The sequence below is a fragment of the Cupressus sempervirens genome, chromosome 3 (assembly GCF_028749045.1).
Source record: "Cupressus sempervirens isolate cs-2001-9-10 chromosome 3, ASM2874904v1, whole genome shotgun sequence".
Classification (NCBI taxonomy): domain Eukaryota; kingdom Viridiplantae; phylum Streptophyta; class Pinopsida; order Cupressales; family Cupressaceae; genus Cupressus; species Cupressus sempervirens.
Genome location: NC_143120.1, coordinates 479387180 through 479459268, shown reverse-complemented (window position 1 = coordinate 479459268; position 72089 = coordinate 479387180). Strand labels below are relative to the sequence as shown.

Below are 72089 nucleotides of genomic sequence, written 5' to 3'. Positions count from 1 at the left end.
CTCTCTTTTTTCGATTTTGGAGTTGATGAAGACTTGAGTCTATGGGGGCTTGAGGATTTCTTTGTCCCTTTGATTTTAATAAGATTATCTCTACATTACGATCTACTTTACCAAGAGTTTGCATCGAGTCCATACTCTTGCTAAAGTGGGGGCTTAATGTATCGTCTTAAAATGGAAGAACTTCCATGTTAAGAGTGTTTAGCCCTCTGAGTAAGTGGTTTGGGATCATTTCAAGTGCCTTGAATGGATCTTTGCATGGATTTGATTGTTTTCCACCTATTCTACTTTTCTCTCTCTATTTCTAGCCTATTTCTAACAAACTTCTCTATGAAACTGAGGACTTTGGCCTCTAGGTCAAGGAAAACCTTCTTGATCAAGTTTGACCTTGGCCTTGACCTAGGTCAAGGACAACCTCAACCCTAACCTAGGATAAGGTCGACCTCGTCCCTAACCCCTAGTCCTATTTTCAATTTCTAGGAGTTTCAAGATCTAGGGCTTTGAAAAGTTTATTTTCCCGCTTTTGGATCAATTGTTTCAAGTTTCAAAATGGTAGACTCTTAAATTAAATTATAATGCTCCTATGTCATCCTTCTCTATGAGTTAGTGCCCTATATCTCTATATAAGGAAGCCTCTTCCTCTAATTTTTCTCTAGGATGCATTGTGATATTGGGAAAACTATTACCTTTCTACATCTATTATTCCATGAAGTGAAGTTATATCAAGCATTCAAGTGTTCAAGCATCTAATTCATCAAGGAGGACCATTGTTAGCCATTGAAGGATTCAGTCTCTATGGAGCCCTCTTGTTGAAGATTTCTCTATCCACATTCATTTAATCCTTTTTCTATGCAAAGATACATTCAATATTGTTGTTGAAGATCTAATTACATTGATTTGAGGCATCCTACATACATTTGGAGCATCTATACTTGTGGATTCAATGATTCAAATCCTCCACAAGGATTTCCACATAAGCAAGGTGAATAGTTCCATTTACTTTGTTTATGCATATATATTGTTTTAATTATATTTCAAATTTAATTCCAAATTGGGGTTTGACTGAGACAAACCCCACATACAAAAAACAAACCATTTTTCTTGTAGATAGAGGTGTGGAACAATGAATTGGAGAGCAGATTCGGATACCCTTCTCATTGAAATTGCGAGATCTCCAAATAGAAATTTTGTTAGAGCAATACAACTCAAGGTCAAATTTTCAAGGTACAATTGTGCCCTGGGGTAAGATTGTGCCCTGTCAACAGAATCAAGGTCAACCTCCCTTCAAAAAGACAACATTTTTGTGTTTTCTCTGTCTCAACATTTCTAGTCCAGAATAGTTTGCAAATTTTCCAGAAACTACATACAGACATCAAAAAATGGTATTTTTTGGATTCAAGGTTAGTATTTTTCTTTTTTATATTTTAGGATTTAAGAACATACTCCCCTATAGTAGAAAGATCATATAACCCCCTCGTTCTCCCTATTTTCCATCACTTGATCCATTTATGTATTGAACGCTTGTTTGTGCTTAATAAATTTGGATCATTCCCATTGAAAATTAGGGTTGTGAAGAGGGTTTCCATTTTATTTATATTCACCACCATCTATATGTCTTTAAAAGAAAGAGCTCTCCCCTTCTTAAATGGTTCACACTCTTGAGTATTGTTATGCTACAAGTTTATCATTTGAATCCTTGAGAGCTTTGTGGAGAACTTCCATCCTCTTGTCTACATTCTCTCATATCATGGAATTTTAGTGTAGATTCATGTAGCTTAGTTCTCTTTTGAAATAATATAGCTCACATGGTAATTAGTTTGGATCTTATAATTCTCTCATTCTTGTTAACCTAGCTACATTTTACATATTCATGTTAGTTTAATTCATATTTACATTACATATTTGAGGAGCTCATTGTGGACACTTGCATTCTTTCTCTTGTCTGAAATAACCTCTCATTGCATGGTTTACTAGCAAGGAATGTGTTTCTAAGGCTTAGTTAAGAGCCATTCATATTGCTCAAAACACACTTCTTGCACTCCATCGATAGGGAGCTTTAAGCCGACATTCAAGAATTCTAACTGATGGAATCACTTGGATAGAAGGGTTTAGAATGTAACACCATTTGAGTGTACAAAAAGAAGTCTACAATGACCACTGTACAAACAAAGGGCACAATACCATTTTAACCTCTAAAGAATATGTGATGTACTTAAGTCATTATCGAGAAATGTTCTTTATAGAGTGGATTCATATCTTTGGATTTTCACGTATTACTTCATCTAAATAATTATACCAAGAGATGTAGTTCTCCTTTCAACTATGTAAGAGGGTAATAAAATTGATTTCACTATTTAGTTGATGTTTATTACAAATATAGTTGCAAACATTTGTAACATGTTATCTTGAACTTTGTGTTTGTAATATTAAATCCTTTATATGACACATATCACTAATATATTAGGCACTAAATTGTGTATGAAATTGATATGTTATTTCTAAATATAAGCCAAATCTAAAGCATAATATTCTTTTAAGTGTAACCATTACTTTAATATGATTAAGTAACCCTTTGCATTATGTTTTTATGCTAAGCATAATTAGTATTAACAAATGTTATAATTATATACCTAACTAAGAAAGATCATAATCCTAATTAAGGAACATCATAATCCTTCTATTGATTCATTATGTTGAGAGGCATGTACAATGGGAGCAATAAATCCCAACATGAGAATATACTATCAGAATATATTGGGTAACCCTAACCATTTTTGTAACTACACTACTAAATAACAACATTCCTAAGCCTAAAACTTATCATAAGTCTTTCCCTAACCCTAACCATAATCCTATCTATGATCCTAATCCTAACTCAACTTTAACCCTATCCATAACAAAAACTATATATACCTCTACTCCTATCCATAACTTTGTTGCACAATTGTAAGCATTTTTGTAATTATTATTGAATGGTTAACTATAACAATAACATTGTTTCTAAACCTAACTCTAACTATACTCCTTAACCTAACCCTAATTCTAATCCTAAACACTACCATATTATAACTTTGATGCTAGCTCTAAATCTATACCTAACCCTAATAGTAAATCTAAACCTAACCCTAAGTATTGTAAGAATTTTCCTTAGGGAAAAATCACCCAAGACTAAGAAGCACAATAACTAGCACAAAAAGACCAATAGAGTATGATTAGAATAATGATATGATATGATATTCATTGTAATTGATTGTATAGTACACTAGAGATGTCTATATATAAAGGCCTCTAAGATGCATGTAGAATGTCTAAGAGTTAGCAATATGATAAACCTCACAACGAAGCACATGTCCACCAAGAGTGGATTATCCTCCATTAGACACAGGAGTTAGTGTGATGATGAGAGGATAAGCCTATAAAGGTGTGTCATGTAAAATGATGTTGTAGACATCATGTGCTTAATTAAGAGTGCAAACAACTGTGTTGTCTACATGATGACTCAGTTGATTATGCAAACTCTAATGTTGTAGACAATATGTGCTAAAATAAAGTTGCTTACTCCTATGTTGTCAACATGACAACTCATATGAGTATGCAAAATCCTAAGTGTTTAACCTAAGAAATAATAAAATAATGCATTTATCCTAAATAAACTTAAGTAAATCATAAATTACAATAATTTACACTAACACCCCCCCTTAAGTGCAACTTAAGGGAATGCACTTAAGCTCACAAAAGTTACGATGAAATGCATAATGGGTCCTAGCTACTAGGCCATGTTAGGTACCCATGTACAAATGCAATGTTGAACACACAATGCAATGCGATCTCTTTGCAAATAGAGAAAGAGGGAAAACCTCATGGGAAAAACCCTCCCCCAAAAAGAGAGAAAAGTACAATAAAGAAAGATGCATCAATGGAAGGAGTAATCAAGACCCCCCCATGATGACATAAATCTTGCATATACAATAGAGAATCCTTTGATGAAATTCCCCCCTTAGTGAAGGATCTCATCCTGATAAGTGTTTGAAAACAAAAGAAAATCCAATTCTGACAATCAACGTTTCTCCCTTGAGGAAGAAGAAACACCAAGTAGACGTGCAAGCATGCTTCCCACTCTGGATAGGAAGATGGAAGAGGGATCTAGATTTAGTATGCAATGTATGTTGCCCTTGAAGTCTACTCAAATGTCAACAAGTCCTCGATAAATGAAGATGCCATGAACCAATCTGGTGGAAGCCCAAAATAACATGGCAAAGAAGGTAGCATGTCTCTATATGATGCTGAATCAAACTCCAAAGATTATGAAGCATCTGGATAGGAAGAAGTAGGAAGAGAAGAATGTCACCTCCCTTCAATGATGTAGGCACACCTATGAAAGAAGCTTCTTGATGACTGAAGAATTTGCACCATGAAAGATGAATGATGGTCCACTGTGTGGGAAGAAATGGTGCCATAGGTGTGATAGAGAACGCTCCCCAACTGGTACGAAGAATCCTCAAAAAATATGATGTCTGAGGAAACTAGAATACAATCTCTATAGACTGATATGTCTCCTCATAAGTGAAAGAGTTCTCCTCCAACTATTGTAAAGAAGCCATAATCATGTCAGAACGATCAAGTCATTGAGGGTCAGAGTGTGCCTTCACAACGAGTGAAGAAGTCTCCTCAACAAAGAGAAGATTGATATCATCAATGATGTCTCCCACATCTTCAATGTGAGACTCCACAAATAGCCCTACAATGTCCAGAAGGAATTCATCCCATGAAGTTGAAGTAGGAAGACATTGTAATACTTTTTGTACTAAATCAGGAGCATATGTGGCTGGAACTAAATCAGTAGAAGCAACAGGAGCAACAAGAGGTGGGATCTCATCTGGAGTTAGAGGTACCATAACTAGATTGATTGAAGATAGAATGTCCTTTGGAAATGGAGGGACTTGAGGATCTCCATATGCTTCCCAAAGAGTCATCCAAACATCATGAGGAAAATTTGCCATACTAAGAAAACAAAAGTTTCTTCACTCATACTCTGATACAGAAAGCAAAGAAGTGTAGAAAGATGTCTCCAAGTAGGATTAGGTGGCAATATATTCGAGGAGAGATAAGGAAACTCTTCCTAATGTTCTCTTAGATGATTAAGCATCAAAGCACTCCATTTGGGATAATTCCTCGTTGTCAACTTCAGTCATAAACTAGACTGACATATGTGACAAGACTCCATGAGATCAATCAATGAATGTATGCACCCCCCAAAATGCAACAATAATCAATCAACCCCCCCTAATGCATGATCTGACACTTTATAGGTAGTGTGTTTACAATAGCTACTTTGTCAATTTTGACCTTATTGGACCTCTGATTTTTTAATTTACAACCTCCTTATATAGTTCAAATCTGGAACTTTACAATGTAGCTCAGAAATATAATAATTTTGAAGCAATACAATGCAAAGAAAGTTCCTATTTCTAAAGTGATATTTCTATCCACACAAGCCTATAATCTAATTACAGATCTGGAAAGTAGACAAAAAATTATTCACTTTAGAAAAAATGGAACCTGTTTATGTGTCCAAATGAGCCTGCACGGAGCATTTGAAGTTGCAAAATGCAATATTGGACAAGTATAGTCACCAAAAATTGTAATTTTTGACAAATCTATGCACCAAAACTAAATAATAATAGAGCCATTCAAAATTTCATGAAATTCTACCCAAAATCAAACAAAATTGTACCTAATTTGGAGCTCGAATGATTAAGATGTGGCCCCCCAAAGTCGGACTGTCAAATCAAAACTAAATATGGAGAGGGGTCTGGGAAGAAAATTGTGAGGTTAAATTTAACGTCCAAATGGCCATCATGGTAGTTCAATTTTGCCTCTAGATGATGGTCAAACAGTCATCAATTTTAACATAGTGACTTGCTGATGTCAACAAAAAAGGGTCCCCTGGTGACGTGGAAAATGACATCGGTAGTGATGTTAACAATTGTACGGACATGACATGGCATACGGAAGGCTACTAACTAGAATTGCTAGCTCAAGTCTGCATGTACTGGTGACATGGTAGGGTGCCACATGGAGCTGACTGGGACTGCGCTAAGGGGTCTGTAGTGCGCCACATGGCATCTGATGTGGCACTTGGAGGCCATGGCACTATTGCTGAGGTGTTTGCTTATTGCCCTATGAATGTTGCATGGTAGGTTATCAGTGGCATGGCAAGTTATCGATAGTCAGCAATTTGAATGTCGTTGTGTCGGTGGTAAGCAAGCTAGGAAACTGCTATGATGGCCAGTGAATTTAAATCAGTCGATGGGAGGTAGATTAGTCCCATATTGACTATGGGAGAGACATGCAAGTGGTTTAAAAATGAAAATGTCGAGAGCTATAAAGAAAGTTGAGAGCTGCCATGAAATGTGAGAGGCCCACCGGATTTGTTGCGAAATTTGCTGGAAATATTGAGATGACAAGCTATGTAAAGTGCAGCTCGTCGTAAATTGAAGCTGCTAATTAAATGGAATATTTTGCCTAAATATGTAATGTTGATGGAATATTTGGCCTACAGGGGCTAGGATTTCACCACCTAGTTCCTACAAAAAAAATTCTCTACATGCCTAATGGCCAAAAAAAATTTGAAAATAGAAATTCAAAAATAATGGCAGAGAAATTTAAATGCAGATCTCAAACAATTTAAATTGCAGATCTAATAGATCATACCATACTTGCAAATCGAGCCTTTGGGTGCCAATTTGCAAAAAAAAAATTGCCTCAAAATTGACTATGGCCCAATATAGGTGAATTTATAGTCAATTTTCATCAAATCAATGCTCCAAACGTAATGGTGAGGTTTTCTTTAGCTCTAGATGCTCCCAACAGCTGCGAATACTCTAGATATGAATCAAGGTGTCCTTAGAGAAATGAAGCAAGAACGGTCTCCAATGGCTATGAAATGATGCCTATATGGCTCTGATACTGATGGAGACACAACCCAACAACCAGAATAGACACAATAGAAAGGGGAAATTATATTAACTGAGAAAATAAGCTGGTACAAACAGTGCAGAGAAAATAAACTCAAAACATGCCCTGCGGGCTTACAATAGCATAAATCTGGAGAATATTTCTCCTTTTAGCACCTCCTCTCATGCTCCAATCCGAACTGCCTTTTACAATGCCAAAAATCTCCTTAAATAGACCCCGGAGGGTTAAGGACTAGGAGTACATTCTAGAAAGTGCTAGTAGGCATCCACCGACAAAATAGAAGGTTCTGGAGGCTGCGTTAGAAGTCGGTGCAATTCTAGAAGAATCCAGAAACGGTAGCCGAACTTCCGGGAGGCATAACTTTTGAACCGTAACTCCGATTGACGAACCGTTTACATTTTCGGAAAGCTCTCGAAGCGCTCTATAGCCCTATGTACCAGCTTCGCTCATCCCCCATTTTTTGACCCTTTTTGAGGTCATTTAATGCCCCAAACCTGACTTTGAAGCATTCTTAGGGGGTCTCCAAAACCTGAAAAACTGCAATAACTTTCAAACCGTGGGGCCTTTTGACCTGATTCTTTTTTTGGAATGCTCTAAATCTCGATTACATTCATCTGGCCAAGTCGCACCTTCTAGGTCACCAAAATGATGGTCAAATTGCATGCTCCTATTTTTTTGGGATTTTCAAATGCACTGATAGTTGAACTATGAGAGTTGGAACCTTTATTTATGCCAAATGGGTATCCAAAAATGTAAAGACATAAAATAGAAACTAAGTCTAAGTACATTTTTTTGGGTGACACAGGATTGCCCTTATACCTCTGGATGCTCCTGCATCAGACACCCAGGGTAGATTGAAAAGTGACCCTGTCACTTTATGGATGGTAGAGGAAATCCCAAATGGGAAACCTCAGCTGCTGAAATCCAAGTCGAGTCCTCAATTGGCCGTCCTTTCCATTTGACCAAATACTCTTCATACTGCCTGTTTCTGGTACTCCTACCCACACGATGATCTAGAATGTCTTCTATCTCCTTCTTAGAAGCAGGAATTGGACATGGCTCTAAAACCAGCTCCTCATCAGTACCATCATCATGATACTCTGTCAAATCTGCAATGTTGAAAATGGGAGAAATGTGAATACCATCTGGCAGCTCCACCTCATATGCATTTCCTGAGTTATGTTTCTTCAAAATTTTGCAGGGGCCAAATTTCTTCATTTTCAGCTTGTTGTAAGTACCCACTGGAAATCTTTCTTTTCGTAAGTGCACCATGACTAGATCCCCTACTTGGAATTCCTTATGTCTTCTCCTTGCATCAGCCCTAGCTTTATACTCTTGATTCATCTTGATAATGTGTGCTTGAACCTCCTCATGTAGACGCTTGATGTGTTCAGCAAATTCTTCAGCTTCAGCACTTGTTCTCTCCCCTTGTTCTATCTTCCTCAATTCTGGTGCAGTCCTCGGGCTATTTCCATATACAATTTGAAATGGTGATTTTCCAGTACTCCTATTTACAGAGTTATTATAAGCAAACTCTGCCTGTGGTAGAATCAAATCCCATCCCTTGGGCTTATCCCCAACTAAACATCTCAGCAAATTGCCCAAACTTCTATTTACCACTTCTGTTTGGCCATCAGTCTGTGGGTGATGCGTGGAACTAAATTTCAAGTCTGTTCTCAACTTCTTCCACAATGTCCTCCAGAAATACCCCACAAATTTAGTATCTCGGTCAGAAACTATACTTCTTGGAAGACCATGTAGTCTTACCACCTCTTTGAAAAACAAGTCTGCAATATGGATAGCATCATGAGTTTTGTGGCATGGAATGAAATGTGCCATTTTGGAGAACCTATCAACCACCACGAATACTGAGTCATTACACCTTTGTGTCCTTGGCAATCCAAGAACAAAATCCATACTTATGTCCTCCCATGGCCTTGATGGAATAGGCAATGGCTAATATAGGCCAGTATTTTGACTAAACCCCTTGGCAACTTGACAAACCTGGCAACTCTGTACAAACTTCTTCACATCCTGTGTAATTTGAGGCCAAAAATAATGTTCTCTAAGAATGGCAATGGTCTTATCCCGACCAAAATGTCCTGCCATCCCTCCACTGTGTTTCTCCTTAATCAGATTTTCCCTCATGGAACTCCTTGGAATGCACAATTGACTACCTTTGAACAACATGCCATCCTGAATCAAATAGTCTAACCACTTGGTTCTATCTACAGCAATAGGTTCTTTACAAGCTTTCCATGCTTCAGCAAAATCAGGATCCTCGGGGTACAAATTCTTGAGTTCATCAAACCCAACTACTTCAACCTGCATTGTTGTAAGCAACAACTGTCTCCTACTTAATGCATCTGCAACCCTGTTAGATTTTCCACTTCTATGCTTCAACACAAATGTATAACTCTGCAAGAATTCTACCCACTTCATATGCCTCTGATTCAATTTACCTTGGCTATTTAGGTACTGTAATGCCTGATGATCAGTATACAAAACAAATTCCTTTGGCAATAAATAATGCCTCCATTTCTTTAAGGCCTGAACTATTGCATAGAACTCTTGATCATAAACAGAATACTTCTTCTTTGCATCATTCAATTTTTCACTAAAATATGCAATAGGCTTACCTTCTTGGCTTAATACAGCCCCAATAGCGCTACCACTAGCATCACAATCCACCTGGAATACTTTTCTAAAATCTGGAAGTGCCAACACAGGCTGTTCAGTCACCTTCTTCTTCAGCAATTCAAAACTTCTCGCAGCTGTTGCAGTCCATTTGAACTCTTTTCTATCCCCTCTTATTGTATCAGTTAGGGGTGCACATATGCCACTGAAATTCTTAATAAACTTCCTGTAAAAACTAACCAGACCATGAAATGATCTTACCTCAGTAGCAGACCTTGGAGTAGGCCATTCCAAGATGGCTTTTACCTTCTCTGGATCCATTTTGAGACCTTCAGGTGATATAACAAATCCCAAATAGACTAACTCCCTTTTTGCAAAGACACACTTCTTTAGATTAATTAACAGTTTCTCTTCCCTTAGCCTTTCAAAGACACTACGAATATGCAGTAAATGTTCTTCCAAAGTCTTGCTGAAAATTAAAATATCATCCAAATAGACAATAACAAATTTTCCCAAGAACTTCTTAAGTACCTCATTCATGAGCCGCATGAAGGTGCTTGGGGCGTTTGTCAATCCAAAGGGCATGACTAACCACTCATAAAGACCCTCCTTGGTCTTGAAGGCTATTTTCCACTCATCTCCTTCTCGAATCCATATCTGATGATAGCCACTCTTCAGATCTATCTTTGTGAAGTACTCAGCTCCACTCAAGCAGTCCATAAGATCATCCATCCTTGGCAAAGGAAATTGGTACTTGATGGTTATCCTATTTATAGCTCGAGAATCTGTACACATCCTCCACTCTCCATCCTTTTTTGGTGCGAGTACTGCAGGTACTGCACATGGACTCAGGCTCTCTCGAATCAAGCCCTTCCTCAACAGCTCCTGAACCTGTCTATTTAGCTCCTCTGTTTCAGTAGGAGTCATCTTGTGAGCAGCCTTGTTAGGCAAACTAGCTCCTGGAATCAGATCTATTTGATGACTGATTTGCCTTACTGGTGGCAATCCATCTGGAACATTATCAGAGATAATATCTCCAAATTCTCCTAGTAAATCTGAAACTTCAAATGGTATTTCACTACTTCCTTCTTTATCTTTTCTAGGAATCAAAGCATAGCACATGCGCTGATGTTTCATGCCATCTAAAAACTTCCTTCCATCAACAAGACAAATCCTAGCACTGCTACATACCTTTTCACCTTCCTTTTTCATGGGCTTCAATTTGTGGCGAACTCCATCCTTTGTCAGAGAGTATGTGTTTGCATGTCCATCATGTATTGCATGTCTATCAAACTGCCATGGTCTACCCAACAATAGATGGCAAACATCCATCGAAATAACATCACAAAGAACTTCATCATGGTAACTCCCAATTTTGAATTTTACTAAACATTGTTCACTTACCAGGACCTTATGATCATCTTTTACCCAAGAAATCCGATAGGGCTGGGGATGTTTCTCCCTCTTGAGCTTCAGCTTAGAGACCATCTCTTCGGATACCAAGTTATCAGTGCTACCACCATCAATGATCACATCACAACATTTATCCTCACACTTGCATCTAGTACGAAACAAGCTCCTCCGTTGTCCTGGTTCATTTTCACCACTTAGTAGGACTCTTTCATTTACCAAAGTCTCTCCTCTTTCTGCATCCTCTAAATGTGATGATTGTGCATCCTCATCCACATGAGCAACCCTAGCTTGGCCCTCAGCTCTCCTATCTGTCCTTCCTTGTCGTTGAGGGCATTCAAAGGCATGATGACCTTCTTCATTGCAATGGAAACAGGTACCACGGAAGCCTCCTCTTCCTTGCCCACGTCCTCTACCTCTTCCTCTTTGATTTCCAAAGTCTTGATCACGGGAGCAGTTGAAACCCTCATTCCTCTAGTTCCTGTTAGTACCCTCATCTTCATTTTTCTTTTGAGTTTCATTGCGGCCTCCAGATGATCTACTGCTTCCCCTTCCTCCTTGACCGCGCCCTCTTTGTCTTCCTTCAAACCTTTTACTCAGCTTCTCTTCAACTCGTAGGGCAAACTGGTATGCTTCTTCAACGCTGGTCATTCTTACCAAACTTAGTTCTTCCTGGATGCTAGGTCGTAACCCACTGATATAACGAGCAACCTTCTCCTTGTTTGCTTCTACATGCCCCGCTCTAATCAGGAGTCGGTAAAACTCCTCTGTATATTCTTGGACTGATCTTCCTGCTTGCTTTAACCCATGCATCTTCTTAAACAGATCTAGCTCGTAGTCCACAGGAATGAACTGCTTCTTCAATTTGTCCACCATGCGATCCCATCTTGTGATCTTCTCCTTTCCTCTTCTAAGTCTTTCGAGTTGAATCTCTTGCCACCAGATTTTGGCATGGCTTTTTAGTTTTGCCTTTGCAAACTTAACCCTATCTGGGTCCCTTATATCCTCATACTCAAAGTATTCGTCCAGTTCATTGATCCAATCGATCAACTCATCTGGTTTCAGATTTCCCGAAAATATACCCACTTCAATTGTAGGTCTTTTCCCAAACCTAGAAATGGCCCTAAAAAGCCTTTCCTCTACAGGATTCAGAACTTCCCCGTCAACTTCCATTACTTCCTCTTCATTGTCATCCTCACTATTGTCATCTGCGGCAATATTTGCTCCTCTACGAAGCTCCTCTTGCAATGCTTGTACCTGTCTCTGGAGGGATCTAACCTCCTCAGGATCAACAGCTCTGGCCCTTCCACCATGCTCTCTTTGTGGAGGCATCTTCTAACTCGAACCCACAACCACACAGTCCTGGTGCAAACTGCCTCACAGTCGGCGCTCTGTCTACACACTCAGGAAAACCCGCTCTGATACCACTTGATGGAGACACAACCCAACAACCAGAATAGACACAATAGAAAGGGGAAATTATATTAACTGAGAAAATAAGCTGGTACAAACAGTGCAGAGAAAATAAACTCAAAACATGCCCTGCGGGCTTACAATAGCATAAATCTGGAGAATATTTCTCCTTTTAGCACCTCCTCTCATGCTCCAATCCGAACTGCCTTTTACAATGCCAGAAATCTCCTTAAATAGACCCCAGAGGGTTAAGGACTAGGAGTACATTCTAGAAAGTGCTAGTAGGCATCCACCGACAAAATAGAAGGTTCTGGAGGCTGCGTTAGAAGTCGGTGCAATTCTAGAAGAATCTAGAAATGGTAGCCGAACTTCCGGGAGGCATAACTTTTGAACCGTAACTCCGATTGACGAACCGTTTACATTTTCGAAAAGCTCTCGAAGCGCTCTATAGCCCTATGTACCAGCTTAGCTCGTCCCCCATTTTTTGACCCTTTTCGAGGTCATTTAATGCCCCAAACCTGACTTTGAAGCATTCTTAGGGGGTCTCCAAAACCCGAAAAACTGCAATAACTTTCAAACCGTGGGGCCTTTTGACCTGATTCTTTTTTTGGAATGCTCTAAATCTCGATTACATTCATCTGGCCAAGTCGCACCTTCTAGGTCACCAAAATGATGGTCAAATTGCATGCTCCTATTTTTTCGGGATTTTCAAATGCACTGATAGTTGAACTATGAGAGTTGGAACCTTTATTTGAGCCAAATGGGTATCCAAAAATGTAAAGACATAAAATAGAAACTAAGTCTAAGTACATTTTTTTGGGTGACACAGGATTGCCCTTATACCTCTGGATGCTCCTGCATCAGATACCATGTAAGAATTTGGTATAGCTCTAATACCATGTAATAATTTTCCTTAGGGAAAAATCACCCAAGACTAAGAAGCACAATAACTAGCACAAAAAGAATAATAGAGTATGATTAGAATAATAATGATATGATATTCATTGTAATTGATTGTAAAGTACACTAGAGGTGCCTGTATATAAAGGCCTCTAAGATGCATCTAGCATGTTTGGGAGTTTACAATATGATAAGCCTCACAACTAAGCACATGTCCACCAAGAGTGAATTATCCTTCATTATGCACAGGAGTTAGTGAGATGATGAGAGGATAAGCCTATAAAGGTGTGTCACGTAAAATGATGTTGTAGACATCATGTGCTTAATTAAGAATGCGAACAATTGTGGTGTCTACATGATGACTCGGTTCATTATGCAAACTTTATTGTTGTAGACACCATGTGTTAAAATAGAGTTTCTTACTCATGTGTTGTCAACATGACAACTCATATGAGTATACAAACTCCTAAATGTCTACCCTAAGAAATAATAAAATAATTCATTTATCCTAAGTAAAGTAAAGCATAAATAATAATTATTTACACTAACAACTATAACTCTAGCCATAGTCCTACTCCTATCCCTAAACTTACCCATAATTGAAAACCTATTGCTAACTCTTATATTATGCCTAACTATAACAATAAATCTTATTTGAAATCCTAACCCTGACACTACTCCTAATTGTAATCTTAACACCTAGTCCTAACCCTAATCATGTAACCTTGTCACACAATTGTAAGCTTTTTTGTAACTCTTATAGCACATCTAGCTATAAAAATAACTCTATTTCTCAACCTAAACCAAACTCTACTCCTTAACCCAACTCTAATCATATGTCTAACCCCTACCTTATCGTAACTTTGTCACTAAATGTAACTCTAAACCTAACCTTAACCCCAATAGTAACTCTAAACCTAACTATAACTCTAAATACAATCCTTACCCTAATTTTAAGTGTTTTCAAAACTTTAACTCTAAGTCTAACCATAGTCCTATCTATAATCCTACTTCAGACCCTAAGCCAAACTCTAACCTTGTATATAATCCTAACTATCAACTTAAATATTACCTTACCTTATGCATGGCACTAACCCTAACTCCAACCCTATCCTTATCCCTAAACTTGAGTCTAATTATAACTCTAATCATATTCTTAATGCTAAATCTAACTCTAGCCCTATGCACAACCCTATCTGTAACAAAAATTATATACACTTATGCTCCTATCAATAACCCTACCCCACAATCATAAGCCTTTCAATAACTCTTATAGCACACCTTATGATAACAATTACTCTATTTCTTAACCTAACCCTAACTCTACTCCTCAAACTAACCCTAATCATAAGCTTAACCCCTACCTTTTTCGTAACTTTTCTACTAACTCTAACTATAGACCTAGCCCTAATTGTAACTCTAAACCTAACCATAACCCTAACTATAACTGTAAACCTAACCCTAACCTTAATCATAAGCATGTACGTAACCTTAACTCTAAATCTAACCATAGTCCTACTTCTATCCCTAACCTTGCCCATAATTACAAGTATAAACATAGAACTCTTATAGGATGCCTAACTATGACAATAAATCTAATATGAATCCCTAACCCTAACTCTACTCCTAGTTATAAACCTAATTGTAACCCTAACACCTAGCTTATTGTAAGTGTGCTCCCCAACTATAAATATGAATCTAGCCCTAAATCAATGAGTAGTCATGGTCCTAACCCTAATCCTACGCTTAACCCTTCACTCATCCTAGGTCTAACCCTATCCCTATCTGTAACCCTACTCCTAATCATAAGTCTATCTCTAACCCAATACCTAACCCTACTTCTAAATGTAAACCTTTCACAAATCATAATTCCTAACCCTAACTCTACTACTAAATCTAAACCTAACATGAGCCTAACACTTACCTTATTGTATCTTTGACTTTGATCATAACTCTTATTGTAACATTATTTGTTGTTACTTTAAACAAAAGTGTTTAAGCATAATTCTAATCCAAACCCTAACCCTAGCTATAACTTTATCCATAAGCCTAATTGTAAGGCTAACATTGATCATTATCATAACCCTAACCCTAACTCTTTCACCATATTCCTAATTCTATGTCTAACTATAATCCTACTTCTAACCCTAAGCCAAACTCTAACCCTAAATATAAATCAAACTATCATCATAACAATTTATTGTATGCCTCACTTCAACTCTAATCCTAACCCTAGCCCTAGCCCTAAATCTAAGTCTAACTATAACCCTAACCATATTCCTCATGCTAAGTCTACATGGATCCCTACCAATAACCCTATCCCTAACCCTAAACATACAATATATGTGTGTGTACATATACATATATACATACATACATACATATGTGTGTGTTCACAATAATCCTTTTTTAAGCACATGTTTTCATCAAATCCTAAGATATTTTTGAAGTGTTAGATATTATATCAAAATAGACATGTTGAGAAGGATTACTTTCGAGGTGTGTGTGGGTGTGTGCGCACGCACATGTCCTAGTAGTAGATGTATTAAATAATGAATTAATATGTTGAGCTAGATGCAGATAAGTAAATTATTTTCAAATATCTAAAAATTAAAAATATAATAAAGTTAATTTATTTGTTATATATTAAATATTTAATTATATAATAATCTAATGTAAATTGATAATAATAATATAATATTTTATAATACATATATTTATATAATTATTTTTATTAATAATTTTAATACATTTTTACTTTTTCTTGTTTATTATTTATCAAGAATTATTAATTTGAAAATGTTGAGAACTAAACAATGCATAGTATAATTAATTTTGTCTTTTTATCTTATTAAAATTTTGAATTTTTAAATTTTTAAATAATATTAATAAATATTTTATCGCAGTCAAAATGTAGGGTAAATTTTAGCCAATAAAAAGAATTACAAAATTATACAAAAAAATGGAAGTGCCTAAAATAAGGAGCACAAAAATAGACAACGAAATCTCATTTAATTGCTAAGACTTTACAATAATTTGTAGAGAATAAAACTATAATTTAGTAAATTTTGTGTTTAAAAATTTTTAGTCTATCAATCATATGATAAAAAAGAGTTTTGTCATGCGGCTCAAGTCCCTACCTTGGGTAGGGGAGCAGTAGGGAGCTCTCATTTGGCGTAGCATTACAAAGAATAATGATTGGCATTAGAGGAATTGTTTCCAAGATTGGTCAAAGGCAAGGATGTGATGATTTACGACAAGAAAACTTACGCATAAAAGTTGGAGGACACATATGATGTTATGGTTTACATTTCATGTTGCAAATGTTTAGTGTAGTAGCATTCTTACCTCTTGCAAAGTCCACATCTTATCAGCATCTTCAATTCTCTATTTTATATGTATACATCAATATACTAGCATTGTTCTTGTTTGTGAGTTGAATTATTTGGCATAAGTAAGAGGAGATGCCAGCCACCAAATTGAAGGCCTTTTTGTTGTCCCTGCTACCTTCTTCATTCACTTTCCCAATCTATAGTTGGAGGGAAATGACCATTGCTTGGAAACATTTGGTCCACTTCTTCCATGCATGAACTAGATGGTGAAACCTCTAATTTGTTTTTCTGGCTCCATGTTCTTATGATTCATGTGAATGAGCTCTAAATTATTCTCTCATAGCTTTGATTATATTGTTAATGTACCAAAGAAAAATTATGCCTTGCAGTGGATTTAAATGTATTTTTGATAAATGCAGACTCATTCGTCCTTCTTAAGGAATGGATAGTTAATTGTATTATTACTTAAATAAATGGTAGTTTAAGAATTTATTAGAGTTTTTGGTAGAAAATTGTGCAATTGTTGAATCAAATTATAGTTATGTAATATTTTAAAGATTTTATTTCATCCAAAATTTATGTATCTCTAGTCATTTAAACTACTCAGTTGGGTCATTCTACCATTGAACCTCAACAGCTAGATTATTCTTTGCACCAAATGTGTTTTTTTAGGTTTAATAATGTTGAACTCCAATGAGTTTATAGAATTTGTGAGATTGAACTACTCAATGACAACATTCTGGTGTTGAATCTTGATAGCTAGATTCTCACTTGTTCAAATTGTGTTGTTATTAAGAGTAATATTGTTGAGGTTTAATGACTTCATAGTTGAGATGTAGAGTTGTGGAAACACACTATTGTTAGTGCATGTTGAAAGGATTTTTTATAAGGCCTCCTAAACAGACAAATAGAATCAGTGCATATCATTTGTAAAGAAATTTCTTTTTTTTTTTCATAAATCTACATGTTCTTATTAAACATGACCATTGATGGATGAAAAGGATCACATGTTGTAGTCCCAAAGAGTGAGTAATTACTTTAGCAATATTTAATTGAAAAGATCATATATATATTTAAGTTCCAAACCTACTATGGTCTTAAGTAAGGGACTGAAAAAAGAAGTCTTAAGACCTTTTCCTAATTAGCAATGAACAATTTTTGGCAATATCACTATATGTGATATTGATTTTTTTAGAAGTACAATTGTAAGAAGTTCCATAAAAAGTCTCTAAGATAAGATAAGATAAGATAATATTATTAATGTCCAACAAAAGACCACAACGAGGGTCTATGGGACTAGAACCTTACACTAAGAAAATAGTAGACAAACAGAGCACCAAATGATGTCCACAGAATAACAAGTACAACAAAAGAAGAAGAAAGTAGGAGACATCATGGAAAAGATTAGGTATATGTCCTCGTAGGGAAAAAGTCCAACAATGACTGATCAATGTGGCTACCAGAGGCCTTGTGATGAAGCTGAGTGCTACAAGAGCAGTGTCGCTGAGAGGAGGTCCCTTGTAGGGTCTCACAGATCTAGAATGACCCGTATTAAGGAAATTGTATGGATGCTTCACACCTCAAACTAGAGTTAAGGGCGAGAAGAAGGTTGTAATAAGTTGTATTTGGGCCTGACTCCTGAGAGATGAAAGTTGTAAAGTATGATCACAAAGCTGTAAGGACTCACGAAGATAGAGCATAATGCAACGTTGATCAGTGTACCTAAAAAAATTTGAAAGGGATCTGCAATCTCTAAATAGATAGAAAAATCTCCCTCTAATCTCGTAGTTTATGGGGCATCTGAAAAGAAAATGAGTCTCAGACTTTGCCTCAGCTAAGGTACAAATTGTGCACACCCGATCCTCTCTAGCAATATGGTGATCGACCTGGATTCAAAGTCTATGCGAGCCCACCCTGAAGGAGCCAAGGGAGATATGCAGGGTGTGTGTCCAATATCTGTGTAAGTACTCAAGGTGAACAATAATCTCATCCCAAATATCTAAGAAGTGCTCAGTGTAGAAATCCATCCTCAGACATAGTCCCCCTAGAGGATCCACCCAGGGTTGTATAATATATTGCTTGTAAATGTCAAGTCTGACATGCTTGTTCAACTCCTGCTAAGAGGGAAGTAGATGAGCAGGAGCATCTAATAAGAACTAGTAAGGAGGGAGACGGTCGATGTCAATCCCAACTGAACTCGGCAGGATAGTAGCCTAAGCATACCAACAGCAAGCTCTAATGGCTGGATCAAAGTCTATTATAGTAACTGAGGAGCAGTAGGCTAAGTAATAATATTTGTGAAAATGGTGGAGAAACTAGATCATGTCAAAAATGGCTACAAGCCTGAATGGGTGAGCTCAAAACTCAACCAAAATAATACTATGGGGGTAGATCTATGACATTTGATAATCTAACAGAGGAGCAAAGTCTAGGTATGCTCAATCATGGCCCAATCTGAGTCTAAAAGGGAAGGACCCCAAACCACTACACCATAAAGCACTATGGGTCTTACTAAGGAATCTAGGAGGGATAGCTTAGATGATGTGTCCTGAAAGTGGTGTCTGAAACACTGTCTCTCGAGCATGGCAAGGGAACCCAACCCTTTACTAATCTGAGGTTGAATGGCTAATCTCAAGCTGAAATGAGATCTAAAAAACTTAACACCAAGGCATGTGTAAGATGATGTAATCTCAACTTCTTGACCCTGGAAGTGAAAATGGAGATGTGAGGTCTTCAAAACATTGAAGGCCATAACATGAGTCTTCTCCAGGTTTATGAATAGCTATCTCATGTCACAAAAAGATGCAAGTCTATCCAAAATCCTCTAAAGACCCTCAAGAGAAGAAGCAAGAAGAACCACATCATCAGCAAAGAGAAGGATGGAGATCAATACCTGGTGTAGATGAAAACCATCACCTGGAAGCGAGGAGTCGCTGAGAAAAACCTTGGGCTCATCAATATAGATCCCGAATAAGGTGGGCGATAGAGGGCAGCCCTACTTCACCCCAATGGTGCTCTAGATAGGATCAGAGAGGCCCTCTATGGTCCTGAGTCTACCAATCACTATCTCATATAACCTCATGATAGTCGTCAATAAGATCTTAAAAATACCAATATCTCTCAGTCTCTGAAAAGGGCCGCTCTGGGGATGGAATCAAAAGCCTTGTGAAAATCCACAAAATAGTAGTAAACTTTCTTCAAGTGATGCCAAGACTCCTCAGTAATAGCCCATAATGTAAATATATGATCCATAGTCTAGTAGTCTTCCCTGAACCTAGCTTGACCCTTAGCCTTGCAATTCCTCTTGTCGAGCTCACTGGATAAAATAGTATTCAATGTTGTAGCATAAAGTTTGGAATGTATGCCCAATCATGATGGTCCTATAATTTTTGGGATCGGACGTTAGCCCAGACTTATGGATCGCAACCAAAAGTCTGAAAAACCAAAACAAACCACTTTATTAAAGAGTGTAGAGATATAAGGGCCCAGGATTGTGGTGCCAAGCTTGAAGAGCTCAGCCTGAAAACCCTCCTCATCAGTCACCTTGCTACATCTCATAAGTTTGATGGCCATGTAAATGTTGGAGGTGGAGAATAAGTGACAATGGGGGAGTGGGCTAGGAAGGGGAGCGAGCTAGCTCAAGATATCATACAACATGGAGACATGAGAGGCAAGGAGGCAAAGGTCAAGGGTGGACTGGGGTTGGCTACGTTGGGGGAATATGATGTGCCAAAACAACTTGGGATACTAAATAAGTGTGTCACAAAAGGATCTGTCAATCGAAGCAATAAATAATTGCTTCTTATGGTGAAGAAGGCATTTGCAGGAGAGTCGTAAAAAATTTGAATTGCATATTTAAGGCTCATAACTGGTACTTAGAAAGGACCACTGAACTTCCCAATTATTCTATCCCAAGGCTAACCTAAGTGAATAAAATTATAAAACCAATAGCTTATGAATATGCAATAACAAGAAAATAGAATTTTCCAATTTTTAATTTGTTATATTATTTTCCCTACAATAAGTGCATTTTTTATTTTTTGGAGTAAATGTATTTTACATTTTCTAAACACAATTGTTGAAAAAAATAGTGTGCAGCAAATATATGGAAGCATCAATAGTCAATTTTACTTCCTATTTATGCCTTCAGAATGCCCAAAAGCAATCAGAAAAAGGAGAAGCACATCCAGAAAATAAATTTGGTTAAAATTTTATAATTAAAAATCTAACTGTCTTCCCACACAAATGAAAAAGGAGAAAGGAGAGATGTGGAAAAAATATAGTGATCCTCGCAATTGCATAGATAAATTCTGCAAAGGTCATTGTTTGGATCATAAATCAACCCAAAAACAAACTGAGCATTAGATTAGGCATGCATAATAAAATATCACAAAAAATATGGTACATTCTAAAAGACAGAGACTAATGAACAAAAGAGATTTCAAAGCTCTCAATTTGAACAATAAAGTTATAACGTAATTCATAGCAGACCATATATCTAAAAATTTGGCATGAATAATTTTTGTGCAAGTTTGATTCAAATAGATAAATTTTCTCTAAACATCAATTATTACAAAGTTTGGTATAATTTAATGAACTACTCTCACAACCCAGTTCAACAAAATTATTTACTAAAATGAAATCACACAAAAAGAGGATAACAATGTATAAAAAATAGTTAATTAAAATCTTGCACCTCTTATTTAGTGGCACATTCACCAAATACATGTGAGAGATTTCACTATGTTGGTGTAAATAAGTATTTACTATTTACACTTTACTTAAGTTTACTTAGATTAATGCATTTTCATATTAGTTGTCCTGTAGCCACCTAGGAGTTTGCATATTCATATGAGCTGTCATGTAGACAACACAAAATTTTGCACTCCAATTGAGCACATGTTGTTTACTACATCTCTTTATGAGATATATCTTTGTATTCGTATCCTCTCATTGTTGCACATACATTCATGCTCAATAGAGGATAATCCACTCTTGGTGGACATGTGCTTAGTTGTTATGTTTATCACTTGTATGACTCTTAGACATATCAGTTGTCTTTATATATAGGCACCCTCTATGATGTATTCATCCAATTATCTGATTAATCCATTCTCATTTGATCATATCTTGTCTCTCTTGTGCTATTTGTTGAGCTTCTAGATCTTAGCATTTCATTCTTGCCTTAGTCAAATTCTTACATGGTACGAAAGCTTGAAGAAGATTCTTACATGGTATCAGACCTATACTAGATTCTTACATGGTATCAGAGCTATACCAAATTCTTGCATGGTATCAAAGCCAAAAGAGTGTTCATTACATAGCCATTGGAGAGACTAAAAAATTGCAAGTCAAGGTTTGAGCTTATTCGTGCAAATCAGATGTTGGCATCACATTCAGAAGATCCAAAAACCCCTAAATTGGCTCTTGTTTCATCCAAATTAGACATCTGAGACAAAATCTAGAGTCATTTGATTTTTGAAGGTGCGATGATGGTGATTCAGAAAAAATAATTACAAAGGCAATTTTCAAACAGCAATATCTCCCTCATACGAAATCCTTTTTTCAAGAAAAAAAAAATTGTTTTGGGGTAGAATTTTGTGATCTACACATTAGTGCAGGTTGTCTGTGATCTTTGTTTCTGAATTTTTCTAGAAATTGCAAATCCCTATTTTTACAACTTTTGAGGCTTCATTCGGGCTCATACAGACACATTTTTAGGTGCTATTTTTTTTAGTGCATGACTTATTGTCTAATTTCTAAATCTGGTATCAATTTGGAGTAATATGGAGTGGACATGGTACTTTTACCATTTGACCATATTTTGGCCTATTTTGACTCTTGTAATTGATTAGATCTTTTAGAGATATTGTGTCCTAATTGTGTTAAGTCTATTATTGATTCACATTGTTTGTTGTAATAATCATAGTCAAAATTCCACTTTGGCCAAATTGAGCAACTGGCAATTGTATTTGCACTTCATATAAAGTTTCAAAATCATCTATTTAGGGGGTTTCTTTGATTTATTGTATTTTGGAGGTAAATTATTGATGTAGTCATGGCAACATCACATCCTACTATCATACAATTCACTATGGATAGTTATGCATTATGGGTCAAATGCATATCACACATTGTAGGTGGCTTAATATCTTACCTCGTCTTTATGGTCTCATACCTAAGCCAGATACAGATTGTAAGAGAGAAGCATGGCCTTCTAAAAATCAACATATTAGTGGTAAAATTTGTAAGAGTCTTGCTTCTTGGAGATATCATATAGCTTACAATATAACCCTGAATAATGATTCCCCTCCTAGATTGGAATCTTATTTGGGGACATTTTGATTGGAATCTTATTTGGGGACATTTTGAAGATCCAGATATTCCTCCATTACTATTTGATCCTTATGCAGATTGTCTGATTCCACTTGCTGATGTAGATAATATTCCCTATGATGATGACACATTTGAGTTCATTATAGATCTTGCAAGAATGGGGTGTTTTGATGATCTAAAGCCTAAAGTTGCATCTTCCTCTCCAGTTGAGATCACTACATCTACTATTATTTTTTATGATGTTTGTATTCATGGATTCAAGTAATTCAGTGCAGCAGGACATTCTTTGTCTTCCAGTTGTAGCTTCTTGGGATGACTTCTTGACAGACATTGCAAGTTTGTTTGTGGAGTCCCACATTGAGGATTTGGGAGACAAGATTGATGATATTCATCTTCTCTTTGGTGAAGATGATCCTTCTTTAGTTGTTGTGAGGGAACATGCTGACCCTCATCTTCATTCTCTACTTGATCAATCTTTCAAGGTTGACATGATTTGGAGGAGGCACCTCTTTGTATTGACATGGGGGCACTTGAGAAGGTTTCAAAGATTCCATACATTTTGAGGTTTCTTCATATAAATGGGGGAGGCTTCATTTATGCATCTTTGAATTTGTTTCTTCATAAGGGGGGGAATGGCGGTCTACACTCATGGTGTAGTTTCTACGTCGAGTTGGGAGCATCTACCATAGGTGTACACTCTCTTCCACTTCTTCTCACTTATGGGAGGATATTTTCCTCACATGAGATCTTCTTCTCTCTCATTTTCTCTTATTGTACTCATCTATCTTTCTAGAGGGGGGTTTTTCCCATGTGGTTTTCTTTCTTTCTCCACTTTATGAGAGATTGCATTGCATATCTTTTGCACTTACAATTTGTACATGAGTACCTAACATGACCTAGTAGTCAGGACCCATCTTGCATTATTATCTAGCTTTTGTGAGCTTAAGTGCATTCCTCTAAGTTGCACTTAAGGGGGGGTGTTGGTGTAAATAAGTATTTACTATTTACACTTAAGTTTACTTAGATTAATGCATTTACATATTAGTTGTCTTGTAGACACCTAGGATTTTGCATATTCATATGAGTTGTCATGTAAACAATAGTTTGCACTCCAATTAAGCACATGTTGTCTACTACATCTCTTTATGAGATATATCTTTGTATTCTTATCCTCTCATTGTTGCACGTACATTCATGCACAACAGAGGATAATCCACTCTTGGTGGACATTTTCTTAGTTGTTATGATTATCCCTTGTATGATTCCTAGACATATCAGTTTCCTTTATATACATGCACCCTCTATGATGTATTCATCCAATTACCTAATTAATTGATTCTCATTTGATCATATCTTGTCTCTCTTGTGCTATCTCTTGAGCTTCTAGATCTTGGCATTTCATTCTTCCCTTAGTCAGATTCTTACATGGTACAAAGCTTGAGGTAGATTCTTACATGGTATCAGAGTTCTACCAAATTCTTACACACTCAATAAACTCCTTTTGTGCTTGGAGATAGCATTGTAAAGATTGGTTTCAAAAGAAATAACTTGTTAGATGACTAATTGTGAGGGGCACAATATGAATTGCAAATGTCATATATGAGCCCACCTGATACAGAAGTTATTTTTTATAAACAAATCCAACTCTACCTACTAAAGAAGTTGTTTATCTGCATGCAAAGTGGGATTGGTGAAATCCAGTCCTACTCCATTGCTAGTCTGAGCTCTTGTCCCATCGGAGTCCAAAACTGTTCTATATTAAATTGGGGTTTTCCCACCTATCATGCATGCATGTGAAATGTGGACACATTAACAAGGCACACATCACTTACTATTGCCAACAGTTGCCACAATTCTAGAAGCTCAATTTTTAGGAAAAATTTTTGAGTACGAAAAAGAAAAGATCTCCCAGAAAAAACTAAGCCAATCAAGAATTAAGAATTTTATAGGAGGAAATTCATTAGAATAGGAAGTAGTTATGACACTATAGGATACAGCAAATATTAGATGATTTTCACCATTCTTGAGACTTGAAATATTGTAAAATAGTTATCTGAAAACTTCTCCTACAACAAGGACTAATAAATACTTTACACAAATTGCAAAAGTTAAAATACAAAAAATAAAATTATTAATATAATTTAATTGGTTTACAAAAGTTCAATTTAATCACTAGTGTGTAGAAGAAAAATGATAGAATAATAATTGCTTAACATACCACTAAGTATTAATAATATATAATTATAATATTGTATTATTAATTTATTATAATCAACGAAAAATTGCTATTAAAAAAAATTAATTATTTTATTTTATTTTATTCTCAATTTGTATAAGTTTACTTTTTAACACTGATGTTTAATAAATTAATTTGTTATATTTTAAAATATGCAATTTAGATTTTAAACTACTTATATAAAAAAAAATAAACAAATACATACCAAACAATCATATTAAAAGTTAGCATGCTTAAATTAACATGCTCAAATTAACAACACAATATCTGATATTATAATATTATTATTTTATTTTAAATTTAACACATCTATATAAGGTAAATTAAATGTCCTATTTTCTTTTCTTTTTAACTTTTCCCCTACCTAAATCTCAAATTTTTTCCTTGTTGAACTGTGATTCAAATCTAAGGGCATGTCCCATGATTACATTGCATTGGATTATATTTTGGAATAAATTTAATAATAATTTTTTTACTAAAAAGTTGGAGGAAAACGAGGTGAAGAAAAAGAGGAGCTAAATAAATACGTGGAGCCACTTCACATCACTATTTTTAGTCCCGCCTATAGGCGGAGACTATAGCTTTCATGCCACCTTTCCCTATTAGTTCATTTCTTAAAAAAATGCATTCATCCTATGCTCTACAGAAAACATTTTATTAAAGGAAAATTTTATAATTTCATTTCTATTTTTTGATTGGCCACTGCTAATTTTTCTGGTGGTATTTTTTGTTTTCTGCTTAAAAAATATAGAGAAATTTATTTGAGAACATGTGGACATTTCTTAAACTTTACACGTACTTAAAATCATTTGGTAGGTGGTATTGTACTTCTACATTTGGTATACATACATAGACAGTTGGCTTAAATACACAAACAGGTGGAAAAAAGAGAGCACTGCTCTGAACTGGACAGTCGTACAGTCGTACATGGTTTGTAATTTAAGTTTTTTTGTCTGCACATTTAGAATTGCGAGTACCGTATTTCACATTTTCCACCAAAGGAGATTGAGGAGAAATGACCAGAGAAACTGTGGCAGCTGATGGGTACGTTGGGGTTTTCTACAGATCATATTGCTTTCACATGTATTTTTTTATTGTTACACAACCACCCCTTCTCTGTATTACATATTCATGACCCCCATCTATATCTGTGTCTTCATTTTTGAAGTTGTAGCTCCGCCATTTATATTCAATTGCTCCTATTATTTGAGAAGATTTGTCTCTCAATTACGTAGTCCTAAATAGGTCCTCCATATTCTACTGTGGAATGTGCTTCCTTTTTCAAAATGCTCATGACTTCTGTAGATCTGAGCGGATTTATTTCCTTTTGCAGATAATATGGCCCCTTGTACTTGAAAAGAGGGGTTCAAAATCTTTTGTCATATGTATCTAAATTTTGATTCTTTTTGGATTTGGATTGGAATATTATATTTATATTTAAATCTTGCAGGTGCAGATATCAAATTCTTCGTTCTTCATTTGGGGAGGTTGTTGTTAAATCAACTTTTTTGGGTTATGGCTATTGGTCTGATGTGTTTTTGGTCGTGAATCTTCGGTGTCAAGCAATATAATAGCGTGTAGTGATGGAGACGAGTTAGACGACCACTGAAGCATTCTTGGCCATTGGATTTATCTATCTTGTTTAGTAGCCTAGATCCTCAATTCTAATAGCTAGACTACCACCGCATTATGTAGTGTGGATAAGTATAGCTCTCCTCTTTTGTCAGCATAGCGCACAGGACCTCACCTTGAGTGCTTCCTAATTTTCAAATGGTGTCGATAGGTTGGGCAATTTAACACATTTGGCTTGTGCATTAATCACTATGCACTTAGAAAGTAATATTTTCTTTTCCATATGTGGGGCCTTCAATTCACCGCCAGTTTTTATTTTTATGCACATACTTCTATGGCATAATAGTTTGTAATCATCACTGATAATCTGATTCGTTCCGATCCTAGAGCTTCCAAGTTATTATCTGTCATGTCTAAATGTACACTCATATTGCTTACATGAATAATAGGAAGTACCTTCCAGTTGCAGCCATGGCTTAAATTCCAAATTTATTTTTTGTTACCAGCTAAGTTCTACTTTTGATTTTTGAATCTTGAATGTTAAAATTTTGATGTTTGTTGTAGGCAACTCTTGTTATTTGTTTCAAATTTTGTAATGAGTGTTTGTGCAAGGTTACAATTGTTTGAGTTTTATACATTTTCTTGGCTTGATGACTTTGATTTGATGAAGAAATCCTAATTGACAACATAAAATTTTTAAATTTTGTGTTGATGAAAACAACTATTCTCATGTAATGATTATTCTTAACACAGAATGATACACTTTTACTATGAAAATCTAAATTTATATCTATTATAGATTTAGATTTTGACAATCATATCATTTTGCATAAATCATAGTTACAATTTATGTTAAATTCTTCTTTAATGATTGCTAGTATGGATAACAATAGGGGGGGAATGGGTTTTGTTTGACTGTATTTCCGAGTTTCTAGTATTCCATTTTTGGGACCCTAAATTTTTTAGGTATTTTGAGTTGGCATTTTGCAAATAGTGGATGGTATGTGTGCATTTTCCATTTATGCATAATATATGCATAGTAAAGCACGAGCAATTTGCAAATGCTGGTAATGATTGTCTTTATGTTACCATGGAGTAGATACTCATGACTGATGATGGATAGTTCTTTTTGGAAGTGAAAGCGCTATTGTTTCTAATGTTTGTTCTTTTTGGAAGTGAAAGCGCTATTGTTTCTAATGTTTATTCTATGTAAATTTCATATGTTGCCTCAGGAAGTTTTCTTTAAATGCCAAATGGTTTGATAAGGTTGGAAATTCGACATTTTGATCAGTTTTAATATGTGCTACGATTGTTCATTTTCATCGAAATGTTTCTATGAAAAATTATTAAAAAAAACTAACTAAAATTGAAATAAAACCAAAAGAGAGCACTAGATCATTTTTTATACAAGGGGAAATGTATTTCATAGGTTTTAAAGCATCTATTTGTTCTTGTGAGTGCAGGTTGTTTGTGTTTTGTATCGATTTGTTCTTGTGAGTGCAGGTTGTTTGTGTTTTGTATTAATGTTACGAAAATGGTAATTTAGACTGTTAAAAATATATATAAATTAAGAATTTAATTTAAATATTAAATTATACATTTTATTTATTTTAAGAAAAATGGCAAATACATCTGAAATATCACTATTGGTAAGGGAGAAGGCACTGGGATCTGATACTTCCTCCAATGAAGCAAATCATTTGAGCAAAACAGTGAGATTTTTTAATCTTTATTAAATATCCCAAGATGAAAGGAGGTTCGGGCAATATATCTTACAAAGAAAAAGAGACATAAATTTTTGCCATCCCATAGTGGTTACCTGAAACAATAAATGATATTGAAATATATTTTGACAAAGTTTTCATCTTGATCAAATCTCTTGAGAATGAAAGAATTGTTTCCACAGTCAGCTGGATGAATAAATTTAATATAACCAGTCCAAAGAGAGGGCTAAGGCATTCACTTTCTACTCTATAAATTGGATTGGAAGTGAACACGAAAATTATGTTGACAACATGGCTAGAAGAAAGAAAAATGGAAAAGAAATCGATGTGGTGTTGATACTAGGATTTATGGGAATGGATTGCAAGTCATGAATATGAATTTTGATTGTCTTGTCCTAGCAAAGGAAAAAATCTGGAACTGTCTTACGCAGTCGGCTAAAACTCTGCTTTGCGGTCCCCGCCTCCCGGCCAAGGTTTGAGCGGCCTAGGATATGGACATCGAGATGTTTGCTCAGATCCAAGTGTATCAGTGCTCCATTTATTATGTACAAAACATCCACATATTTAAGGCAAAGTGCAAGCTAAAAGAGAGAGCAAGTTGAAAAAGAGAACAACAGCACCCTATCATTACTTGCTCCCAGAAAGATATAAACATACAGACAAAACATTAATAAATAGTTTCAGTGCTTTGGGTGGTGATTCTTATTATAGGGTTTATTCTAGCTTCCTGAACAACTTAAGAGAGAATGACACCACACACACATTCATTGTTTGGTCTTGAGCTTCTTGCTAGAATCACAACATCCGACTAAACTAGGGGTGGTTTGGTCTTATGTTGCTTGAGCACAGGATGCCACTGCTAAGGCTATTTTCTCCACATGGATATGTCTACATTCTCCATCTCTCGTACACAACCACTATCAGACCAAACAAAACCAAAAAGAACAGACTTTTGAAGGGCCATTACACGGGGAGCATAGATAATTGATGTATTATGTATGTAGAGCCCATTTTAAGGCATAAGCAGCAGTTGTAAATATATATTCTAAGGAATGTAATTCACTATAGATACTAGAAAAATATTTCTCTCCGTTAAGACAAATCAATAAGAATGCCACCGCTTGTAGTCACTATATATAAATTGAAAATTAGTCCAACATGTATTCAACCAATTATATCCCAACAGTTATATTGCCTAAAGTGCCCAATAAAGTTCTAAATTTTTTTATTTATCACGATGTCATTCACAAATTTAAAATTTCTAATGGTTTTAAATAGCATGTGTATTGATTTCAACATATGTAGAATTCACAATTTGTCACACATTAAACTTGAGCAATGTGTAAATTTATGTACTTAGACAGATGATTTATGCACTTCGATTATGTGCATAATGCTTTAGAGCTTGTCTTGGACTTGAGTACTTATAAAGGAAATGATCCAGACAAGGTGCTCATAACAGAAGTTTTGTTGTAGAAGTACTGCTATTGAGAGTACAAAGTAGCAATTGGAGAATCCAATTGATTTGTATTTTGTAGTGTCCGAATAATTTTTGACATCATTACCATCTTTTAGAGAGTGTAGAATAGTTTTTAAAAATAGCTTATTGAAAGAAGTGAATCTCTATGGATTATAAATAATGTTGGAGAAAGTTCGTTCAGTTGAAGAAGAAGCATTCAGACAAGGTTGTGCTCAACATTGTTCAGTGCTCTAGTCATTTGATAATTAAATCAATGTTTTGTCAAAGTTGGTGCAATTATGATTTCTAAATAATATTTTATATGTTTATATATAGCTTGACTCCAAGTAGTGGTTAATATAAAGTGTATCCTCTTACATGTGTGAGTGATATTTTTTGTATAATAGACATACCATGTATCTTTGACTTGGAGCATTTTACTAAGAATGAATATAATTGTTCAACCAACGCTAACCACAAAGCTAGACCCTCAACGTTGAATTATAATGAATCAAATTGCACATTCTAGCTTAGGTTCAATAATGCATCATTCTGAAATTAGATAATTTAAAAAGTGTATCCACGTTTCTAAATATGCACTACAAATAAAAATTAAGACATTCTTAGAATTGATTCAATTTCTTATCTTTATAAGCTTAGCCTAGGAGGATTTACATACCTAAATTTAATATCAGTCTAGCTTTGCTACAATTTGTTCTCTTCTCTTTTATTTACTTAAAGTATGCATTTTATTTTCTACAGAGCTCTTGTTTTAAATAAGTGTTTATCTTCAGCCCCACTTTTTCCAAAGCTGAAATTCATTTCCTATATTTTGGCTGCTCTCTCATAATAGGAAAGTATTCTAATTTATCATTTCCGTAGAACTGAAAATTAGCATGGAACATACAACTAGTTAACTGCTTAAATTTGATGGGGTGTAACTCCTGTGATTTAAGACCGCCCCAACCCTTACTAGCCAAAACTCTCACTGCTAGTGAGACGGCTACTACTGCAAGGTTTATTTGCGATAGACTAGCTGTTCTAATTTCGGTGAGGATTCAAAAGATTATGAAAGGCCGGCAGGTTGAATTCATTATTCCTGATTCTCTTTTGGCTGAATTGAATTCATTATTCCTGATTCTCTTTTGGCTGAATTGATAACTTCATTGAGGAGCTCCCTTGTTGATAGATTTTGTGGTAATTATGGCACGGACAAAGATCACCAAGTACATGAAGCATTTGTTGTAAGATTTTATGTTCGTATGGTGGATAAGTCAGGAACTCCTTAGTCAAGTTTCCATTGCCTTCAAATTGGGTATGTGGAATTAGCAGATTGAATACGAAGGCTCATATTTTGTCATTCTTGTGATAAAGTCAGTCATGCCTCCAATATTTGCTTGAAGAGTAAGAAACACTTTCTTTGGAAAAGATGGATCAAATGCCTATATCTAAAGAGGTCATCCTTTCTTGTTCAGGACAACCGGACAGAAAATTTTAAGAAGGAAATCCCCTATGGAAAATCTAAAAATGGAAATCACCTAAACATCAATCAAGCCACCAATCAATGATGTCTAATTAACTAGTCATTGAACTATGGAATACCCTGCTCATGTTACCAGGCAAGCCAAAAGAAACAGAAGATCGGAGATATTTATAACAGATAACAAGAAAGAAGAAGGCAAACACAGTTTATTTTAATTTATTCGAGAATAAGCAATCACAGTTTATTTACAAAACAGTAAGAAATCAAGTTATCAAGCATAACTGCAGATGGGAATGGAGAAAAATACAACAGGGAGACATGATATTGATCCTGAAAAATGAAGACCTTAAGACAGGTTTCTGGAACAACAGAAAGTTGTATTTAGCAAAGTTCAAGATGTTCTCTAAAGTAATTTGTAGACAGTGTCAATGTTAACAAACATCAAATAGTATTGTAACGTAGAACAATAAAAACTTAACTTTGAACGATTTTGAGAGCAAACAACATCAATATGTAAGGTAGCAATAGATGATATTCATATTACTTACCTATGTCTAATAGGTTTAGTAAAAATCAACTGCTAACAGGTTGGATTCTGGCAGTTAAAGAAGATTTTACTGGTCTTATCCACAATTGCATCTTAGTCCATATTGATACGGTCAACTTTTGCTTTCCCCACATCCTGCACTTAAGTAGCCATGTCAGTCTGTAGTTGTTATTCCATGCAAAAGTTAAATCTGTTCAAATTTTGAAACAGTGAATGTCATCAGCATAGAACATATGCAGAATTATAACATAGACGCATCTAAGAAACATGGCAACTCTAATTCAACAAAACACCAAAAAGGTGACAAATATGAGAATAAAAACAGACTACAAGATAATATATGCCACAGCACGTGTTGCCTCTGAATGATGACAAATAAGTCAATACCATAATAGTCCATTCTTCTATCCAAGTCCAAATATTGCCTGTGCCTGAGTAAAACTGTGGCGAATGAATTGAGAATGTGCTTTTATAATTATACTGTATACATTGAAAATTTTGGCAGCAACACTAGAGAAGCAGCTCGAAGGACTGTACATGTAGAGCAATTCACATTGAAATACATAAAATATACTTATTGCCAACCAGAACAAGTAAAACTAACATTAGTACATCAACCTGCCCTTGCATCCTAATAAATTCATCTCAAGATTTTGTAGTAGGCGCCAGCATCCCCATTCGTTCTGTTAGCCTGTCCAAAGACTGCTCATTGTTCCAACACTTTATATTATCAGGCAGTCTTTCATCAAGACCCTTTCTGTTTCTCTCTTGCATCTTTGACTCAGCCTCTTCTGTATCCACTGAACCTGGGCTTTCTGTAAGGAATTGTTCCCAAAATACATCATTGACTCTAGAAGGGGCTTTAACACTAGCTGTACCTTTACTGGCAGTCCCATCATTATCTCCTACATCCATGGCTGCTGGATCAGCATTGACATCTATGCCACAGGTTTTAGGTGTCATATAAGCCTCTCCATCATGTTTCCTGACTTGATTAGCAGTCTCCAAGCTTCTCGAAATTTCACACTGTGGAAGAGGACTTTGACCAAAGGTCTCCATACCTCTAGAAATTTCGAACTGCGGAAGAGTACTTTGACCAATAGTGTCCATGCCTCTAGATATTTCACACTGAGGAAGAGATAGACCCAAACTCGTCTGACAATGAATTTCACAATCAGTGGATTCTGCCAACTGCGAAGAAGCACTGGAATGCTGCCCTGATAATGCAGTAGATGCTTGAATATTTCCCGATGGAATACATGCATCTAACATCTCTGCTGTGTCGTGAATCTCTGTGAGACATACTGTAGAGGATTGACCTACTGGACTTCCACTATCCACTGCTTCACCAGATGCCCTACCCACATCAGTCAAAAAAGTCTCCAATGAATCTAAGGATGACTCCATCTTATTAAATGGCTCTGTATTTAAGACCTTAATAGAAATTGTACTGCAATCATCTCCTGAAGAAGGTTGGTATCTTACAATCTGGTTGTTTGATATCCCACTTTCTCCCACCTCTACACAGTCCTCATTTTTGGGTAATCTTCTTTTCTTGTTAGCTGCTTCTAGTAGTTTGTTGTTTTCACTCTGATGCACAAGCTGTGTCACAAAATCTGGCTTCTGCATAGCTTTAGCCAAAAATGCCACCATCTGATGTTGTCTGTGCTCCATAACTTGCAAACGCTCCTCCAAGGTCTGCATCTGCATCTCAGTACCTTGCTGCTGCTGCCTAAGCCTCACTAGTTCAATCATTAGCATATTCTTCTCCCGTTTGAGGTTTTGAATTTCCTCTTCTAGTTCATATCTTGTAGCGTCTACCACTTGTTGCTGCTGTGGAGAATGACTGTGCATGGGCTTCCGTCTGTGAATGTTTTTCAGCAAATTTCTTTGACCCCTCAGAAAGTCTTCATTTGCAAATTCCCACTGATCTGGATCGACTTTCCTAAAGCCCTTTTGAAAATAGAACACAAATTTAGTTCTAAGAGCAAAGTTTTAATTTTATAAATGAAAAAGGAAAAAACCCCATCTTCTGGACACCCACAGAACAAAATGTTAAATATAAAATTCTTTGTATATGCATTTAAGATGACAAAACAGAGTAACGCTGAAAAAACGTGATAAAAGATCAAGAGTGTATATCACAAAGCTAAAAAGTGAAAAAAGATCAATTCACTGATAAATAGAGTGAGTAAAAGTTACATTAAACTTGGTAGGATATACACAATTCAGACCATGAGATCTGAAAATGAACTATACTCGAGAACCTCTAAGAATAAATTGACCTCAGTGGCCTTTACTTTTATGCAAACTAAACTACAGTCAAACACCTTCTATAAGGTTTGTATCGCATGCAATTGCAAATAAACCACTGTTCTCTGCTACTAACGACTACTGAAAACAGGACACCCAGAGGGTAATGGAACACCAAAAGTGATCCAAGGCGAATCTATAAGGCATATGCTCCATCTCAGGGACCAGAGAGGAAAAGTGAAAATTGAATTAAACTTTCGTAGGATAGAATACACAATTCACATCATGAGATCTGAAAATTGGACTATACTCAAGAACCTCTAAGAATAAATTGACCCTACTGTCCTTTGCAACTAATAACAACTGAAAACAGGACACCCAGAGGATAATGGAAGCCCTAAAGTGATCCAAGGCGAATCTATCAGGCATATGCTCCATCTCAAGCGCCGGAGAGGGAAAGTACAATAAAATGCAAAAATGCCCAGAGAGTACATCACTACAAAGCTAAAACACAAAGAAGTTTAGGAGATCCAAACGTTGTGTCAAAAAAAGACAGGTATCCCTAACTTTTATTTAAGAAGACTGTGTCCATACAAAATCTTTGGCAAGATTATTTGATCCCATATCTAAATAAATAGTGTGTTGACAAGTTCCTTCCATATAGAATTACGGGTAGATTATTAAAGTGGAACATGATTGAAATTCAAAAAATTGTAATCTATGGTGATATTAGGGGTAGGAATGCTAACGCATCAACCTAAGGTCTTGCAATTGAAAGCCAGCTTCAGAATTGGTAATATAGCTTATTAAGCAATATAGACACATAGTAATATAGCAATTGAGCAATATAGAAACATAGCTCCAGTAACAATATTCAAGATGCTTTCCACTTGGGAAGATAGTACATGAAGTCTTGCTAGAGACAACTATAACTATCCTATGCATGTGGGATAAATACTTTATTCTAAGTAACTAGTGAGAGATGAGTTACAAGGCACATGAACTACAAAACCTTATGAACTTCTGGTTATGACTTTTGAATTTCCTATACTCAATTTGTCACCAATGAAGCAGAGGCAAAGAATAGAAACAGATGCAAGTGAGTAGTAGTGAAGTTGAAAAGAGGATAAGGGAGGAAAAGGGAAAAGAGGAGAACAAAGGGGAAGGAAAAGTGAGAAGGGTGAACAAGGAAACAACTTGATTTGAACAGAAAATATGAATAAGAAGGAAGGGAGTTTACATAGGGAAAAGCAATCATTAAGGCATGGAGAAACTGACTGCAAGAGTTTAGTACCGGTTGCCAAGAGAAGCTCAAACCCCAAATCTCATCTTGGTCAAGGTTGATCAACTAGTCACGGATTTTCACCATCTCTTTGGGCTTTCTTTTGAAAAGACATCTTCTTTACTAAGGACTTGAGCGACCTCCACAACAATGTTGTGGTGTTTAGTGTTAGAAGAGTGTTTAGCAAAGGGAAACTTCCCATTGTAGATGCCTGATGTCAGCACAATGGTCCTTGATCTTGGTGTTAATGGAATGACCAATCTTCTCAATGTAGGGATTCCTACATAGATACTCATCTTGTAACCCTAGAGTTAAGAAAGAGTCTCTATAATCTTTGGCAAAAGGTGTAAGTACTCATACAAGTGCAGTGCAAGATTTGGAGATGTCTTCGATGTACAAGAGGGGTGGCAATAGGGATATTAAGAGACTCATCTTTCTTAAATCTTGGCTTTAGAAGCTCTTGTAATGCTTTCTCTTTGTACCCATTCAGATTTAATACTTCGGTCAAGTGGTAGGATAATATAATCAGCATCATGTATTTAAAAGGTCCTAATGACCAAAATTGTTCAAGACAATAGTAGTTTGGGTAGGATGGTGACCAAGGAATTCCTAAAGGTCAAGCTCAATGGGTGTAGCTTTTTCCAAACACATGGAAAAGTAAGGAACCATCAATATCCTTAATGATAAGGATGTCCAAGAATGGGAATTGGTTATTGTTTTGTTCTTCTTTAATAAACATGATGCTCTGAAAAATGCTGTTCAAGTGGGAGTGAGAATCTTCTAATGTTTCAAGGCCGTGATGCAAATATGACCTACAAAATTGTTACCAAAAGCACAATCTGTCATTTACATAGATTGCAGAAACATCGTGCATAATACATGCAAACATGTGGTTAATTCCCCCCATGATCCAAAGTCTCAAATAAAGAAGCAAAAAGGATCAATCTCTCCAATTGATCTACTTCACTGCCATGAGAAAGAGAAAAATTATCAAGATCTAAATAGAATCTCTCCAAATCAATGATAATAAATGCCATTGCACTAACCCTAGTGGCACAAAAGAGTTATGGGCATTAATTCAAATAATTGTACTGCTCAATTTGATATAACCACAATACAGAAGATACATTCTCAGATTTTGTCACTTTCCAAATGCAATGGATTTTCAACTTCTATGCAAATTCATCTCCAAAACAGCGATGATATGTCAACTACCATGCAAAGCCATCTGCAAAAGTAAAGACCTTTCAATTGCTATGTAGGCCATCTCCAAAAACAGTGAACTTGCACTTCTAATCATAAATGCAATGACTCCCAAATCATAATGTGTCAAGTACTGTCACTAAAGATACCAACTCAAAAAAAAATCTAGAATCAATGTTAATAATCCCAAAGATCCAATGACTGGCAAAAGAGACCCAAACAGTCTCTCATCATCTAGAACAAACCACTCATGAAGATAGCATTTCATCCAATCAACTGCTATCACTTTGTGCAATCAACAAATAATGAGACCAATCAATGGTGACTTCTCACAGCTAGAAGTCCTCAACTCTCATCATCTCTCATATGACTCCAATCTCAATCATCATAAGTTGTCAAATGTCTATTGAAAGGCCATCCTGAAATGTGTCTTTTACATCAACTAAGGTCATTCTCAAGTGACCCTTATTAGTAGTCTCAACTAATCATCTAAAGACAACTCTACATCATCATCATCTCTAAAAAATCATATATCTTTGTCATCACATTCAAATCATCACAATATGCAGCAAAAACATCAGCTACACCATTACTGCTTAAAGTAGGCACGAGCACTCATTATATGCAAATACAAAAACAATCCAAATAGGTATGCAATCAGTGTGAACTTGCACACATCTACCATCCACCAACAATCAAGAATCATCAGCAAGGGCTATAGTGCATCAAGTGAAAGATCAATGTCACAACATCATGTATTGAGATTAGGTGCATCATTTATCCACCAATCAATCAAAACATCCAAGCACCACAATTCACAACATCAACAAGTCATTATCTCCATTCTCTAGGAGTAGCAACAAGCATATTCAAGTAGGCAAAAGCCTACAACGCAACAGTAACTCACGAGCCTCTTATGTGAGAGGTCTTGGGTTCGAATCTACCTTCTTTTAACATATAATAATAATTAATTCCAACAAATAATAATGATTAATCTAGGCTTCGGCTGTTTACCGATCAAAAAAAAAAAAAGCAGCATATTCAAGTGGTAACATCAAGCTATTTGCAATTAGTGCATTGATATGGAAATCTCAAGACAAGTTGTGGGAAGAAACCAATCTTTAAGCTATCACAAGTTACAACATAACATCTAATAAGTGTGTGAAAAGGCATCATTAAATGCAACACATCATCAATTGAATCTCATGCAATCGCACACGATCAAAATAAAACAAGTAATCAAATCTACATACACTAGCGATATAGAGAAAAGGCAAATCCTCTCTAAAACATCAACTTCACTTTAAATATCCACTCAAATCTAGAACACATTAAAGATCCCCTCTTGATGTATGAGACAAGGAGAACACCAACAATGCCACCCATCTCCCCACTAGAAGAAATAATACAACACACAAATACCACATTCAATGGGAAGTAACAGAACATACATTCACCAGTTCAATGATACCCTTACAAGTTTTCATCCCAACTCTCCACTAAGTTGCCTTTTTAGGTACTCAACTCATTGGGAAAGTTTAGTTAAATTGCTCTTCTGAGTTTTTAACTCCATGAAATAAGTGCACACACAGAAAAGATCACTAGACTAGGCACCTCGTACTATGAGGTGTTTTTAAGAAATCTCCCTTGAAGAGGGAGCATTTCCAAGAAAAGCCCTTGCTTAGCCATCTAACTATTGGCAATGCAGATTTTATTTAAGAAGTTTGCAAAGCGTCCCTCTGATAAGAAAACATCCTTAAAACAATTTGTGACTCGATAGAAAGAAAGACCTAGAACAAGACGGGGAACCCAGCTATGGAGACTGTCGTTTTTGTCAACTTGAATTTCAAGGCAACATCACAAGACTGATTGTACACCTTTATGTCACAAGTCACAATGTAGGCATATGTAGGAAATTGTCACTTGAAAAATAAATAAATAAATAGAATATGAAGTTATGTTGATGACCAAAGTACTGCACTTGTTGCTTTGCCATTGAGAGCTCCTATTCCTACCAGAACTAGGACTACCTTAAATCTATGAGTTTCAACTAATTCTATTTCTACTTTTCCATCTTGCTTAGGGATAGCTACAACAAAGACTAAGAGAAAGTGTAGAATGACCACTAGTGATGTTGCAAACAAAGAGGCCGCAATATTCGACATGTAGAATAGGGGTAAGGCAAATTATAACGTCAGAAAATTCTTCTTTACTAATGGCATTCCATTCCATGCAGCTCGCTCTCATTACAAGGAGATTGAGGCAATAATAATCAATGTAAGACCAATATATGTGCCACTAGCAAAGACAAAATTAAAGATAGCAATCTTGGATAAGAACTACTCCAAGATTAACATTATAATGGATGCAACATAATCATGGATAGGTGGAGAAACATTAGACATTATCCACTCATCAATGCCATGGTTAAATGTAGAGAAGCAATAATCTGCAAAAAGTCTTGATTATACCCAATCAATCCTAAATCCTAGGGTTAACCGATATTTTCCCTTAAAAAATTCTAATTTGAGAGAAAATTGTTGACCTGATTTTGAATGACCTTTTTGCATTTAATGTTCATTATTAATAACTTTCTCAATTATTGAACTACCCCTAGAAAACTTCTTGCCTCGATCACAATGAAAATCTTGGATAACTTCAGAATGATTTCCACTTTTAATAAATTCAACTTTTGATATATTCCTAATAGCAGCTGGATTGTTGTCTGATAAATTTTGATCTCAATTATATTATTGACTTAGCTAATATTTGATCTCAGACTACTATTTGGTGACTGCCCTTTTAACAGTTTGATAAGTTTCAATCTCAGTTACTTCATAGACTCAGCTAATATCTTGTATCAGACTTAATCAGCTATTTGGTGACTGCCCTCTTAATAAGATAACTGAACATTTGCTTTTGTAATCAGCAATATGAATATAACTGAAGAACTCCATTTTCTGTGATTCATTTTGATCTCATGTACTTCATAGACTTGGCTAATATTTGATCTCACACTTAAGCAACTATTTGGGATATTTAGGTTATAATAAATATATATAATTTTGGCATTAACATTGGTCTCCGCCTAAAATAGTCGCTGACAAAACCAGCGGCTTTTCAATCTTTTACTTCAACTAAAGTTAACTAAACAAATGTCTTTCACTGTTTCCACCCCATATAAAGAAATTACCAACTGCCATTGTAGGATATAAAGCATTGCAATTGAAGAATATGATCTGAACTTTCTCAAATATTGAACGACCCATACAAAACTCCTTGCCTCAATCACAATGAAAGTCTTGGTTCACTTCAAAATGGTTTCCACTTTTAATAAATTCTACTTTTGATAAATTTCTAAGAGGAGCTAGATTGTTATCTAATAAATGTTGATCTCAGTTGCTTCATAGTCTTAGCTAATATTTGATCTCTGACTTAGACAGCTATTTGGTAACTACCTCTTAAAAAGGTAAGTGAATATTTGCCTATATAATCAGCAATAGGAATATAAAGGAAAATATCAATTTTCTACAATTCATTTTGATCTCATGTACTTGATCAACTTGGCTAGTATTTGATCTCTCACTTAGACAACTATTTGGTGACTGCTCTCTTAAAAAGTTATAACTGAATATTTGCCTATGCAATCAACACAATGAATATAATGACAAGATCTATTTTAATTTTTCTATAATTCATGGGTTAAATTCTATTTTATATGCTCTCTATATCTATATGCTATTTTGTCTCCTACAGTTTTCTATGTTTTAAAATCCAAATTTTTCCCTATATTTTCCCCTTACTTTTGAAAAAATCTTTTACTTTTGGTTTGCCAATTAATTCCCCAAACACTTTTTGCTCCTACGTTACAAGTACAAAGGGCCCTTCTTAGCGCTATCCATTGTTTAGAGCTCCACAAGGATGTCAATTTTCAGTTCCAAATCTTTGCAAATGCTATTGAGGAAGATGGGTTATAGAATGAGGTGCAAGTAATGACAAATTCATCATATGTGTGCAAAGCTGCAATCAAATTTATTGAGGCAGGCTACAAGCATATTTGGTGGACTCCTTGCTGTATGCATCTTACGAATAATGCACTCAAGGACATGGGTGAGATCAGACAGATCAGTAGGTGATTAATAAGCTACAGATGTTCAAATATGTATTTGTAACCACCATACTTCACTTGCAGTCTTCAGGACCTTCTCTAAGGAGTTTTTTAAACTTGTAGAGACTAAATATGCATTATAATTCATTCTCAACATGGGAACAGGGGATGCTTGAGTTGCAAAGAGGCATTGCAACTAACGGTCCAAAAAACAATGCGATTGGGGGAATGTTGAAAGATGTGGTAAAGAGTAACAATTTTGGAGCTAGTGCAACATATGTTGGTGTCATTACCGCAGACTTCAAAATTATTAGATATGAGGAACAAATGAACCTAGTCTTGGAGAGGTAGACGTGTGCATTGATAATATGCTTGGCCAAATAAAGCCCATTGTACAAGAAAAAGACCCCACGTTAGAGTTCTAAAATTAACACATTCAACCATTCATTTATTGCCAATGGGTGAAGTTCAATACTCCCCTGCACATGATGGCATATCTATTGAACCAAGAGTGTTATGTGCAAAGGCTAGGAAAAATTACCCTTGTATGGAATGCTAAGGTGAAGGCAAAGTTCATGAAGACCGGTTAGCAAATGCACAATTCTACAAAAGCTAGCATCATTTGCAATAAGGGGACAAAATTAGCCACTCTTAAGATATTTAAAAGAGGCCAATATGGATAGGAAGGCTATGGCACAAGAGAAAATGATTGTATGGTTGACTACACATGGACCTAATTCTTAACAACTAAGCTGGCCATTTATTTGTTATCCCAAGTTTCAAGTTCTTTGTTGCTAAGAGGAATCATTCTAACTATAGTTTCGCCCATGTTGTCAAGAGGAACAAACTTTCATCTAGAAGAAGCTTGTAGTTATACATAGTTTCATCCACGCTGTCAAGAGGAACAAACTTCCATCTAGAAGAAGCATGTAGTTATACATAGTGACTCAAATTTGATTTACAGAAACATACTTATGTAGGAGACTCCAATATCCAAATGGGATATAGAGCTAGATAAGCCACCATGTGTTGGTGATGTAGGACAAACAAGATTGACTAATATTGTTTTGAAGGAGCTTAATCTAGACATGTATAGCAATTCAAAAGATGAAAAGTTTGGCTTGAGAATTCGGGAATAAATGATGATTTGAAGCATTGGACCATTGACCTATTCAAATTATATTTTTTAATGTAATCATTATTTTGGAGGTATTTATATAGGCATTAGACATTCTAATTTTTCATTCAATCCAATACTAGTATAGATATCTTAAATAAATCTATCCAAAGAAATGCCGATAGATATCCATTACAATTTGTTACATCTTAAAACATTTATATTTCCCTGTATCTCCGTTCATTTTTTGCATTCACTTAATTTTTTTTTTTTATTTCTAAAAATGTGATTATTTATATCTCTAAAGTTTATAATTTTAGCAAATATTTTACGTATTGTTTATTAAACTATTTGTAAAATATACTCTAATCATAATAATATTATGATTTTGACATGTAGATGGTTGTCAAATTTAACATAGAAAGGTAAATGTTAAGATTGACATGCTCAAACCATCCCACTCCACCCTTTCTGTCATTGTAGAATGCCTATCCACATAATCAAGAATATTTCAAGTTCCTTATGTTCTTCCTTGTATACTTTTTTTTTATCTATTATTTTAAGTACTACATATACTTGTGATGAGATTTCCCCACCACCATCTTGAGAACCCATCGAAATTAGTTTCTTTGTGACACTAATTTCAATAAGAGTAAAACAAACTTTCTTTAAAACACAATATTTTCTTGTAATGTAAGAGACCCAAAAACTTGCCATTACTCTTCTTTGTCGAAGTGTTGGGTGTACTACTTGGCGAAATGTCAACCATACTAGTGCTTATTTTTACATTCAATTGTGACTTATTCTCTTAAAATCGATTTCACAGCAGTCAAAAATACCAAAAAAAAAAAAAAAAAAACATATAAACGTGTTTAATATGTAGCGGGCACCAAAACTGGACAATTCAAACTCACCGTACTTAATTTATTCAAAAAAAATTAAAAAGTTTCAAGAGGGATCGAATAGTAAATAAAATGGCATATGTAAGCAACTCAAATATGCATTTTATACACAAGCAATTAATAATTTGCTAGTTTTTTAATCATCCCATGGGTTTTTGTCTATCAAACCTTCATAAAATTTAGGTATTTTTGAGTATTTTTAGCATATTTAGATTTACCAATTTTTTGTTTTGTATTTTTCATGTTTTAATACATGTAATTGAATCCCATCTATATTGTAGATTTCTTGTGCCATTGCCATGCACATATAATGCAACTATGCTATCAATTACAAATTTGCATGAACATGGGGGCGTATTGTTACCTAACACATTCAATGTCAATTATACCTCTTGATTGATTGCATTGATTTGAAACTGACAATATGCTATAGGAATATAATTTTGTCATTTTGTATTTTTCCTGTTTTAATTTGCTGTTTTTTCATCTTCCCATGGGTTTTGTCTATAAAGCCTTCTTAGAAAATAGATTTTTCTTATATTTTTATGAGTATTTACTGCATTTAAATTTACCAACTTTTTTTTGTTGTATTTTCATGTTTCCAACACAGGCAATTGAATTCCATTTATTCTTTAGGTTTCTCATGACATTTCCATGTACATATAATATAACTATGATATTCATTACTAAATTGCATGAGCATGGGTTTCTATAGTTGGAGACACTTTAATCTCAATTCTAACTCTTCTTGTTTGCATATGTTGATTTGAAAGTAACAATACACTATTGGAATAAAATGTTATCATTTACTGTTTTTCATGTTTTCAACCCATGTAGTTTAATTCCATTTATACTTTAGATTTGTCATGTCATAGCCATTTATGTATAATGTGACTAAGATATTGATAAAAATACTTGCATTGACACAGGGTTGTATTGTTGCTAACACTTTGATGTCAACGGTTGCACTTATCAATCATTTACATTAATTTAAAAGGGATAATATATTATTAGAATAGAATATTATCATTTTTCGTAAGCATGAAGTAAAGAATAAGAGCGATTATACACACACATCTGAGTTGTAAGGAACACCAAAAATAATAGGAAACACAGACAAGTGTATTGGGCCTTTGACTTTTAGTCTCAAATAAATAATAAATCAGAGAATATGAGAAGCCTCAAAATTGACATTATATCTCCAGAATTTCACCCCTTACAGCTCATACTTTCCAGAAAGTTCACACAAAAATTACAGCTTTCGAAAACAAGTTTCCTCATATCAAAATTTTCAAAAGAATGAAAAGCCCTTATATTGAGTTTTTTTTTCATAAAAGGCATGTATTCTCTTTGAATCTGACTCTTGTATAGCCATTCTATTGTAATAATAACAAACTTAAAAGGAAAAAAAAAAATCATGTAATACGTGGAAGCTTCTTTTAATAATATGTATTCCCACTTTGAAATAATAGTCATACAGCTTTGGACTCTTGTAGCGTTATTATGCAAATAACCTCTTTGAAAAGATCAGCAGTTCTTTCTTATTTGCAAACAAACCGTGCAAGCAAAAACCAGCACATGCACTTAATATAACAACTAGCCTATTGTGTGTCCTTTAAAAAAAATTTAACCTTGACATGACATCGAAACTAAAAAATAATATCCTACCTCAAGATCCACAATCAATCAGAGCAGGGGATCCATCAGTAATAAAGAACCAAGATAATATCGCATGTGTATCTCAAAAACCCTTGATGCACAATATCCACAGGCAATCAATCCACAAGTTTCTTTGCACAGATGGCAGAAAAAACAAATTCAGCATAGTCTTTGCTTGGCAGACTTTCCACATGAAAGCAGACAGTACACGGTGGATGCAAATTATTGGGGTAGACAGCAGCAACCATTTCAAAGAATCAATTAAAGGAAATTTATGGATCCCAATTGTTATAAAGATCCAAAATCACAGTTGATAAGAACATAAGACACAACTGTGAGGCACAGACCATAGAACCTTCCAGGTAGAAGTGAATGAGCACAGCAGAATCCAAATGTGCAATTGTGTATTTGACGCAGCCAAGATCAGAGAATCCCCAAGGGAGATGTCTATCCTTGCAGCTAGAGTAAGCAGCAGCGGAAATGGACCAAACAAGCTTAACAAGCATGAACACAATAAGGAGGAATATCACTTGATTATCATCAAGTTGGCCTGCAAATACAGTTATTACATCGCCATTGTCAATATACAACTGTTTGTAAGTTCACAGCTGATCATCCCTCAAAATTATGAACCTTCAACAAAACTAACCTTCCAATTGCTTCTAAACCACCTTTAGCAATTTATCACTTTTGCCATATTTTGTAAAACGACATAGCATTTCCTGGCTCTAACTTGCACTACTTTAAACTAGAACCTCTAACCTAATTATATACAAGATCACCAACCACAAGCCAGTTTATCCGATCATTAAATCCCAAGACAAAGGAAACGTTTTAGAACAAAATAAATCAAGACCCACATCATAAGAATAATCCTCAAATATATACATTGTGTCATGCCAACATACAAGAGTATCAATAAAATGTAATACAACATAAATCAATGTGCCAACATGCATCACATGCTGTGAATCTTCATCGCAAGCCGCATCTCGCCAACATGGTTGTTAGAACAAGAAAGCCAAAATAGGACCGGACCAATCTTAAGAAAACTTCATCTGGAAACATTAGAACACCATGCGAAGCTACACATAGGAAGTGCACAATGCCTAAGCCACGCCATAAGAATTGCATAAACAAACGAACCAATTAGATCAATCGCAAGCTAAAACATCATGAAAACTGCCCAAATGAACAATAAATAGATAAACAAAAAGGAAATCTTTTTTGGTGATGCAAAATTACCAACAACCCAAGGATGCAAGACATGAATAGAAGATGTTTCGTAAAAGAAAATTACGAACATCTGTCAAAGTTAGAAATGTATATGCCATTAACATTCTTCACACACTTGTCTTCTCCATTTGATCCGAAGGACCAATGGAGCTTTGATTCCTACCCACAATCACTCCTGCTACTGTTTAAGAAATCTCTAGTAGAATGACCTACTCCATCTGGCATTCCACCACTGCTGCTACTACTAGAACCTCTGCTCTAATGAATCTTACAACCCATTTATCTTTGCCTCTACCCTCACTTGCAATTGTCAATCGGTATCTACTTCATCCTTTGTTGTTTGACTCAACCTCTGAAAATATACAACACATCAAACCTCAATCCACTCTTAGGACTTTGTTGCTCATCTAGCACTATAATACCAACTCTTCCAATAACTTGTAGTAACATCCGGTTATCACCAATCTTCAAGTTAACTGGTTCAGGTTTGTCCATCAAATCCTTTAGTAACTGCTTAACCTTAGAAAACCTATCAGCCACCTATTGTGGATTCACCACCTTCTAATGCAAAATAGTATGATCACCTAAGGTGTGAGTTCTCATACTCAAGTTCTTAGCTTTCATTCCTTCATCCTTCAAATGAAGTAAAGTAAATCTTCTGCCATGTTTGATGAAAAAACAACATTCCTTCAGCAATCATGACAGCACCAACATCATATTGCCAAGGTCTACCTAACAAAACATGACACGCACTCATATTAACCACATCACAAAGCATCTCATCTCAATAAGGTTCAATGTTGAAATTAATCTCATATTACACTTTCACTTCTATCATGTGACCATCCTGAAAACAACTTATCCCCTAAGAGCAAGGATACTCGAGTCTTCTCAATCCGAACTTTTGTACCATTTCTTCAAACACAAGATTATTTGTACTTCCACCATCCATTATCACCTTGCAACATTTGCCATCGGATTTGCAAACAATAATTTGAAACAGTTGCATTCTCTACATATGCTCAGGTTCCTTCTTTCTAAACACAACTCTTTTGAACATCAAAGATTCTCCTATTGTAGGTTCAACTTCTCTTTTAGCAAGTTCATCCTTCTCCACTTGTTCCTCATGTACCACTAGGTTTTGTTTACCTTTGGAACCACCCAAACATTAGAAACCCTATGACCAACATTCCCGAATTTGAAACAACTGCCTTTAAATTTTGTAATGTCCCTGCTATTATTGTTAGCTTGGGATAAGTACCACAAAAGAAATGTCAAAATAAAACAGTAAGAAATTTAATTATAATATTCTACTCCAATTCTAACCCAACCCTTAAGGATGTCTTGAGATCGGGTTTCCTATCCCTTAGTTATTCCATTGTCTTCTCTAGAGCGCACTACTTAAGGTTTCTTCTTCGACAGGACATCCTCTATTCAAGGCTAATCACATTTGTATGTTGACATCATCAGAATATTCTAGCACTGCTATGACAATCTCATCTAGCCATTCATATGGGATCGTTCTAATCTCTTGCACTAGCACTATTAGCCATTCATACGAGGATTGTACTAACATTCCCACACTAGCACCATGAGGTTCCATTTAGCACATCTTAGCCATTCATATAGAGATGGCCCCAAACCCTACACTAGCACATAGCCACTCATGTAGAGATTACCCCAAACCCTACACTGGCACGTAGCCATTCATTTAGAGATGAGCACAGTCCCTACACTAGCACTATGGGTTTTCATTGGTCTCGGTTTAGCCATTCATATAAACAGAACCCCAATCCCTACATTGGCATGTAGTCATTCATATAGAGGAGTGCAAACCCTACTCTGGCACTATAGGACTTGATCCATTATTTCTATAAATTCATTTAATGAATATTCATCCAATTATTTTTCTTTTGGTTTTATAATAAGCTACTTCTATATATATAAAGAAAACTATAAATATATAACAAACTTTATATCCATACCTTAATGATGCCTTTGCCACCTTTGGGAGTTGCCTTGCTTCTCATATTAAATTTATGCTGAGAGGTATCCAATTATATCTCTTTTGTTACCCTTATTCTATTTTCTCCTTTTGATACTATTCTTCTTATTTTTTCTTAATCAACAATAATTTAGAAAATCTTGTTTTATTCATCTATGTCCTCAAAAGCCACAACCTTTCATAATCAGAATCCTTTCGAAAAGTCACACCCCTTCATGATCGCAATCCTTTTGAAAAGTCGCAACCTTTCATAATCACAATCATTTTGAGAAAAGTCACAAAACTTCATAATTACAATCTTTTCGAAGAGTCACAACTATTCATAACTAGAACCCTTTCGATGAGTCACATCCTTTTGTCATTGCAACCTTTTGAAAACGCCCCTTATGTTCTTCTCATTCCTTTCCTCTTGCATTAATCCTTCTTTAACTCCTATCTTCTCCTCTTCTTCCTCTCTCTTTCAAATGAACTCTCCTCCCTTTTATAATTTAATTTGAAAGAGTCGCATCAATTTATTACATATCTCTTGACTTTTCATTAGATTTAGTTTATTTATATTATTGTTTATTATATTATTTATTTTATCTTTTTATTATCATTTATTGTTAAATCCTATTTAGAAAGGCAGCATACTTTCTCTAATATATTCTCTTGTAGTTAATTTTATTTATTTATTCATTCATTGTAATTTTATTATTTTAATTTGAATATGTCACATCAATTTATTACATCTCTTGACTTTTCATTAGATTTGGTTTATTTATATTATTGTTCATTATATTATTTATTTTCTCTTTTTATTATCATTTATTATTAAATCTTATTTAGAAAGGCAGCATACCTTCTCTAATAATCTTGTGTAGTTAATTTTATTTATTTATTCATTCATTGTAATTTTATTATTATTTTATTATTTTAAATCTTATTTTAATATTATTTATTGATAATTGACTGTATATATGTTGTTATTTATATTATAATAATATTAATGTTTTATTATTATTTCTTATTTTTATATTTTTATATTAATTTTAATATATGATTTTATTATTGTTGTTTTTTAATAATAGAATTTTAATCATCTTAAAATGGGGACATGACAAATTCTCCATTACTTATACTCCTTCCTTGATCTTCTAATCAAGTTCATCTTTGATCTCCAATTTATCCTTACCTTTGTCAATCGGCTAATCCCTAACTCAAGGGTTAATTTACTTTCTCTTCAACTTATCTTCTACCTTTAGGGCATACTAATAGGCATCTTCAATTGAACCAATCCTCAATATATTTAACTCGTCCTGCATGTTAAGTCTTATAATCCATTAATGTACCTAGCCACTTTTTCCTCAAATGACTCTTTGTGCCCAAACCTAATAGTCATTTCGTAAAACTCCTTAGTATATTGTTTCACTGACAAATCTTTTTGCTTTAGATTTTGTAACTTCTTAGACAATTCAAGTTCATAATCCTTCGATATAAACTTAGCTTTAAGTCTAGAAACCATAACGCTCCCTCTGGTTATCTTTGGTTCACCATTATCTTCCCCATCTTTCTACAATTCTTTCTAGCACAAGGCAGCATGACCTTTTAGCTTAAGTCTGTGTCAATCTAACTCTTTGTGGATGCTTAACATCTTCAAGCTCAAAGTAATCCTCATTTTCATCAATCTGATCTATCAATTCTTCCGGATGTCAAGAACCAGAAAAGCATGCAACAAAAATCTATGACTTACCCATTTGTGTCATAGCTCTCAACAATCTTTCCTCTTTGGCTGGAATCTCAGCTTTTGTTGTTTTAAGATCCTCAACTACTTCTTCAAATTCTTCCTTTGTCTCGCGATTTCTCCAAGACCCAGCGCTAAAGCATTTTCGATCTTAATTCTTATCTCATTTTTAAAATCCTCCATCATTTGCTTTAGTCTTCTATGACTCATTCTTTTAGGAAAATGTTTACCAAGATGCCAACCTTTAATTCCTTGGGTTTGGACTCTGGAGATATGATCCCAAGTGTTGATTACCCTAATCCAATCCAACAATCTACCAACCAATCCCTCCATATGCAATCTCCAAAATTGTTGGTCAAATCCAATCTCTTGCCACCCCACAACTAGGCTAACAAATGTGATCTCAATCATCCAGTTGCAAATCCTTCCATTTGCCACCTTGCACTTGCCTCCAATTGTTGCAGATCAAAACCTCATCTTCGGCCACTCCACAACAACAAGAGACGCAAGATAGGATTCCAAGTGCTTACAGTGACCAACAACACCAACAAAGAAACTGGTTCTAATACCACTTGCGCAACCAAGTTCAAAGACTCCCCAAGGAAGATGTCTTACCTTGGAGCTCAAGCAATAGCGGAAATGCACAGACAAGCTTAACAAGCGTGAACACAATATGGAAGAATATTATTGGATTATCGTCATGTCGGCTTGCAAATACAATTATTATATCGCCATGGTCAATATACAATTGCTAGTAAGTTTACAACTAATCATCCCTTTTAACTATAAACCTTCAACAAAACCAACCTTCCAATTGCTTCTAAACTAAATTTGGCAATCTATCACTTTTTCCACACTTCGTGCAACCACATAGCACTTCCTAGCTCTACTTGCACTACTTTAAACTAGAACCTCTAACCTGCTTATATACAAGATCACCAACCACAAGTCGACTTATCTGATCATTAAATCCCAAGAGAAAGGAAACATGTTACAACAAAATAAGTCGAAACCCAAATCATAAGAATACTCCTCAAATGAATACATTTGTCGTGCGAACATATAAAAGGATCAATAAAACGTAATACAACATAGACCAATGTGCCAACACACATCAAATGACGTGAATCTCCGTCGCAAACCGCATCTTGCCAACCTAGTCGTTCAACAGGAAAACCAAGATATGATCAAACCATTCTTAAGATAACTTCATCTAGAAACATCGGAGCACCATGCGAAGCTAGACATAGGAAGTCCACAATGCCTCGACCATACCATAAAGATCGCATAAGAAAACAAGCCCATTGGATCAATTGCAAGCTAAACAACAGGAAAACCACCCAAATGAACAGCAAACAAAGAACGAAAAGGAAATCTTTTTGAGTGATGCAAGATTAACAACGGCCCGAGGATGCTCCTGCATTAGCATTTCAATGGGCACAAATTTTATGTGGTTGGGTTGACATTTGACTAACAAAGACCTTATAAACCAACTAGAAGTAAACAAATCATATACAACTGTAATAAATTCAAACCATGAACTTGAAAGTAGACAAGCATTTCATATGAACCTTCACAATAAGAACACACCAGCGATTTGCAAGGGCAAATAAAATAACAACTTTTTTCAAATCCCTTACACCTCTACTTCTTTCTTTCTTTCCAATAAAAAATTCTCTCATCAGTGTTCTAATACCACACAATATAACACAAACACATGGGACCATGTTGGTAAACAAATTTGTCACTGTGATATTGTCTTCAAAACCGTCCATATTCACCCAAAAAGAAGGGACATTTCACCAACAGTTGGAAGCTTGATCACTATCAAACAGCAACCTTCCTCTGCATTTGAGAGAGCAAGCTCCCTCATATGATGTGGGTATTTGTATTTCTATGTACTTTTAACCTAAAAGTACATAAAGGATAAAATGTAAACTAAACAAGATTAAAAGAAGTAATCACATTGATAGACATGAATACCAAACAAGATTTCACAATGAATTACTAATTACAAAGGGTTAAAACACCAAATGCAAGGACGACAAAAAATGGACAGTAAACCCTAACATGTGAAAGGACATACTATCCTAATACATTCACCTCAAGGTACCAAGAAATGAATGTGTTTCATCATATCAATTGCATAGATAGAAGAACAAGTAGATTTCACCATTACATAAAACGATTATCAACTTGAAATACAAAAAATCAATAATAATAGCTCCTGAGTACATTTAAGACATAGGACCAAATGTATTCTATTTATCTTTTTGAAAGTATACAAATTCAAAAACACTTTGTGCATAGTGTAGATCTAAAAGTCTGAGGAAACTTCTCCATAGTAACCACTTTGAGTAACCACCTAACTACTTTTTGTAACTACTCATGATAACTACCTAAGGTGGTTACTTGAAACAACTACTTAGAATAACTAATGGAGCAACCACTTAGAAAAACTACCCAAGTGATCACTTAGAGTAACTACCCATTGACAAACAAGTTAAGATTGGCATAACTTTTACAAAGAGTGGCATGATCCACCAAGAAATGAATGCTTTTCATTATATCAATTGCATAGATAAAAGAACAAGTAGATTTCACCATTACGTAAAGCGATTATCAACTTGACATATGAGAAATCAATAATAATAACTCATGAGTACATTTGAGACATCGAACCAAATGTATTCTTAATTATCTTTTTGAAAGTATACAGATTCAAAAACACTTTGAGCATAGTGTAGATCTATTAATCTAAGTAAATTTCTCCATTTTTTCTCCTTTGTCAAAAAGTCCCCCACCCCCCATTTACATTACATAAGCCTTTTATTTATAGGCTCTCTTTAATAACCAATATTATAACCACTTTGAGTAACCACCTAACTACTTTTGTATCTACTCATGATAACTACCTAAGGTGGTTATGTGAAACAACTACTTAGAATAACTACCTAGAGCAACCACTTAAAATAACTACCCAAGTGATCACTTAGAGTAACTACCCATATACAAACAAGTTAGGATTGACAACTTTTACAATGAGTGACATAATCCACTTTTACAACATGAGCATTGGGGATTCACAACATTCAAAGAAAGAGAATAGTCATCAATTTTGTTGAGGTTAGCACCACCTCTTCTTGCAATCATGAACAACTTGGTCTTCAAAGAGATGCAGTCCAATGTACTCGCTAAAGATTAACCTTTGATAGATCCAAAATGGCTAGAACCTAACTTACTTCCATTTCCTCATTCCAACATTTGAATTCCCTTTCATAATTTATTTGTTCACTCATACAATCACTTCTGAAGAACAACACATTAGAAAGGATCAATTTGATACTTCTGACATTTTTGTGCCTTGACACCAATAGAATATCAATCATTAAATATCTCATGGATGCCTTTGATTCTTAAAACATTCCTTATCTTGTGATTTTTGCATATGATAATACCTTCGAACACATTATGAAACAACTTCCCTCCTTTGCATTATCATTATTAATAACCATCTTACAACCAACATTAGTGATTGGATGACAGAGTCACAATTCACTTGCATAGTTTTATCTTTGGATGGAGTTGCTTAACATGGTATATGATACCGAACGCCACTTTGATGCTGAATTCTATGGCCATTCCATTATAATGTGCCAATACAAGTTTCAACCTGTTTCAAAAAGTTGACTTTTATGTAAGCTTCGAGGACAATATGAAAGGATTGCCCAATTCTGATTTACATTTGCCACTTGCATTTTCTTGAGAGTTTTTGAAGGGATTTCAATAAATTCATTTGAAGTATACAAGTCTTGATATCGTGTTTGAAGATGTTGCATTCATGTCATTCCAAAGTCTTCATTTTGCATTCATGTACAAAATTTTCAATCGTTTCATCGCATGAGATGACATGTATTCAAAGCATTGAGTCAAAAACTGTCCAAATATCACTATCTATGATCTTGTACATTCCATGCATCTCCATGAAGACTTTTCAATGATACCACATTTCTTGACAATACCATTTTTTAAAACCACATTTCAATGTGTCAAATATTCTACAACTATTTTATTTCATTTCATTCTTTGAGGTGACATCTTTTGAAGCTTGTGCATCTTGTCCACTGATTTGAGCACCCTTGTCTATGTATCCCATTTAAGTTTTTAACAAACCAGGTGCACTTGCTATCTTTCACCATGGCAGAAATTTTAAGAGGTCTTACTCATCATCTTTAAAGATCAAAACAAATATTAGTTTGGCAGTTATTATAACAACCCCCCTGTTGGCGGTATCATGCCAGATTTTTTATACTTTTAGAGTTCCTCAATGAAAGTTATTTCAATGCTGGTAGATTTTATAAGCAATTCTTTCTCGGTGTTCTAGATTGCTTTTACAACTAAATTGAAAAGCTGGTAGCTGTCAGAAAACCTTTATTAACTGATTCAGTGCACATTCATTGTGTGTGAACCGCAGTTGTTTGCGTTTTATGATATCACATTTCTCAGATGCATCTAGAGAAATAACTGGCAACCTTGTTCTTTGATTTCTGATTTTGCATACATGTTGACAAGAGAGTTTCCAACTGGATTTCTGATGAAAACTCTTACTACTAATTTTCTTTGATTTGTATCCATTATCTTTTCAAAATTTACATGAGGAAGGTGATGGTAGGGATTGCACAACACTGTTTTACACCTGCAAGTTACATCTCTGATAGTTTCTGAAGCCTTTTCAACAAGTCCATTTTGTATATAACCTACGAGCATAGCTCTTTGATGCATTTTGTATAAACTTTAATGTGCTTGGTCTGCATTTCAATTGATACTGTGCATGAATTTTGATTCCATAGGGCAAGTTCTCTGTTATCATTTCTGTAGAAAGAGAGAATAGACGTGGGCTTATCTTTTTGTTGTCATCATGTTATCATTTCAGATCATTCCATGGGACAACATTTTTGAGCAATTCATATTCTTTCAACATTTGTCTTCATATAAACAAAGCAGTCACTATTTTTGACAGATTTCCACATGTTGTTCCCAAACGTTCATTATAAACAGGAAGTGAGGATGTTGGCAGAGATTGTGGCTTGCCTTTGTGGCTATCAAGTGCATTTGCTTGAAAGATTTCAAAGAACTAATGACAACTCTATTTTGTGCATATCCTGCAATCATTATGGATCATGAGACAACATTTCTTGGTGAGATCTATCAAAAGGCCAAAATTTTCCTTTGTCCATTGTACTTCAACATTTTGCATATGCCTCTTAAGGATCTCCGATCACAAATTTGACAAAGCTTCTCATTGATAGCCTTTGAAAGATGAATAGAAGACTTTGAAACCAGTTAACCAGGTATTCACACTCTGCAGTCATTTCTTTTCTTCAATACTTACAAATAAGGGGCTAAACATGTGGACGACGAATATTTCTTTGTGCGTCAATAAGTGGCATGATTGGAGAAACGGTTGATGCAACCATTTGTTGATGTGTCACTCTTTCTTTCTTTCATGGATCACTTTTATATCCCTCTTATTGGCCTTTTTAATAATTTCAATAAGTTTTAGTTATTTCTGACCTTTCAATGTGTTTAGTTTGTTCACAACGTATTGATTTTCCAAGAAGCTTTTGGAAGTTTATTAAAAAACCATCCATCATTGGCACTAATAATCATCGGGTTTTAAACAAATGTAGCACCATTGCTTCTACCACCCATAATGAGCAGACTGGTAACATTAATTCCTTCAAGAGTTTGCTGATGAGGTTATAATACATGGAGTCCTAATTTATGAACTAAGTCATCAATGCTTCAACATCCGTACAACCACAACATATCTTGAAAGATGCTCCTAAAATCTTCACAACTTTTACTATCATTCTGATCCCTGAGGTGACTTCTCCTTGACTTAGCTAACTCTGGGAACCCCCAAAAAGTGATCCTTTTCTTTCACAATTGATCCAACATTTGCAATGATAATGTAACAGCTGGAATGCATTAGAAATTTTATAATTTTGGCCAACCTAACTGCTAGTACTCCCCAGAAACTATGTCAATTCTTTGTTGCATATATTTTGACAATGAGCCATTGAACCGTATACTCTTTAGTAAGTTGGGGAACTTTTGAAAGCTTCCAAACTTTGTGGAAATGGTCAGTGGAGATATCCAGTGTGATATAACGCATGCCACCAATTTGTATTAATTTGAGGCTCTTTCACTTATCATCTTTCTTGTCAACATTTTGCATTCCAAAAATAAATCATAAACAAATAACAAAGTGTGGAGATTTATTCACTTCTGCAAATGCCCAAATATCAGATTATGCTGAGCTATATTTTTCCATCAATCTTTGTAGAAGATGCCAAAAATGTTGAATTGTCGATGGAAATTTATGCATCAAAAAAAACTCCAGTGACCTTGGAACGTCCTCCACTTTTTACTCTTCTTATAGGTATTTTACTATTTTGAAGAACTTAATAAACATAGCTAAACAACCATGACAAAATAATGGTCACTTTATACCATTATTTTAACATGCATGGCCAAATTTACAAACATATGAAGCTGAAACAATACACCCGTAGAATTAACTATCATTTTCATCATCGAACCTTGGGCAAACTTTTGTTTTGGAGAGTTTTCCAAATGGATCTCGTTGGTCACTTAGGAAATTAGCACGACTTACCAACAAGCTATAGTATGTGCAATTTAAACTGCTTTTACAATCTACCAAGCCCTTGGTAATTTGGGCTACTTTGGAAATAATGCAAAATGATCAATCCCTCTTTCTAGCAGCTATTTTGGTTGCTTTATCAAGTTGGTGAGCTGAAATATTCATAAAAAGTTTAATGATTGTTGAAGATGAAACATATGTCAACAAGATCAATAGAAAATTTGAAGCAAAGGCATTGTGATTAAAATGCACAACAACTAAGCTTGAAAACACTTGAACTGCACATGTATTTGATTAACTAGACAGCGAATGTACTATGAAGTTCAATTTTTGTAGTTTAAAATAGGGTCTAACAGACAAATAGAGGAAGATGAAGAATTATGAGTAGAAAGGTATCAAGAGAGATTAAAATATAAACAGTGAGTACCAAATTCTTGATTGAATCAAAATAATGTACAGCAGGTATACACATAGAACAAGGTCTGCCAAACACCCTCTCAACTGCCAAGGCAACATCCTAATCACCATTGCTTAATCAGGGTGTTGTTAGTGCATGATGAAGAGAGATGCAAAAACATGGTTAACAAATATAAAACCAAAAGTGAAGTGTGAGCATTTATCCAACAATGAAAATCTCAAATATCTTACACATTTAATTACTTCATTTAGCAAAATGGTGAGCAAATTTGGAGACTTTTTTATTTTTGTTTGAGCTGGTGAGACTCAAAGGCGTCCACACATAATAGAAAGGTAAGTTCAAAGCTCAACTGTGTAGATTTGCTTCAGTAATGGCAAAAGTTTGTTAAGGGTAAGACTCAAAAGCCCAAACTACAATCCACACATAGTAGAATGGTTGAATTCTAAGATTGGCTGCCCAGATTTCCTTCAGTGATGGGTAGAAGTGTAAAATATCAAATTTCAGTAGCAGATGCAGATCTTCCTAATATACATAAGAGAACCTAGAATGACTCAAAGATTATGCCAACTAGCAAGAGGAGAGGACCCAACCAGCTGACCAATGGTAAAATAGGAATAGTCCTAGTACTCGGGAAGAGGCTTTGACTAGCTGTATTATCTGCTTGTATATTCTTTATTAGAGGAGTTCTGTAGTTTGAATGGCCCCTTAAATTGTGATTTTACTAGTTAAAATGTTTTAAAATTTAAATTCTTATTGCAGACAACGTTGGGAATCCCAGCACTTAAGAGATTTTTTACCTTTTTTTTAGTGTGGAAGAATCTCACAGTAAGACTCGTTAAGAATGCTTCTGTTCCAAATTCATAATTCCAGTTGGTCCAAGGACACTGGGATCGTAAGAAATGTAAAAAAATTATTCCCACAAAAAATTATCAGAACACTTCCATTCCCTGTCTAAAGGTGCTGATGCAGTTCCACTAACTTTTGACAACAGAATATTCATTACAGATTGCTCCTAGTTTCTATTGACGAAATTGTATGTCACCATATATGATGTTGATGACACAATTCTTCTAAACTCAGCAGCCACTAGAAAAAAATTGGAAGTTCCTTCCATAAGACCCCGATGTTAGGGAGTATAGAAATGACCTCTGTGAAGGACCTAATGGCAAAATATCTGACAAAAGGCACAAAGAAAATTCGGTTTGAAAAATAATTTAACTAGAAATAAGAATGAGAGTAATTCCTTCTGGCAACATAATGAGTCTAATAAAACTTGCCTAATGGTAATTTATTAATAGATGACAAAGTTTAAAAGCAAGTTACAGCAAACAGTTCCATATTAGATATAATTTCGTGGCAAGGGATTGTACTATTCTCCCAAAACTCCTAGCACTTGGTATACGCTATATGACTTCACAGAAATTTAAGGAAAAATATTTAGTTAGAATATCTTATGGGTGCAGCTAACTTCGACTGTGCCAAGAAAACCAACCACTTTTTGAAATGTCTTGTTATTCAAATTTATGGGAGGGTCTTGGCATAGAAATACGGGTGATAAACCTCATTTTATGTAACCCGTCCATTATCGGACAAAAAGAGGCATGTGCATCTCGGAAGAAATCCTACAAATGGTGAGTTGACAAAGAGGAGGATGAAAAATGACGGATTTTTGCAATGCTTAAAGCAGAAGAGTAAACTAGCAATTCCTTAGTATGAGTACCTTGCCACCTGGGTGAGGCTCTCATCAGTGATCTCACCACCACTGCACGAAAGTTAGTTGAATCGAATATTCCTATATTTCTAAACACTAAATTCAGGTTTATCTAACTAGGCAGGAACAGTTTTTCTGCTTTGGTACAAAAATTATAATCTTCCACTCATTATTTGGGATGCATATTTTGCATATTCATTCCTAACCACTACATTTTCCCAGGTCAAGCTTGGGGTGGGAATGGCCTCACAGGGCAAAAATGCTTCTACCTACTACTCACTTCAGTATGCAACAGTTGTTGCAATCCTGATATTAAAACCTCAAAAAACGACTCTAAACCTTAAAAAATCACTCTTTGGATTTAACCCTAAAACAACGACAAAAAACAGAGCAATTCCCCCCACAGCAAAATCAACAAGAAAAAACCCTTAGTGCAAGATGCCAAAACATCTATCCCCGGGCATAAAACCAAAAGAAATGCACTGTAGTCGGAGAAACACGGGAATGATCAGCACTCACGTATGTATTGAGCTGCCTGACGAAGCTGGAGAAATTGTTGTGCTTGAAGTACTTGGGCAGCAAGTCCCTTGCGAATTCAGGCGGATTCCAGACAATGAAACTGTTATTAGTGGGGCTCCATGAGACTACCGAATCAGTGGAGATGTCGTCGACCATATCATACGTCTTGGTCAGGAATGGAGGCGGCGCATTGCCCCCGCTGTTGCTCTGCTGCTGTGATCCATCCATGCCGACCCTTCTACCAGACTCGAACCCACAACCTACTCCTGTCCAAATGAAACGAAAACGTCTCTTCCAGATTCACATAGCCGTCCGCGTGCGAGAAGAGTTTCGATCCCGCGATCTGGACTAAGGGAAATAGTCGTCTCTTGTACTCGTAAATGCTGATGCGCAAAATCCAAGAAGTATCGAGCTATTAAATGGTTTACTTGGAGCCCAAGCCTTGTCTGCGGTGTTCTTTTTCCACAGAAAAGGGAGGGATGCGGCCACGTGTCCATGACATACAGTAGCAGACATGATATATATCCGCAATGCTTGCCACAAAAGTCAAAACCCCAGTCCGCAGATTCATCTGGATCTTACTAGGCCATTAACCATGATTTGAGCTTACAATCCAGAATTTAGCAGCCTCTTGTTTTTGGGGTTAGGTGTGTAATATTACAGGACGTGGCATTGTTTTTCCTTGCATAAACCGTGTAGTAGCCGTAAAGTAACACCAAAAAAAATATTAAATTTGATGCAAACATGAAAACGAAAAACAAATCACCTAATATCAATATGTTAATATAAAAATGGTATTATGATAATAAATTTCTATCAAAATATGTTTGAAACATTTTTAGATTAGATTGTTTATGAAAAATTTTGCATCAATATTTTGAATCAAAGTCTATGGTTCATCATCAAGATGAAATGTGAGTTGGAGTGTGATCCAAAACATTAATGCAAAGAAACACTCCAAACAAGAAATATAAGAAATAATATCTACATATTTTCATTTTTATATGTAGGAGGTATTTATGTGATCTAGCCTAGTATCCAACATCCAATATCTTAGATACACGTGCAAACTAGGGGGAGATTATGTGTATCCAAGTCGTCGCACCTCTTAAAACTAGGAGCTAAATCAAACTCAAAACCAATAAGGAGCAAAGTTGTGTTGCCTCTAGAAGAAATTACTTCCCACTCTTATACACAAAGAATTAATGTTTTCAGTTGGGCTTTTGCATATTAATTTGTGTAAATTCAAAGTAATTTATTTGTATTTGTATTTTTAATGTTTTCAGCAAATTCTAACCTATACATTTAATGAATTTTTTTTTTGTGTTTTTATTTTTCTTATTGACTACTTATATTTTTTCTAGTAGTTATTTTGTTTTGCTTATGAAAAATGGGGAGAAAAGCATTCACATGTGTTGTCTTTGGAATACTTCTATAATTGCAGGCACACATTAGTACATCCTTTTCAAGTTAACACTTAAGACACTATCAAGTAGTTGTGGGAGACTTTATTTCGATGGGATTTGTTTTAACTCCTCTCTTTTTTGCATTGCATTTGAGCAATTGTTGAGAATCAGTGGAACAAGGGTTGAGCAAGCGATGAGGGAGGGCTTTGAGGTATGGTGACTATTTTGTTTTGTTTTGTTTAATTTCTTGGTGTGGCTCTAGTGCAACTTTCTGTTCAAACTATCTAATGTTCAAAGTATCTAATGTCATTTTAGCATTGTTAAAATGAGCTACATTTTATTGTTGGTTTAGCTATCTAATGCCATGCCAAGGAACCCTCAAAACGAAAGGTCAAACAAGCAATGAACAAAAAAGAAAATTGTTAATAGTCATAACACCAATGACATAAGTTCATAACCATAACAATAAAACCACAACAATAAGGATCAAACAACAATTAACAAGCGCTTGATCACAAGCGAAAGACTTACAAGCACTTCCAAGAGTTCCAAGGAAACTCCAAGATAAGCTTAAGCAATCGAGTCATGTTCAAGCCACTGCATGAGATTTCAAACAATGTCAAAAAACCTCACGAGATAATAGTGGACCATCATCGATGGTCACTAACAAGGAGGCACATTCATCTTCAACAAAATCCAAAATAAGGTTCATTTTGAAGCCCAAATCAAAATGTAATCTAAACATCAATAAATTGAGACAAAATGCAAATACAAGAAAATGATCATAGAAACACAAGGAGTCTAACAATGGAACTTAGTTTCAAACAAAGCCAAGGAAATAACAAGCTGACACAGCTGTGTTCAATCAATCTCAAAACATGTGCACAAGACTATGTTCTACCCATGTTAGGAATAAAACAGATGCACAAAAATAGTGACTACATGTGTGGTTCACAACAAAAATGCATGTATGTGCAAGTATACATGACGGATTCACCAAAATAGTAAACATATGCACAAATTTCTTAAGAATGGATAAATTTAAAAAAAGGACAAGTGTCAGCTCCAACAAATGGCCTAAAAATGTTCAACTCCATACAAAGGAGTAACGAACACATATTATTGAGGCCATAGTCATAAGATATCCACAGTACAACTAAAATATATATAATTTATCTAACATAGCATCATAAATACATGAACCACTAAAATAGAAATGCATAAGTATAGAATGAGAAAAATCATACAACGGTCCCCAATAGTGGTAAAGTATAACACCACCCTACCATGTGGAACCCTTAGGCCCACCCCACTATACTAGTAGAGATATTCACACAATCCAAGTACACATAATGCACATACAAAAAGTCAGCTATCATTCATGCCACAAGTGCAAGAATTAGGGGATTGTATAGTAATACCAATGCAACCACTCATATGCAAATACATAAGTATAACATAGTTAACACTCACTGTGCAAAAAAAGTCCATAATGTAATCACAACCATAGTACACCAAGGTGCTACTCACATCTGCTAGACCTAGATACAAGAGTACCAACCATAGGGAGTATCACCACCTACATAGATCAATATTGAAGTCTAGGGTGCAAGTATCATGTACCACTCACATGAGTCACTCATGACATGTGAGAGTTTGATTATGTGCACTAGTTGCATAGCTCAATCTCTAAAATATAGGGATTCAAGTACCATCTACCACCTATATGGTTTACTCATGACATTTGAGTACTCAAGGGTTTCCAAAGTACCATTTTATCTTCTTTAATGTTTACACTTAGTTCATTTATTATGGCTTTTTTATGAACAAATCCTTGATGTGACCTATATGGCCACTTATGAGTCAGGGTCCATGTAGGGAGCTACTCCCCATGACTTTTAATTTTCCTAGTCCTACGGAAGCATCAATAAAGGAGGTTGATAATATTCTTGTCCACTAAATCTACACTAAGGATATAAACAAGCACTTTGTCCACATGGTCTGTGTCCACTTGGTCTACACCAAGTACATAATATATAATGGTGTATCCACTTGATCTACACCAAGGACACAAGTATAAAATATATCATCTACTTGGTCTACATGAAGGACAATATCCCAAAAGCACCAATGAATAGCCAAGCAATTACTCAAGGACAAATCAACTCCCAAATACTTAAGGGATACATATTGAGAAAATGCAACACAAAGTACAAACAACAAGTCACTCAATTAGCCACTTTTCCAAGAGAAAAAAATTACAACAAGAGTATCAAACATTTTGTTATAACATGAGGAAGGCTATCAAAGCCCAAAAGCACAAGGAGTCTCAGGTTCTTGCAATGGTTAATAAGGCACGAAAAGAACACAACACATGAGAAAGGGATCAAAGCTATAAAACTCCAGGAGAATAAATAAGATGGGCATAGTTGATCTCTAATCAAGAGCATGGTTCACTCGCATTCTTGTCACAAGCATAGCTTCACCATACTAGGAGGTTCAACCTTAACTTGTCATGAGGAGAATCTATAAACAATGCCCAAGAAAATACCACAAACACAAGCCATGCAAACAAGAATAGTATAGTAGAGTACAAATACACTTTATTGGCTTTTCTACCAAGAGTATAGATCCGTAGATGATTTGAGATGTGACTCACAATCTACACTCAATCACAAAGCTTGAAAATCCAAAAGTAAACACAAGGGACGTGCTAACCAAAAAACTAATTTGAAACTCGAGGTTCTAATAATAACTAATTTACTATAATATCATATGTCGATTCAAACTATATGTTATATCTACAATCCTCAAATACATATAAGTCCACATTACTAAAAATGTCAAAAGGTGACAATCCCAAAAGGAGGTACACCAAAAAATGCCCAAATATGAAACTTAGATTATCGTGTGATGATATTAAAGTCCATTATTTCTCATGATCCCGACAACCCAAAAAAGCAATGAATTTATAAGTTAGGCATTTAGGGAGAATATGAATAAGCTAATGATGATAATTTTCCATATTCAAAATTGTGTAAACATACAAGCCCAATCAAGCATCAAATGCAAAAAGAATTGTAGGGAAAATAGATAAACTTTTCACTATATGATTGCAAATAATAAACAACTAATATGGATAAGAAATAAATTTAAAATGGCATGTCTTTCCTCTCAAACAAGTGTAAAACTATAGTGGGCAGGAATAAATAAATGTTCCACAAACACCAAAAAGGATCCCAACAAGAGAAAGGAATTATGAAATGGATTCAACAAGTTGTTGTTAGGAATAAAAATGCACCACACACATCTGGGGTGGGGTGGGGGTGTGAATTAGTTTCCAACAAATTAAAACATTAAACCATCCACTACCAATCATATCTAAAACATATATAACAATGCAAAGAAAATAACACCATACCCCACCTCTTTATTACCCATTGTTTCTAGTTTTATTTCCTCTAACCGATTTACAACACCAATATTTTGTTCTTGAGGAAATTTTTTTTGGTATAATTGATGATGGCATGATGGCATGATGAGTGATGATTTGATTTCATGATGATTAGTTAATATGTTGTCATTGATGTCACCTATTGACCTAGTATTGTTAGTATGTTGCCAAGCATAATTATGGAAAATTCAATCTTGCAGTAAGGATCAATGAGTGTGATATTCAAGAGAGAATTGGGTTTGTCTTTTGAGATGCATATGTTTATTGTTGGTGTTGAAGAGAAGATTAAGATGATTGGTGAAGTCATTATGCAACTCCTAAAATAGTTAGTGGAAAATGATAGGTGATTTGACTGGTTTATCAAATCTGTGATGAATGGAGTGAAATGATCATAGGGTGATGTTCACATGAAAGTAAAGTTGATATAGTTATTATAGAAACTCATTATCATTATAGGTAAATCATTTCCAAGATGGAGAGGTGATAGGTAAAATAGTTCCAGGTTGGATAGGTGACCTAATGAATTTGTGACAGATAGGTTAAAGAATAATGAGTTCTCGAGTGACGATTGATTAACTAGTCATCACTGATAATTGTTGAAGTTGTGATGAATCTAGATTAGTTAGTCATAATCTAGTGACATGGATGTACATATGGAGGTGATGATCTAACATCATAATGATTGAGACCAAAACCTGCAGAATGTTCTACAAGAATCTCATGACATGTCAAAATGTGTTTGACCTCTGACACAAAATTATAAGCAGTAGTTGGTGTGGTCATGTTTAGTGATTTATAACATAAAATATTATATTGTGGTGGTTGGATTTGAGTAGGGTATTTTAATTTCACAATAATAATACATTTAGATTTGTCTAAGTTAGTGAATGAGGAAAATTAGTATAAATGGGTAGTAGAATATCAAGTTTAATGTTGTTGATCGTGATCTAGTTTGTGTAGGTAAATAAGTGGAAGGTGTGGTCCATCCAAGAAGAAGATAAATAAGTTGAGAAGTGAGTGTGAGATTAAGTGGGTATTATTAGGAAGACGCAATGTTATTTCATAGATCAATCTTTTTGTTGTTCCCTAACTATTGTAATAGGTGACCTCCCTAAATCGGGTGGATCTTAATAGGTTGTTATTGTAAATCATTTAGTAGGGTGACACTTTAGGTAGTAGTCAAAGTCCTTTAACAAGGTTACCCTAATAGGGTAAAGAGATCCTAATAGGGGTAGAGGTGAATCCCCTAACAGTGTGGCACCTAACAATGTCTTTGTAACTCCTAACAGGGTCAAGCTCTTGACAAGGCATATTTTAGAAGAGTACAAATAATTTGTGTGCACTAATCCCCACCACGATTTTGATCCAAGTTGGGTTTCCACATAACCAAAATATTTGTGTCAAATGTGTGAATGATTTCATGTTATGGATGCTCATATTGTGCATTTGAGTTGTTTATCAATTAAAGGTTAAAGATGCTAAAAAGTAGATTTCTTGGGTGATTACTGATTCAACCAACCCCCACCCCCCCGCCCCCCACCCCCCAACAAATAATCTAATCACTTAGGACCAATAATTGGTATCAAAGATTTGGTCCTCTATAGTGGTATAATCATAACATCTTGAGGTAAAGATCCAAGATGATGATGAAGGAGGCTCTTAAGTTCTCAAGAGGAAACTACCCAATATGGTGTCAAAGGATTGAAGCTCTATCTTGTAAGAATTAGAGAGAAATATTAGAATCATGTAGTCATATGATATGTTACTCTTGTAAGAACTCTTGGTGTAGATCAATTGAGGGCACAAGAAGAACACATATCTACAATAGATGCAATAAGAAGCACTCTTTTAGATGCATAATACATAGATGCTAAAGACCTAGACATGACCTATGACATGTGGGAGAAACTAAAGATAGACTATAGAGGAGATGCACGTGTAAAAGGAAAAGGTGGATAATTTGAAAGGAATTTTTTATGAAATGAGGATGATTGAGAATGTGAACATTGAGCAGTACAACCCAAGAATCAAATATGTAGTTTCTACTATAAGAGGTGTTGGTGGAACCTATGTAGAAGATGATATGGTAAGTAAAATCATTAGAGCCATGTTGCCTTAATATGTTATTAGAGTCTTAGTTATTCAAGAGTTCAAATCTTTAGGCACTAGTGTAGTCACTTTTGATTCATTGACAAACAAGTTGACAACTTTTATGGTAAGTAACTTTGATAATAGTACACCTAAGATAGAAGTTACATTTAAGGCATCTATGAATCTTACTCCTACAATAAGAAGAATATATAGTTCGAATAGTTCATCTATTTATGGTTCTAATGGTTATGGTTTTTTTTAACTAAAGAAAAAGAAAAGGAGGAACTAGAAGTATTACTTTCTAAAAGGTTTCCTAGAGGATAAGTAATTTAAATGCAAGAAGATTGGACATATTGCTTGCAAATGCCCTAACAAAGAAAAGAAGGAAAAAGGAAAAGGAAAAGGAAAAGGAAAAAAAACATAAGGAGAACAATAAGGCCTACGACATTGCAGAAGGTGGTGTTACCAATGAGGACTCTAATGAAAGAAAAGAAGAAAATGTATTTGTTGTAGTCAAATAAGATCCTAGTGAAGGTGATGAAAAGGCTTTGGTCTCCAAAATGGGCCATAGTGAAGACTAGATAATTGAATGTGGTTGTTCACATCACTTGAATGGTGATAAAACAAATGCATCAGAATGGAAGAATGTGATGGAGGATTGGTGAAGTTTGGAAACAACAGTTCATGTATTGTGAAAGGTAAAGGTATGATTGCTTTGAACAATAAAACTAGCAGTGAATATGTATATTGGGTTGAATGTTTAAAATACAATTTGTTAAGTTTTTCTTAGTTGGATAACAAAGGATAAAAAATGGAGTTCAATAAAGGAATACGTAGGATCATTGGAAAATCAGGAGATGTAATTTGTATTATTGGTCTAAAGTCTACAAGTCCTTGTTTTTGCAAAATTTGTGTTCTAGAATCCATTAGTTGTTGCTCTAGGGTTTTAGTTCAATGTTGAACCCCCTTGTGAAAAAACCCTCAAGCCATTAAGCCCTCAGAAATCCTTAATTGTTTATTTAGTGGTTTGATTTGGTGTTACTTTTTGGGCCACTAAAGATGAGTCACTTAATTGCCATTGGGGCCATGTCTTATTTCATCCTAGAAATATATCTTAATGTTACATGGTTGGCCTTTTGAAATATTTCATAAGTCTATGTCCTAGTGGTTTTATTATTATTTTAAATGCCTATGTATCCATTAGCCTAGTTTGTGCTACATTTCTTTTCACGTTTTCATGGTTACATTATAGTTTATCAACCATACCTTCCAAGATAATGAAATGTTGTCATCTTTCTAACCTTTATAAATATTTAGTTATTATGCATGCTATCTTCCTACAAGATCAAGTGGTCATTACATTGTTGGGATGAAAGAAGCTTAATTTATAACCTCCCTAACATCATAAGATGCATCCATGTGTACTTGGAGGTGAACAAAGAACAAGTTGGCTCAATGTTATGATTCTTGTTTTCTAGTTGGCTAATCTTTTTAACAAAAGTGCTTAGATGCAACCACATAGTGAAGATCCACAATGACCCATGAGTTTGTTAGTAGGACCAAACAAATGATGCTTCGAAGGTGATTTAATCTTGACCAATGGCTATCATAACGTTAGTCTGAAATATGCTTGATTTATAATCTTTTATGACATTATGAGATCATGCCATGTGTATTAGACCATCAAAGAAAGATAAGGCAGGTCATGTCGTGCTAAATATTCCAAGGTTTCTGCTTGGTCCACCTAGTGGCATGATGTGAGTATGTTAGGGGCTGAGGATTATCAAGGAATTAAATGGTGGTAAACTAAGGGGCAAATCTTTCAGCACATGTCAAATTCAAGAGATATCTTTTAATTTGAAGTTCAAAGTTGCTTGATGATTATCTAAAGACTAAGGAAGGAAAATGTTAAATTATGAGTGAAGATCAATGTTTTTTGTAATATTTGAGTGAGAAGTGATTGAGCATTATCCTTTATGACATTGTGAGATTATGTTATGTGGATTTGGTCGCTAGACTTTCCCCTTACTGAGTGTGTTGCTATCATGTTTTTCATGATGACTTATTTGCTTGTAATTGGTTGGGAAGTGGTCTCAGGTGGTATGAGTGAAGTCAAATAAAGTCAAAATAAACACATCCACCAAATTGAGTCGGTAGATGGAGATTGATGGTCAACATTTAAATTCAGTGCTGCTTATCTTTTCATTCTTTTGTAGAAATATATGAATTTATGGCATATGTAGGGTGAAATTGATTAATTTATTAGGATATTTAGCATCAATTCTTATTTATTCTTATCATTACAATGTTGATTTTTGCTCTCTTCATCTTGTGGTGATCTTGTGGCATGGTCTTTGTGAAAATATGAACTCAGAATTATGTCAAAGTAATGCAGTAAGTGGCATGCCCTAGATATTGCATGTTGATAAATTTTATGTTCCTTGCTATGTTAATTGTGAAAGAATTTACTTTTATAGGCTGAAGTGTCATCTCTATATTGTAATTGTGCTAAGTTATGTCATTTATCAAAGTCTTGAATTCTTGTCTAATAAATAACCTTGGGAAAAAACTAACAAAAAGGCAAAAAATCCTAGATATCAAGATGCATCCCACAAGAAAACACTTTGAAAAAACTAACTATATGGAGAGGAATACATTTGATGTTTTCCTTGATCAATTGAAGCCTTCAATTAATGAGAAAATAATATATTAGAGCTCACTAGGTATGGAAAAGAAATTGCCTCAAGGTTGAGAGACAGGTATGGAATTGTCAGGGTTGTATCTAATTGCCAAGCCCTATACTTGTACTCTTTAGGTCATGGCTTGGACAAGATAATTTGACAAACCTTGACTAAAATACATGGCGATATAAACCAGACAAACTTGTTGCCCCCACTATGTACCGTGATGTTAATTTGTTGTTAAGTCTGCCAAGGATGTATGATCACGTTTTGGAATATTAAGAAAGGTAGGATGTTTTTTTTTTTTTTGTGGGGGGGTGATGGGGACACAACCCAAGAACAGAATGGAACCAACAGAAAGGGAAAATTATATTAACTGAGAAAATAAGCTAGTACAAATAGTACAGAGAAAATAAACTTCAAAACATGCCCTAAGGGCTTACAATAGCATAAATCTGGAGAATATTTCTCCTTTTAGCACCCCCTCTCAAACTCCACTCCGAACTGCCTTTTACAATGCCAGAAATCTCCTTAAATAGCCCCCGGAGGGTTAAGGACTAGAAGTACATTCTAGAAAGTGCTAGTAGGCATCAACCGACGAAATAGAAGGTTCCGGAAGCTGCGTTAGAAGTTGGTGCAAATCTAGAAGAATCCATAAACGGTAACCGAACTGCATCTTCTTAAACAGATCAAGCTCGTAGTCCACAGGAATGAACTGCTTCTTCAATTTGTCCACCATGCAATCCCATCTTGTGATCTTCTCCTTTCCTCCTCTAAGTCTTTCCAGTTGAACCTCTTGCCACCAGATTTTGGCATGGCCTTTCAGTTTGGCCTTTGCAAACTTAACCCTATCTGGGTCCCTTGTATCCTCATACTCAAAGTATTCTTCCAGTTCATTGATCCAATCGATCAACTCATCTGGTTTCAGATTTCCTGAAAATATACCCACTTCAATTGTAGGTCTTTTCCCAAACTTATTAATGGCCCTAAAATGCCTTTCCTCTACAAGATTCAGAACTTCCCCGTCAGCTTCCTCTTCTGGTCCCATTACTTCCTCTTCATTGTCATCCTCACTATTGTCACCTGCGGCAACATTTGCTCCTCTACGAAGCTCCTCTTGCAATGCTTGTACCTGCCTCTGGAGGGCTCTAACCTCCTCAGGATCAATAGCTCTGGCCCTTCTGCCACACTCTCTTCGTGGAGGCATCTTCTAACTCGAACCCACAACCACACAGTCCTGGTGCAAACTGCCTCACAGTCGACGCTCTATCTACACACTCAGGAAAACCTGCTCTGATACCACTTGATGGGGACACAACCCAAGAACAGAATGGAACCAACAAAAAGGGAAAATTATATTAACTGAGAAAATAAGCTAGTACAAATAGTATAGAGAAAATAAACTTCAAAACATGCCCTAAGGGCTTACAATAGCATAAATCTGGAGAATATTTCTCCTTTTAGCACCCCCTCTCAAACTCCACTCCGAACTGCCTTTTACAATGCCATAAATCTCCTTAAATAGCCCCCGGAGGGTTAAGGACTAGGAGTACATTCTAGAAAGTGCTAGTAGGCATCCACCGACGAAATAGAAGGTTCCGGAAGCTGCGTTAGAAGTTGGTGCAAATCTAGAAGAATCTAGAAACGGTAACCGAACTTTCGGGAGGCATAACTTTTGAACCGTAGCTCCGATTGACGAACCGTTTACATTTTTGGAAAGCTCTCGAAGCACTCTATAGCCCTATTTGTCCCCCATTTTTTGACCCTTTTCAAGGTCATTTAATGCCCCAAACCTGACTTTGAAGCATTCTTAGGAGGTCTCCAAAACCCGAAAAACTGCAATAACTTTCAAATCGTGGGGCCTATTGACCTGATTCTTTTTTTGGAATGCTCTAAATCATGATTACATTCATTTGGCCAATTCACACCTTCTAGTTTACCGAAATGATGGCCCAAATACATGCTCCTATTTTTTTGAGATTTTCAAACGCACTAATAGTTGAACTATGAGAGTTGGAACCTTTATTTGAGCCAAATGGGTATCCAAAAATGTAAAGACATGAAACAGAAACTAAGTCTAAGTACTTTTTTTTTTGGGTGACACAGGATTGCCCTTATACCTCTAGATGCTCCTGCATCAGGGGGGGGGGGGGGTGGGGTGTGTGAATCAGTATCCACTAAAAGTTGACCTTAAACCAATTCAGTGATACCCTTATTCTTTTTCACAACTTGATAATCATTTATTACTAACCACAATACTTGTAAATTAAATGACTTTATCTTATCAAAGTTACACTAACCATTAAACTATAAGCTTTAACTCACAACACATAACACAAGTATTTTTTCACATAGAAACCCTTGGTTAGAGTAAAAACTATAGTGGGGATGATACCCACGACTGCATCACTACTATAGTAAGAGGGTACCTTGCTAGGGATTACACCATCTTTCTCACTTCTAGTGATTTACTCTGTTAATAGTATACAACTAGATCTACTAAGATCTACCTTCTTCATGGATTTTACAACACTAGCTAAGTGTGTACTTGGTTAAGAGATTTTACAAAAGATTGTTAAGTCTACCTTGTCGAAGGATATAGCCTGCAACAATGATTAGAAAATAATAGTAAACTAATCTATAGAATACAACTTATTTTCCAATCAAATCTCTCTTCTGCATAATAGTATATCACATTTTGTGATGGATCTTCAATACCTCTTGAATATTTCATCTCTGATATGCTCGATACTTTACTCTTTTGACAAAAAAATCTTTCTCAACAAAAACACCAATACCCCTCTTTCTCACTTTGACAATAATTTCCAATGTTCCCTTATAGGTTATTTTATAGTTTCATTTTTGCTCTTTGATCATTTACCTAATTAGGGTTTAGGAACTCTCTATAAAGTATCATCAATTGAAATCAACAATATAGAATAGTCCACATTCCATACATTTCCTTTTTGCATTTGCATTGGCCTTTTCTACCTTGAAATCATAAAAAATTCAATACTCTTTTACCAATAAATCTTTTTAAATCTTTGACTCTATCTACGGGAATCTTGTTTTCTGCTTGGTATGATCATTCCATGTAGTATTTTGTACTATCTGAAACATTTAAGTAACCTCTATTCCACTCGGCAAGTATATTGTTCCTACTTTGTAGAAATGTTGTTGCCCAGTGATAACTTTTCTTGGTTACATCAGACTTGTTGGGTAATGTCTTTGATTGACAAATATAGAAGTACGTGATAAGTATTGAGCTTGGGTATAACTTTAAACTCATACATCTTCTCCTTCATCGTTTGGGATATATAATGACAATGACAATCTTCTTTGACTTACTCATTCTCTTTTCCTTCACTTATCTTTTTACCCTAATTGACAACATGAATGTTTATGGGAGTAACATTCTCCCCCTTTGACATTAGTGGCAAAAACATTATGCATAGAAATAACTTGAAATTTATACAAATTCCTCTATACATATACTTCCTTGGTAGAAACTATATTTTAGAATTTATTTATTATTATTTTTAATTCTATCATTTGCAGTATTATATCATCTCCTTATAACTCCTTACATAATCATAATACATACAAACACATAGACAAAACATATAATTT

General features: G+C 35.2%; 1 protein-coding gene and 1 long non-coding RNA gene across 2 annotated transcripts; one reads left to right on the top strand and one right to left on the bottom strand.

Annotated features, from left to right (window-relative positions):
- Positions 1-26061: 26061 nt before the first annotated feature.
- LOC149567247 (uncharacterized) lies at positions 26062-27279 on the top strand. The gene is made up of 2 exons (XR_016361624.1): positions 26062-26283; positions 26690-27279. It is a non-coding gene; the product is annotated as an uncharacterized LOC149567247 (long non-coding RNA).
- A 5004-nt stretch (positions 27280-32283) lies between these two features.
- On the bottom strand, positions 32284-59435 carry LOC149567246 (heat stress transcription factor A-2e-like). The gene is made up of 2 exons (XM_089820421.1): positions 58828-59435; positions 32284-33977 (listed from the first exon to the last, which is right to left on the bottom strand). Exons 1-2 carry the CDS (start codon positions 59053-59055, stop codon positions 32670-32672), a joined length of 1536 nt encoding a protein of 511 aa, XP_089676547.1. The 5' UTR covers positions 59056-59435; the 3' UTR covers positions 32284-32669.
- Positions 59436-72089: the final 12654 nt, after the last annotated feature.

Coding starts and splice junctions, on each gene's coding strand:
- LOC149567246 (XM_089820421.1), bottom strand. CDS start 59,055: ATGGATGGATCACAGCAGCAGAGCAACAGCGGGGGCAATGCGCCGCCT. Junction 33,978..58,827: donor TCAGGCAGCTCAATACATAC/GTGAGTGCTGAT, acceptor TATTTTCAAAAG/GGCTTTAGGAAAGTCGATCC.